The sequence below is a fragment of the Dicentrarchus labrax genome, unplaced genomic scaffold (assembly GCF_905237075.1).
Source record: "Dicentrarchus labrax unplaced genomic scaffold, dlabrax2021, whole genome shotgun sequence".
Classification (NCBI taxonomy): Eukaryota; Metazoa; Chordata; class Actinopteri; family Moronidae; genus Dicentrarchus; species Dicentrarchus labrax.
In genome coordinates, this window is record NW_026136722.1 from 19,455,610 (window position 1) to 19,526,919 (window position 71,310).

At 40.6% G+C, this 71,310-nt stretch overlaps 6 protein-coding genes and 3 long non-coding RNA genes across 13 annotated transcripts in view; 5 read left to right on the forward strand and 4 right to left on the reverse strand.

Annotated features, from left to right (window-relative positions):
* The window catches only part of LOC127356652 (nuclear factor 7, brain), a 181,119-nt gene extending 172,577 nt beyond the window's left edge, over positions 1-8,542 (reverse strand). For 2 of the 4 annotated variants that reach the window (XM_051388614.1, XM_051388613.1), the window contains exon 1: positions 6,241-8,542. In XM_051388614.1, coding sequence (XP_051244574.1) covers positions 7,144-8,526 — 1,383 coding nt within the window. In that variant the 5' untranslated portion in view covers positions 8,527-8,542 and the 3' untranslated portion in view covers positions 6,241-7,143. Of the gene's footprint in view, positions 1-6,219 lie in introns of all 4 variants that reach the window. The other 2 variants (XM_051388610.1, XM_051388612.1) reach the window with 1 other exon arrangement.
* The window catches only part of LOC127356631 (nuclear factor 7, brain-like), a 192,625-nt gene extending 183,711 nt beyond the window's left edge, over positions 1-8,914 (reverse strand). The window contains exon 1 of the transcript XR_007882013.1: positions 8,860-8,914. The gene's annotated coding sequence lies outside the window, so the exon portion shown is untranslated. The remainder of the gene's footprint in view (positions 1-8,859) is intronic.
* Positions 8,915-24,874: 15,960 nt separating this feature from the next.
* LOC127356702 (uncharacterized) lies at positions 24,875-37,324 on the reverse strand. 2 transcript variants are annotated; one of them, XR_007882038.1, is made up of 2 exons: positions 36,308-37,324; positions 24,875-26,704 (listed from the first exon to the last, which is right to left on the reverse strand). It is a non-coding gene; the product is annotated as an uncharacterized LOC127356702 (long non-coding RNA). The 2 variants fall into 2 exon arrangements; XR_007882037.1 differs by lacking the exon at positions 36,308-37,324 and adding an exon at positions 34,101-35,545.
* On the reverse strand, positions 26,982-29,862 carry LOC127356703 (uncharacterized). Its single transcript, XR_007882039.1, has 2 exons — positions 29,768-29,862; positions 26,982-27,356 (listed from the first exon to the last, which is right to left on the reverse strand). It is a non-coding gene; the product is annotated as an uncharacterized LOC127356703 (long non-coding RNA).
* A 3,342-nt stretch (positions 37,325-40,666) lies between the features above and the next one.
* Positions 40,667-46,349, forward strand: LOC127356786 (uncharacterized). Its single transcript, XM_051388807.1, has 15 exons — positions 40,667-40,764; positions 41,722-41,830; positions 41,948-42,048; positions 42,136-42,408; positions 42,566-42,659; positions 42,828-42,895; positions 43,020-43,250; positions 43,365-43,424; positions 43,544-43,690; positions 43,803-43,865; positions 44,024-44,098; positions 44,258-44,338; positions 44,480-44,640; positions 44,824-46,221; positions 46,340-46,349. The coding sequence occupies exons 2-15, from the start codon at positions 41,722-41,724 to the stop codon at positions 46,347-46,349; spliced, it is 2,871 nt and encodes a 956-aa protein (XP_051244767.1). The 5' UTR covers positions 40,667-40,764.
* A 430-nt stretch (positions 46,350-46,779) lies between these two features.
* LOC127356787 (uncharacterized) lies at positions 46,780-52,964 on the forward strand. Its single transcript, XM_051388808.1, is given in 2 exon segments — positions 46,780-51,035; positions 51,038-52,964. Coding segments are annotated over 2 exon segments (5,586 nt in total). The 5' UTR covers positions 46,780-46,957; the 3' UTR covers positions 52,546-52,964.
* A 10,565-nt stretch (positions 52,965-63,529) lies between these two features.
* LOC127356706 (uncharacterized) lies at positions 63,530-64,336 on the forward strand. Its single transcript, XR_007882042.1, has 4 exons — positions 63,530-63,629; positions 63,787-63,880; positions 64,049-64,116; positions 64,241-64,336. It is a non-coding gene; the product is annotated as an uncharacterized LOC127356706 (long non-coding RNA).
* Positions 64,337-64,380: 44 nt separating this feature from the next.
* Positions 64,381-68,057, forward strand: LOC127356788 (uncharacterized). Its single transcript, XM_051388810.1, has 8 exons — positions 64,381-64,471; positions 64,586-64,645; positions 64,765-64,911; positions 65,024-65,086; positions 65,245-65,319; positions 65,480-65,560; positions 65,702-67,426; positions 68,049-68,057. Exons 1-8 carry the CDS (start codon positions 64,448-64,450, stop codon positions 68,055-68,057), a joined length of 2,184 nt encoding a protein of 727 aa, XP_051244770.1. The 5' UTR covers positions 64,381-64,447.
* A 488-nt stretch (positions 68,058-68,545) lies between these two features.
* LOC127356789 (uncharacterized) overlaps positions 68,546-71,310 on the forward strand; it is a 3,368-nt gene continuing 603 nt past the window's right edge. Inside the window, exon 1 of the mRNA XM_051388811.1 lies at positions 68,546-69,485. Within this exon, the coding sequence (XP_051244771.1) occupies positions 68,546-69,485 (940 nt within the window). The remainder of the gene's footprint in view (positions 69,486-71,310) is intronic.

The window sequence follows — 71,310 nt, forward strand, 5'->3', positions numbered from 1 at the left end:
CCCCTTCACAGACTCACACAAAAACATGTGTCGTTTGAATGGACTGAAGAGTGCTCGACTGCATTTCAGACATTAAAAGATGCACTCTGCTCCCCTCCAATAATGGCATTTCCAAACTTTCATCAGCCATTCATTCTAAGTACGGATGCCTCTAACTATGCAGTTGGTGCGGTGCTTTCTCAGGTTCAAAATGGAAAGGAACGGGTTATAGCTTATGCTAGTCATGTTCTGACCCGCACAGAGAAAAAGTGGTCCACATATGACAAAGAACTTATGCCATTGTCTGGTCTGTCAGACACTTCAGACACTATTTGAGTTGTAATCCATTTACAATCGTTACTGATCATTGTCCACTCCTCAGTCTACAGAAACTGGATGTCACACATGACCCCACAGGACGACGTGGTCGTTGGGCTCTGGAGTTGGATTTGTATAAATGGACAATAATACACAAGAAGGGAAAGAAACACACAAATGCTGGCGCTATGTCACGGATTCCCCTCCCACAAGAGGACCCTATGGTTCCAGAAGAAACAGTGTCTCCCTCACAGGACAGCAACTCCTCTCCTGTCCAACTGGATGCACTGCCTCCAGTTCCACAGTTGCACAATCTGCCAGTGCAGCCTTCTTTGGTGGCCAGCGAAACAGCTCAGGTTTGCTGTTCAGAAAGAGGCACTACTGCTGTTCAGACAACCAACACAGGTATGGAATTGTTGCAACACACACTTTCTAGTCAAGGAAATGACATTGTAGCTGAACAACTGTCTGACCCCATTCTCTCAGAAGTGTATGGATGGGTACAGGAAAACGCCCTTACCTCAGACATGTAAAAGGGAAAGTTCAAAGAAAACTCTGGTGTCAATTCCCTAAACTGGTGCTGTGTAATGACTTACTCTGTCAAAAGGCTCACACTGCACCAGGACAGCCAGTTGTGTATCAAGTACTGATTCCCACCACACTAATCACAGAGACTATGAGCATTCTTCATGGCAATCCCTGTTCTGGTCATTACAGTGCTGAGCGCACATTCAAGAAAGCCCTGTCTATGTGCTATTGGCCAAACATGAGAACTGATATTGATAACTTTTGTACTATGTGTCATACATGTGAAGCTTACAGAAAACCTGTTCCACAACACAGAGCTCCTCTGCAATCTATAGAAGCAGAGAGACCATTCCAGTTTGTGTGCACAGATATTACTGAGCTCCCACTCACCTCAAGTGGACATAGATATGTGCTTGTAGTACAAGATCATTTTACAAAGTATGTTAATGCTTTTCCTATGTTGGATCAGAAAGCAGCTACAGTAGCACAACTACTTTGTGAAAGATATATTCCTGAACATGGTGCTCCAGAAGAACTGTTTTCAGATCAGGGACGACAATATGAATCAGAAATCGTTTACACGATATGTCAGAGACTGAACATCAAAAAGAAAAGGACCTCACCTTACCACCCACGTGGAAACGGGATGGTTGAGAGATTTAACAGGACTCTAAAAGAGCAATTGGCTAAGCTCATTCATCATCATGGTGGTGAATGGGACCACTATTTGCCAGCTGTGGTTCTCTCCTTTAACTCTACTCCACATTCTAGCACGGGATACTCACCTTATTTTTGTTGCCCATGATAGAGAGCCTCGTGTTCCAGCTACTGTGAATGTCTCTCCACCAGTGGTATCACAGACTCCAGAGAACTATGGCTCAGAACTGGTGAAACGGCTTGACACTGTTTTTCAGACTGTTCGCTCTCATCGGGAGGAGCAGAGACTCAAGCGTGAGTACTACTTCAACAAACATGTGAAGTTTAAACCTTATCAGTGTGGGGATCTAGTATGGATGGATGATCCCACTACACAGAGAAAGAAACTGGACCCTAACTGGACTGGACCATACAAAGTGGTTTCAGCAGATAACAGAGGACTCATATACAAACTCTTGGATTTGAGACGCCCTCAGGCTGGATCAAAAGTCATTCACTATGATCGATTGAAACCTATCGGTCAACTTGGGATACAGCTCCATCACCAGTGAACCAACATGCACCTCACCGTCCTATGGGCGCTGTCCCCCAGGTATACGTCATTGTCTGGTTCTCTCCCCTTGTGCCCTGGACCACCTGACACTAGACAGGCTTCAGCCCCAGCCTGCCCCTCTGTTCCCCTACTGACCATCAGGACGGGTCTCACATGTCCAGCCACAGCATAACCAACGGACTGATGCTGCTCTTGCAGTGCCTGTTGGGACATATTCCACTGACTTACCCAGCACTCGTTCGGGACGGGTTGTTCGGAGGCCGCAGCAGCTCTTGCTGTGAGCAAACCCTTTCCCAGATATAACAGATATGGACTGTGTATGACCATTTATTGGGACATTTATTGATTAATTTGCTGATTAGGTTTGATGCTTAACATTTGCAGATGTTTAAAAGAAGAAGGAATAAATACCCTATATGTTGGATGTTAGTATGTTACCTATGCTGTAAACTGTAGTTTCCTTATTCTGGTATTTCACAGTTTTGAAGTTGTGTTTTGCTGAATGTGTAAGAAAAGTGAAATGTTCTAGCATATGGTAGTTTTCTGGCATTTATAGCTGATATAATTTGAATGGTTATGTCTATTCTTGTGACTATTATGTTGTTTTACTATTTCCTTATTAACCCACAGGTTGGAATGCTCAGTAGTAGTATTTAAGTGTTTATTTACTATTTTGGTTGTGAGATGACATTTATTTTTCATAACTTTTGAAATGAGGACATTTCATCTGAAGAGAGGGAATAATGTAAGATGAGATATATTTTGTGAATTACTTTACCATGTTTATTGAATTATTGCATAAATTAATTAAGGGTAATTACATATATAAGCATATTTGTATTCTGTTCTGCAATGTAGATGAGGAACTACATAAGGTGCATGTACCTGGAATGTTACCAATGGTTAAGATTGGCGGAGTGATATGATGTTAAGAGTGAGTTGTCCTGCTGTTAAAAACGGACATTAAAGTGGATCGACTAACCAAGACGAAGTTGTCCCCGTGCTCTTGCTTCACCCACGACCCAAAAGGTAGTTAATCTATTGTTAACGCTAAGAGTAACCAGCGTTACACTATCATTATTGTCTGGCCTGGCTCAGGTTAGAGTAGGCGATGACTCTATCCTAGTAGCAGGGTCCTGTTTCGGGGCTAATAAATTACATGGTAACAGGTCGATACTAACCGATAACAAACTCTGCTATAAAACGTGGAGTTCAGCTACATTATTAGAGTCTTATGTACATGACGGCCAGCACAGCAACAGGAAAAATAAACCAAAACCAGAGAAAGTTCTTCAGTTCATGTTGATGGCTTCACCTGTATACAGTTCCAAGATCCACCTCCTCTGAATGTAGGCTGCAGCTATTCATTATGATTCATTATCATTTTGTCAATAATCATTTAGATGATAAATTAAGGGAAAATGCAGCAGTTCCCAGACCAGCAGTCCCCAAAACCCCCAAAAGCTTCGGTATGATTTGAAACAAAAAGCAGCAATTCCTCTCACCAAAGAAACTGGAACCAGCACCTGGAGAAACAGTTCAGATGTTTGATCTGTGACAGTTCAGACCACCCAAAAGACTGTTTCAGTACGAGTGAGAAATCAGAAGATCTATACTTCTAGACTTCAGCCTCAGATAACTCTAAATGAGTAGCACACAAAGACAATTGTGGATTTCAAAAGGTGAAGTGGGACACGGTTTAATGTCCATTTGTCATCCTGGAGAAAAAACAAGTCTGTTTAAACGAAGGAAGAATCAATGATGCGTCTTAGCGTTGGTGTGCTGGCAGTAGAGGTCGCTGTGAGAGAGGAGCTTCCAGATGAGTGTTTCTGAGGAGTAAGAAGATGTAGCACCAGCAGCAGGAACTGCACCAGAGGACAGCGTGTGGGTCCCAGGTGAGTCCTCCTGAGTTCTCTGCATGTGTAAACAGAAACTCAGACACCCAAGACCCGATCCAGGATCCGATCGCAGCTGTCTGAGCGGGTTTGTGTTCAACTTTAGAAAAATGAACGATAGAATGAATATTCAGAGATATTGATGATCAAATGGAGAATGCAGTTGTGTGAGACTGTAGACAGACCAGGACGCCTGATCAGAGACCCAGCGACTTTTTTAAAGACTTGAAGACCTAATTGGAAACCAGATCCTAGAGAGTCCTAGAGACCAGATTGGACACCCAGGGAACACATAAATCAGACACCTAGAGGCCAGATTACACATAATCTGACATCTAGAGACCTGATAAAACATCTAAAAACCAGATTAGATACCTGAAAAACCAATAGGAGTCCTGGGCACCTTATCAGACACCTGGTCAAAAAATCTGTGACACTAATGTGGATGTAAACAAACTGGGTGATAAAGAAAACCTTTGGTGGAGTGTGGCTATATGTAGATGATGAACCCATTTGAGCACAAAGTGAATCTGAGCGGTGGCCAAACTGAAGGTCAGAGCGATTCCTCCTGTTTGACTACAGCGAGCAGCTGTTTTAGTTCAATGACTGAACCTTTTTAAGAATTAAACTGTATTTGTGGCTGTTTTGAAAAGATTTACATCTTGAGGAGGAACCAATTGGCTTGAAGCTGAGATCCACAGACAGGAAGTGAGAGAAGCACAGACACACTGCTCGTTATGATCTTTTGACAAAAGGTATATATTCTAGATATTTCTTAATTGTCAACACATTTTTCTGCATGTTTTTCTGAGTGGTGTCATACATTTGTACTATGTGTTTCTAGAGAATTCATTCAAATCCTTTTAAACATGATTTTTGGAAAAAGCCCAATGATTTTAATCACCCTACAACCTGATGGTGTGTGTGTGTGTGTGTGTGTGTGTGTGTGTGTGTGTGTGTGTGTGTGTGTGTGTGTTTTTTTTTTAGATTTAGGGTTTACCGTGAAGAGAGCACCATTTCTTCCCGACCTTCACACCCTGATGACAGAGGTTCCAAGGAAATGAGTGTCAACCTTCATATTTTGTTAAAAAAATATCATATTTTGTCAAATGATCACTTTTCTACAGTTTTTGACTGAAAGGAGATCTTGTTTGTGGTCATGTCACAGATAGAAAACTTTATCTACTTTTAAAATTCTATTGATTTACATGCAGATTTAATTTGAAACTGAATTAATTGTTCATTTAAAGACAATTTTCTGATGGTACGAAGTTAACAGAAACTCGTTACAGCCCTTCAGTTATTTTAGATGGTATCAAGTTAATAACTGTATTTCTCCCACTGAAGAATGTGATGTAGTCTAATTGTTACCACTAGAAAACGTTGGATGTGATCATTTTGTTAGTTTAGTTGATTATTTTAAAATATATTTACCAAAATTATGTGCATAGATATCGATATCACTCTGCAAAAGGTACTCAGAAGGCTACTTTCTTAAATAATATATAAGTTAAATGTTCTTTATTATTCTTTTACAGACAGCAACAGAGGATGAATGAGTCTGTTCAATGTTCAGAAGAAACTTTACGTCCGTAGATCTGACAGAGAAAACTGTATTTAAGTTTCTTCCCAATCACCATCAGCTTTATTGTTATTTATAGTCTCTGAAACTGTGAAAGAGAGATGAACCCAGCAGCCAGATTATGTGTGTTTGTTTGCTAATGTCTGCACAATCTGGTAAAACAGGAAATTGTCAAAGCAGATTTTAAACTTTGATTTCAAAATCCAAATATTTGCGTACACTCAGTGTTCTGATATTCTAGATTTTTATGATTTATCAACAAATATAGTTTTCATGTTGTGATTTTCTGAATGGTGTCATACATTTGTACCATGTGTTTCTAGAGAATTCATTTGAATTCGTTCAAAACCCCCTTCTTCTAACAATGCTCAAACTCAGAGAAATCTGTCTTTAGCCTCAGTTTATTAGCTGTTATCCAGTATGAAGCCACATTTTTACCACCCACTGTTTAGATCTTGTGGTTTTTAACTCTAGATTTAAACCAGATGAAGGATTTTAGTCATCAGACATCTGGAAAAGAAATTACATATTGTACTTTTAAACAGAAGATAATGACCAAGGAGGAATCTATAATCAGGAATATGACAAGAAAGTAAAGATAATATTTTATACTGATGAAGAAAAGGAGTAATTCAGCATTAATGTTAATTAATGTTCTGACATCAGCAACATTACATACAGTCTGAACCCAAACTGAGACGTTCCACCTTAAACATGAGACATTCCACCTTAAATAGAAGAACTTCTCCTCTGACTGAATGACTAACAGCAGAATTCAACTGATGGAAACTAAATGAAAACACTGTTAGAGACTTCATCACATCAAACAGAACATTGTTCATATATTTTAGATCATTTAAACAAATATTTTACACATTGTGAACATTTCATATGTGGAATTAAACAATCTGGAAACTTTGCAGCTCAAACATGCAGTTATTGATTAATTTGTATCAATTATTTGGATCCATCAGCTTCCACAAAAAAATAATGAAAAAATGAATTTAAAATGACACAGTATCAATTAAAAGAAAACCAAACATAAAGATCAGTAACTAAGTGAAATAATTTTACATCTGAAAAAGGTCAACAATAGAAACAAAAAGACATTTTTTTAAAACTAAATAACAAAAAGAAAAGAAAAACAATCAGACTAATAAGCATATTGTTTACTGCAAAAAACATATTTCAACAAAGTAAAAAATCCTTTTAGAAATTACTCTTATTTTTGGTCCAATAGAAAAATAATCTTGTCAAACATTTTTTGCATTAGAAACTGATTTTAAGTAAAAATATGTAACATTGTCTTAATAAGATCTTACAGCTAATATTGAGGTGGATTTAACCAGTACCAACAATGGTTGCATAATATCCAAGCAGAGGAAACAGATTATTGTCCTTATTTTCAGAGTAAGAGCACTCGCACACCTTCTCAGTTTAAGAGAAAGTCATCTGGTCCCAGTGTCGGGAATCAAGCAGCTGTTTAGTTTTTATTGTTTTAATAAAATATGCTAAAAATAATTGGAATAATGAGGACCAGGTTTCAGTTTAAAAGGTTCAATTCAGAGATTTTTCTCTTTAAGGAATAAACATCATGAATATAATCATCCTATTTATCTCTAACTGCTCTGTTACACTGTCACACTGACCTTCACTGGTAATATCTTCAGTGGGACTTTATCCCCAGTGAAAATGTATGGAAACATCCTCTCAGTGAAAGTGTGTGTGAAGGTGTGTATGTGTGTGTTAGTATCAGGATCAGAGAATGACAGCTTTCCTCTGTTCCAGTCCAGATTCACTCTGATCCTCTGGACCTTCTTCTGAACTACAAGATCAGTTGATGGAGCTGGTGGTGACCGTGCGGAGTAATTACCTTCATACAAGCATATTATCCATAATCCAGACAGTATGTCTCCCTTCCTCTGGACAGACTCTGCTGACACACCCAGTAACCAGTATGTACTGTCTCCAACCTCGACATCCCAGCTGTGAGTCCCTGAGTTAAAGCCCTCAGAGCCCAGAACAGTCCAGTACTGATCAAACCTCTCTGGATTATCAGGAAGCTGCTGTTTCTCTCCTGGTCTCACACTGGTCAGATATTCAGACAGGATGAGATATGGATGAGCAGTGTTTGGATCCAGAATCACAGGACTGTAGGAGACCATGTCCTTCATCTTGTTCCAGATGTTGAAGGTCAGGTTGCCCAGGTGTTTGGCCTCGTCTATCAGAGCTCCTGAGGGCAGCTGTGGATCCTCCAGCAGGGGGCGCTGCTGGACTCTTTCCACTGCAGCCTTGTAGTTGTTCAGGAATGAGACGTCTTCAGCTCTCAGCTCCTCCTCTGTGGCTCTGACTGTGTCTGAAAGAGCTGCTATCTCTCTGCTCAGAGCCTCCATCTTCTCCTTCATCATCTGACTCTTCTGCTCCTCTTCCTCCCTCAGTGCAGCCAGCCTGGCCTCCTCTTCCTCTTCTAGAAACTGGTGAATCTTCTTAAACTGCTCCTTAATCAGCCTCTCTGTGCGTCGGGCCTGGACCTTCATGTGTTCTGCTGTTTGATCAAACTTCACTTTAACTCTTTCAGAAACCTTTAACTTCTCCTTTAAGGGCTCCAGAGTTTCCTCAAGTTCCTTCTTGTGTTGTCGTGCAGCTTCATCGATGGGTCTGAATCTGTGGTTGGAGTGTTTTTCTGAATCTCTGCAGACGACACACACTGGCTGCTGATGGTCCAGACAGAAGAGTTTGAGTTTCTCAGAGTGCAGACTGCAGAGAGCCTCTGAAGATCTCTGATCTCTCTCCTGTAAGAAACTCTCACACAGGTTCTTTAAAGTCAGATTACAGGGTGGTTCTTCCCTCAAAGATCTTCTCTTACAAACTGGACACTCACGTGTTATTTTCTCCTTCCACCAGCTCTTCAGACAGTCTTTACAGAAGCTGTGGCTGCATGACAGAAGAACAGGATCTCTAAAGACATCATGACAGACCGGACAGCAGAAATCCTCCTCTAATCTGGAAGCCATTTTGTATCTGACCGAGCTGGAAACAGCAAACAGCACATTAAACATGAACTCAGGTATGTTTCCACACCCTGCTGTAAAATGTTACACTTTGAGTCTTTGAATGTTTTCTTTTGTCAGCAGCAGGTTGAACTACTTCAGCGTACTTCCCTGTTCTTTAGTATATTTCCATGTACTTCATTATACTTAAGTATACTTCAGAGTACTTCAGAGTACTTCATTATACTTAAGTATACTTCAGAGTACTTCAGAGTACTTCAGTGTACTTCAGTACTCCGTCCTGTAACTGCTCTCCCTCAGTTAAAGTCACAGATTTGTAATGAAGGTAAATCTTACCGTCTGTCTCTCCGTCTGTGTGTCTCTCCTCAGTGAGAACTGAACAGGAACAATCTGTTTCTTGGTTGATCTCAGGTGATGTCAGTAAGGGGGCGGAGCTTTGTCAGTTTACTGCTGTGTCTCATTTTAAAGGGAAATATGATCCATCACACTGCTCTGAGATCATGTGACAACATGATAGAAAACACGAGCAGAGAAAAATCTTTCTCACTGATATTTCTGTTTTACTTTGTTTAAAGTGTCAGTCTACAGCTACATAGCAGGCCTCAGTCTGCAGAGTCTAGCATGGATTGGTTTTATATAAGCAGGGGTTGGTGAGTGATGAAAGCTGCTATCATCTACACTTACATCAATTCAATTCAATTCAATTCAGTGTTTTTTGTATAGCGCCAATTCATAACAGAAGTTATCTCAGGACACTTTTCAAATAGAGCAGGTCTAGACCGAACTCCTTATAACATTAATTACAGAGACCCAACAGTACCACCATGAGCAAGACCTTGGAGACAAGGGCAAGGAAACACTGCCTGTTAGAAAGCAGAAACCTTGGACAGATCCCTCGGCTCTAGGTGGGTGGTCGTCTGTCTCGACCAGTTGGGGTGAGAGAGAGAGAGAGAGGGAGAGAGAGAGAGAGACACTGACAGACACTGACAGACAGACTTTACAGCTGGTTGACAGATGCAAATGCTTCCTTGTCAGTTAAGAGCTGTTCACACAACATGCAGCAAACTTTTGGCATCAAATCTATTTTTTAAAATGCAGCGGACGGTCACATCTACACTCATACAGCCAGTTATTAATGATCAGATTTGTTGTTGTGGTTGCTAATTGTACATGCAACAAACACTTAAACTTTCTACTTCTTTTAACGGGCTAATAGTTTAGAAGATGCATTTTATGTAAAATAAATGTAATTCTACTTGATTTGAACTGTTATTGATGCTCCGCTGAGGCTGTGGTGGAAATGTTTTCTTAAAGAGTGCACCCTGCAAATGTAGTATCAGTGAAAGAAATGAAGTCGATTATAGTACAAAATTGTTCCTTATACAGAAAACCATTTTGACTCAACTCAGAAGTTCACAACATCAAGCTGGTTTTACATAAATTGTTGAAGAAAAGTCTTGTTTTCTTGACATGGCTCCTCCCATCTTGTGCAAAATGCTGCTGGTCTCATGTGAATGAAGGAAAAAAAAAAATCTACAGTGGGTTCTGCACAACAAACCAGATCTCTGCACGCTGGATAAAGCTTTTAAAGAGCAGGGGTCACAAAGAAATCCAACTCTTCCCATCAAACCTCAGTTCCTGCACTCAATCAATGCCAGTCTGGTCGGTTCAATCTGGAAAAATAAGCTAAAAAACAACGCAGCACCTGCACATTGTGCTTTCTGAGAACATTTCAAGGCAGTGATACCAGGTCAGATGGTGATTCAGAGTCAACAAAAACCAAGACATTTTCACAGGAGAGAAGAAACAAGAGTGGAGAAATCTTTTTAGGTTCTGATAACGTTTGTTTCTCCCCGTTACAGATTCCTGAAGTTACCGGGTACCGGTCTTAATTGCTATCATTATTGTCTGGCCTGGCTCATGCGATGACTCTATCCTAGTAGCAGGGTCCTGTTTTGGGGCTAATAAATTACACAGTAACAGGTCGATACTAACCGATAACAAACTCTGCTATAAAACGTCCTGGGTGGAGTTCAGCTACATTATTAGAGTCTTCTGTACATGACGGCCGGCACAGCAACAGGAAAAATAAACCAAAACCAGAGAAAGTTCTTCAGTTCATGTTGATGGCTTCACCTGTGTGCAGTTCCAGGCTCCATCTCCTCTGAATGTGGGCTGCAGCTATTTATTATAATTCATTATCATTTTGTCAATTAATCATTTAGATGATAAATTAAGGGAAAACGGGGCAGGTCCCAGAGCCCTTGTGAGAGACCAGCAGTCCACAAAACCCCCAAAAGCTTCGGTACAATATGAAACAAAAAGCAGCAAACGCCAAAGAAACTGGAACCAGCACCTGGAGAAACAGTTCAGATGTTTGATCTGTGACAGTTCAGACCACCCAAAGGACTGTTTCAGTACGAATGAGAAATCAGAAGATCTACACTTCTAGACTTCAGCCTCAGAGATAACTCTAAATGAGTAGCACACAGAGACAATTGTGGATTTCAAAATGTGAAGTGGGACACGGTTTAATGTCCGTTTGTCGTCCGGGAGAAAAAAACAACAAGTCCGTTTAAACGAAAGAAGAAGCAACGATGCGTCTTGGCGTTGGTGTGCTGGCAGTAGAGGTCGCTGTGAGAGAGGAGCTTCCAGATGAGTGTTTCTGAGGAGTAAAAAGATGTAGCACCAGCAGCAGGAACTGCACCAGAGGACAGCGTGTGGGTCCCAGGTGAGTCCTCCTGAGTTCTCTGCATGTGTAAACAGAAACTCAGACACCCAAAACCTGATCCAGGATCCGATCGCAGCTGTCTGAGTGGGTTTGTGTTTGACTCAAGTCTTTAGAAAATTGAAGGATGGGTGAATATTCAGAGATATTGATGATCAGATGGAGAACCAGCAGTTGTGTGAGACTGTAGAGACACCAGGACGCCTGATCAGAGTCCTGCCACCCCGAGGCATGTAACATTACAGTTGGCAACAGTTAGCTTCTTTTGGCAACAAGTCTATCTGGAAACTCCATAAATCATCTCGGTACCTTCATCACACTGTCCTCTGTCTGTCTCTAAGGTTGTGTTCAAAGGGAGGCTGCTGAGTCCCGTTCATTTACAGGCTAATGACAGCTACATTAGCAGTTAGCTAATGACAGCTACATTTGAGTGCAGTAACATGCTGTTAGCTAGCTAGCTAACTAATGAATCTTCAATCTGTGTTGCTAAAAGTTGAAGATTGATTGACGGGTGAATGTCAGGATAGTATTGGTTGAAATCAGTAAGTTTGTGCTGACATAAGCACACGTCACTTTTTGTTTTTCAGGAAGACACAATGATTGGATTTTGATATAAAATACGAAGACATTGTGTTTTTGTAAATGTTTTGGCACACATTGATAAACAGTGGAACAATATAACTGAGAATTTCATCTTAAAACATTAAAATGACATGTTTAATTTCACCTGGACTAAATTAAAGTCTTCTAGTTTTAGCATAAAACGCCACATTTTTCTTAGAAGCTTGTTTCCTCATGTGCAAACATACCGACTGCGACTCGGAACCTCGCTGGGAGGAAATGTGATTGATCCTGATGTTTCCAGACTCTGTGTGAACCCTGTCAGTGTCTGAAGACTGAAGAAAGTCTTGTATTCTTGCCATTGCTCCCTCTTCTTTCAAGTTTTTACAACAATTCAGTTTTATTTCATTTTGAAAATTTGAAATAAGAATAAACATTAGTGGTTAAAATGTCACCCCAGGGTTCAATAAAGTGTTTCTGATTCTGATTCTTGGTGTTCCTACTGCACACAGTGGACTGATGTTAAATAACACAGGAAGGCATCCTGGGACACGCTCACTACCACTGACTTTAAAATATTAAATTAATATATTATAAATTAAATGTCAAAGATACAGATTCAGCTCTCTAACCGACGTTCTTCAGAGATGATCCCTTGTTTTTTTTTATCTTTGTGGAGTTTACATAAAATGATCACTATTCTAATGTTTTTGACTGTAATGAGATCTTTTTGCAGTCATGACAAAGATATCTATCAAGACAAGTAGAAAAAATGTAATCTCTCTTTAAATATCAGTTTATTTATAAGCAGATTTAACTTAAAACTGAATTGTAATTTAAAGACAATTTTCTGATGCTACAAAGTTAACAGAAACTTGTTACAGCCCATTAGGTCAGTTATTTTAAATGGTATCAAGTTAATAACTGTATTTCTCCCACTGAACAATGTCATGTAGTCTAATTGTTACCACTAGAAAACAATGGACGTGATGTTTTTGTCAGTTATTTTGGAAATTATAACCAAAATGATGTGCACAGATATCAATATCACTCTGCAAAACGTACCTAGAAGGCTGCTTTATTAAATAATATTTAAGTTAAATTTTCTTTATTATTATTAGTATTAGTTTACAGACAGCAACAGAGGATGAATGAGTGTGTTCAATGTTCAAAAGAAACTTTACGTCCGTAGATCTGACAGAGAAAAATGTGTATTTAAGTTTCTTCCCAATCACCATCAGCTTTATTGTTATTTATAGTCTCTGAAACTGTGAAAGAGAGATATTCCAAAGAATTCAACTGATGGAAACTGAATGAAAACACTGTTACAGACTGAATCATCTCCACTTCATCACATCAAACAGAACATTGTTCATATATTTTAGATCATTTAAACTTATATTTTACACGTTGTGAACATTTCATATGTGGAATTAAACAATCTGGAAACTTTGCTGCTCAAACATGCAGTTATTGATTAATTTGTATCAATTATTTGGATCCATCAGCTTCCATAAACTGGTTGCTGGTCTTCAAATCAAAATAATAAAAAATTAATTTAAAATGACACAGTATCAATTAAAAGAAAACCAAACATAAAGATCAGAAACTGAGTGAAACAATTTTACATCTGAAAAAGGTCGACAATAGAAACAAAAAGCTGATTTTCAAAGTAAATAACAACAAAAAGAAAATAAAAACAATCAGAATAATAAAACAAATAGAAAACATCAGATAAGAAAAAATAAATACAATTAAATAACAAAATAAAATAGAAAAATACAAGATATTAAGAAAAAATTTGCTGTTTAATTTTTCATTCATTTTAGACAAAGTCTCTATTTGTTATTATGTTTGAAGGAATTGTGTCTTATTGTCAGATTTGTTTTGCTAATTAGGGTTTAAATTCTTAAATTCAGCTCATTTGGCAGATTTCTTTCTTAATACCTGAACATTTGATTATATTTAATAATATGTGTCTGTTCCTGCAGTGTCGGAATAATGAGGAGCAGGTTTCAGTTTAACAGGTTCAATTCAGAGACTTTTCTCTTTAAGAAATAAACAACATGAATATAATCATCCTCTTTATCTCTAACTGCTCTATTACACTGTCACACTGACCTTCACTGGTAATATCTTCAGTGGGACTTTATCCCAAGTGATAATTAATGGAAACATCCTCTCAGTGAAAGTGTGTGTGAAGGTGTGTATGTGTGTGTTAGTATCAGGATCAGAGAACTAGAGCTTCAAATAAAGTATGTATTGTCTCCAACCTCGACATCCCAGCTGTGAGTCCCTGAGTTAAAGCCCTCGGAGCCCAGAACAGACCAGTACCAATCAAACCTCTCTGGATTATCAGGAAGCTGCTGTTTCTCTCCTCGTCTCGAACTGGTCAGATCTTCAGACAGGATGAGGTTTGGACGAGCAGTGTTTGGATCCATTGAAGATCTCCTCTTACAAACTGGAAACTCATGTGTTTGTTTCTCTGTCCACCAGCTCTTCAGACAGTCTTTACAGAAGCTGTGGCTACATGACAGAAGAACAGGATTTCTACAAGTTCTTTCTACAAGTATTTTGTTTTTTTCTGAGTTTAACATCAGAAAATTGCAGCTCATCCAGGATTTTATGTCCTTAAGACATGTTTGTAATTTAGATAAATAATTAATTTCATTGGGCTTGATTGATAGATATAACTGCGTATCATCTGCATAACAGTGAAAGTTAATGGAGTGATTCCTAATAATTAAGTGTTGACTTCCTTTACTTTGTTATTATAACGTTGTAATGAGACCATTAATATTCAATAGTGCACTTGTAATTTTTTTTTTATTGGTTCTTCAGAGACAATTCCTTGTGTTTTTTGTCTTTGTGGAGGACAGTGGAACCCTGGGTGGGTCCAGGTAATGGTACAGATTTCCTGAAGCCAGTGAACGCAACCTGACAAAGACTGTCCAAACCGTGACATCTGCATTGCATTTGTTCCCACTGCTGTCAACCTTCATATTTTGTTTAATAAAGGTCATATTATATAAAATTATTACTTTTCTACAGTTTTTGACTGAAAGGAGATCTTGTTTGTGGTCATGTCACAGATAGAAAACTTTATCTCCTTTTAAAAATCTATTTACATGCAGATTTAACTTGAAACTGAATGAATTGTTCAAAGACAATTTATGATGGTACGAAGTTAACAGGAACTCGTTATAGTACGTTAGGTCAGTTATTTTAGATGGTATCAAGTTAATAAATGTATTTATCCCACTGGAGAATGTGATGTAGTCTAATTGTTACCACTAGAAAACAATGGATGTGATCATTTTGTTACTTCAGTTCATTATTTTAAAAAATATTTACCAAAATGTTGTGCACAGATATCGATATCACTCTGCAAAAGGTACTCAGAGGGCTGCTTTATTAAATATTTAAGTTAAATATGTATTATTATTTTACAGACAGCAACAGAGGATGAATGAGTGTGTTCAATGTTCAAAAGAAACGATACGTCCGTAGATCTGACAGAGAAAACTGTGTATTTAAGTTTCTTCCCAATCACCATCAGCTTTATTGTTATTTATAGTCTCTGAAACTGTGAAAGAGAGATGAACCCAGCAGCCGGATTATGTGTGTTTGTTTGCTAATGTCTGCACAATCTGGTAAAACAGGAAAGTGTCAAAGCAGATTTCAAAGTTTGATTTCAAAATCCAAATATTTGCGTACAGTCAGTGAAGAGATAAGTCTTGTGATATTCTAGATTTTTATTAATTGTCGACAAATATAGTTTTTATGTTGTGTTTTTCTGAATGGTGTCATACATTTGTACCATTTGTGTTTCTAGAGAATTCATTTGAATTCGTTCAATCTTGATTTTTTGGAAAAAGCCCAATGATTTGAATCCCCCCTACTTCCAACAATGTTCAAACTCAGAGAAATCTGTTAGCTTTAGCCTCAGTTAATTAGCTGTTACCAGTTTTAAGCCACATTTTTACCATCCACTCTTTAGATCTTGGTGGTTTTTAACTCTAGATTTGAACCAGGATTTTAGTCATCGGACGTCTGGAAAAAAATTACATATTGTAGTTTTAAATAGAAGATAATGAGCAAGGAGGAGTCTATAATCAGGAATATGACAACAAAGTAAAGACAATATTTTATTATACTGATGAAAAACAGGAGGAATTCAGCATTAATGTTAATTAATGTTCTGAAATCAGAAACATTACATACAGTCTGAACCCAAACTGAGACGTTCCACCTTAAACATGAGACGGCCACCTTAAATAGAAGAACTTCTCCTCTGACTGAATGACTAACAGTAGAATTCAACTGATGGAAACTGAATGAAAACACTGTTACAGACTGAATCATCTCCACTTCATCACATCAAACAGAACATTGTTCATATATTTTAGATCATTTAAACAAATATTTTACACATTGTGAACACTTCATATGTGGAATTAAACAATCTGGAAACTTGGTGGCTGAAACATGCAGTTATTGATTAATTTGTATCAATTAGATAAACTTAGATCCATCAGCTTCCACAAACTGGTTGCTGGTCTTGAAGTCAAAATAATAAAAATTGAATTTAAAATACACAGTATCGATTAAAAGAAAACCAAACATAAAGATCAGAAACTGAGTGAAACAATAATAAATCTGAAGAGGTCGACAATAGAAACAAAACAATACAAAAACAATATAAAATTAAAGCTGCAAGCAGCGTTGGGCGGGACCTCGCACCCGGCGCTCATCGGGGCACGCCGCAAACGCGTCACGTGCGGTTGGGGTTCGCCGAGGCCACGCCACGTGCCGTCGTAACAAGCGCGGACGGCAACGCGAATACGTCACGTAAAACTGCTCCAAATCAGCTCCGTATCGCCACGCAGCGCTTCCTTCCTGTTGCCAGTATGCTGTGCTTTCACTTTATCTGAATCTTGTCACGTAGACAAGTTCATGGCGGGACAGTAATACGTAGGCTGATGTTATGAGGACGCGTTCAGGGCGAGACTGTTACAGAATATATGAAGTTTATTGGAAATTGGACATTGCACACTGAAGTTATGAGTACTGCTTAATGGAAAATCATCTGAATTCGACAAGGGGTCAGTGGCACGCAGTTTGACGTACAGTCACAAATAGCTCAATTCTTCACGTACACTTTGTTTTTATAAGACTGTCCAATTTTGAAGTTGATATGATAAGTCCCCTATTTATCTTGCAATTTAATAAGTGGCTTCCAGCAGTTTCCCACTGCTCCACGAACAATACTCCCTAGGAAATATGGTTTGTAGATGTGGCTAGTGGGAGTGGAGGGGTGTTTGTTTTTCATCACTTTGAAAAAAAAGACCACAGAAATCAAAATGTCCAACTTTGACGTGACACCTGGGACACGCCCTTCAACGTACAGTCATAAATAGCACAACTTGTAATCAGCAAGATTATTCAAGAGTCCCGTCAAGTTTTGAAGCCGATCTGATAAATTCTCTAGGAGTTTGTTTGTTCAAATACAAGACCACAGACTTCAAAATGGCCAACTTTGAGGGCACGCCACGGACACGCCGTTCAACGTACAGTCACAAAATGATATGCATTCATTCAGCACCATGTTGTGACTGTACTGCCCAATTTTAAAGAAGATCCGTTAGAACTTGTAGGAGCAGATCATTCAAATAGAAGCCCTGAAAGGCCAAAATGACATCACAGTGTGACATTTGTTCTAAATGGCCATCTTTGAGGGCACGCCACGGACACGCCCTTCAACGTACAGTCACCAAATATAATGTGTTCATTCAGCCCCATGTTGTGACTGGACTGCCCAATTTTGAAGAAGATCCGATAGAAGCTGTAGGAGGGGATCATTCAAATAGAAGCCCTGAAATGCAAAAATGACATCACAGTGACATTTGTTCTAAATGGCCAACTTTGAGGGCACGCCACGGATGCGCCCTTCAACGTACAGTCACAAAATATAAGGCGTTCATTCAGCACCATGTTGTGACTGTACTGACCAATTTTGAAGCAGATCTGATAAATTCCCTAGGAGCAGTTAATTCTAAAACAAGCCCAAAGAGTCAAAATGACCACAAAATGGCCGCCAAAAGTGCAAATTTTAAATGAAAATAGCCGACTTCCTGTGGGATTTGAGGTATGGGTCCAAGAGGCTTTTTTGTACGCCCCGGCACATTATACATGCCTATTGAGTTTCGTACATGTCGGTGAAACGTGGCGCCGGGGCTGATGTTTTTTTATCCTGTAGGGGGCGCTACAAGCAGGACAAACAGGATTTTTGGTATGTGAGCTTCAGGCACCGCTCTACACGTACCCTGTGAATTTCATATTCATAACTATTACGAGTGATTTATCATGCCAAAAGAGCACCACCTAGTGGCGTATTTTTTTTGTCCTTTTTAGGTGAGCCTCAGGGAGCCATGGGGAAGCAGCGTACCAAGTTTCATCTTAATCACACTTGCCGATGCAGAGATATAAACTCCTTCATTTTAAAGAGCGCCACCTAGTGGTGATGACCTGAAATTGTGCACGATACATAATGAAGACATGGGGAACTATTGACCCAAGGTTGGTGTAAATCGGACATACCAACGTGGAGAAATACCCCACTTCCTTTTTTGACGAAAAATCAACAGGAAGTGCTAATTGTATAACTTCCTTATGTTTTATAATATCAAAATTCTTCAAATTACTTTTGTTGTCAGGACGGTCCACAGATGAAACGTGCAAAGTTTCGTGCGCATCGGAAAAAGTGTGTAGGAGGAACACGAAAAAGTGATTTATGGACATTTTGCGCTCTAGAAAAAAAAAAATCTAGGCGGAAGTGGGCGTGGCCTATATGGGGAGGTTCAGCTCCATTCACCGAACGCGTGGATATAAGGTTTTTGAATGTGAGACAAACTATGCGGGAGTTATTAGCGTAACGAAATTGGCCTACAAACAGCGCCACCTAGTGGCCTTCCTAGTGGCTGACCTGCATGTGACGCATAGAATCTCCAATTTAAATGAGGCTTGACAAATGTGCCAAATAAAATGCGAATATTCTAATTGTTAAGGGGTTGAAAAATGCGAGCAAAGTCGCTAAAAATAATAATAATAATAATTAAAGCTGCAAGCAGCGTTGGGCGGGACCTCGCATCCGGCGCTCGTCGGGGCGCGCCATGCACGTGCCGTCGTAACAAGCGCAGACCGCAACGCGAATACGTCGCGTAAATCTGCTCCAAATCAGCTCCATATCGCCACGCAGCGCTTCCTTCCTGGTGCCAGTATGCTGTGCTTTCACTTTATCTGAATCTTGTCACGTAGACAAGTTCATGGCAGGACTGTAATACGTAGGCTGATGTTATGAGGATGTGTTCAGGGCGAGACTGTTACAGAATATATGAAGTTTATTGGAAATTGGACATTGCACACTGAAGTTATGAGTACCGTTTAATGGAAAATCATCTGAATTCGACAAGGGGTCAGTGGCACGCAGTTTGACGTACAGTCACAAATAGCTCAATTCTTCATGTACACTTTGTTTTTATAAGACTGTCCAATTTTGAAGACGATTTGATAAGTCCCCTATTTATCTTGCACTTTAATAAGTGACTTCCAGCGGTTTCACACTATGCTCCACGAACAATAGTCCCTTGGAAATATGGTTTGTAGATGTGGCTAGTGGGAGTGGAGGGGTGTTGGTGTTTCATCACTTTGAAAAAAAAGACCACAGAATTCAAAATGTCCAACTTTGACGAGACACCTGGGACACGCCCTTCAACGTACAGTCATAAATAGCACAACTTGTAATCAGCAAGAATATTCAAGAGTCCTGTCAAGTTTTGAAGCAGATCTGATAAAGTCTCAAGGACTTTGTTTGTTCAAATACAGGACCACGGGCTTCAAAATGGCCACCTTTGACGGCACGCCACGGACACGCCCTTCAACGTACAGTCACAAAATGAAATGCGTTCATTCAGCAGCATGTTGTGACTGTACTGCCCAATTTTGAAGAAGATCCGTTGAAACGTGTAGGAGGAGATCATTCATATAGAAGCCCTGAAAGGCCAAAATGACATCACAGTGTGACATTTGTTCTAAATGGCCAACTTTGAGGGCACGCCACGGACACGCCCTTCAACGTACAGTCACAAAATATAATGCGTTCATTCAGCACCATGTTGTGACTGTACTGCCCAATTTTGAAGAAGATCCGATAGAACCTGTAGGAGGGGATCATTCAAATAAAAGCCCTGAAAGGCCAAAATGACATCACAGTGTGACATTTGTTCAAAATGGCGAACTTTGAGGGCACGCCACGGACACGCCCTTCAACGTACAGTCACAAAATATAATGCGTTCATTCAGCACCATGTTGTGACTGGACTGTTTAATTTTGAAGAAGATCCGATAGAAGCTGTAGGAGGGCATCATTCAAATAGAAGCCCTGAAATGCAAAAATGACATCACAGTGTGACATTAGTTCTAAATGGCCAACTTTGAGGGCACGCCACGGACACGCCCTTCAACGTACAGTCACCAAATATAATGCGTTCATTCAGCACCATGTTTTGACTGTACTGACCAATTTTGAAGCAGATCCGATAAATTCCCTAGGATCAGTTAGTTCACAAAGAAGCCCAAAAGGTCAAAATGACCACAAAATGGCTGCCAAAAGTGCAAATTTTAAATGAAAATAGCCGACTTCCTGTGGGATTTGAGGTATGGGTCCAAGAGGCTTTTTTGTACGCCCCGGCACATTATACATGCCTATTGAGTTTCGTACATATCGATGAAACGTGGCGCCGGGGCTGATGTTTTTTTATCCTATAGGGGGCGCTACAAGCACGACAAACCCGATTTTTGATATGTGAGCTTCAGGCACCACTCTACACGTGCCCAGTGAATTTCATATTCATAACTATTATGGTGTGTGCACAGTGATTTACCCTGCCACCAGAGTGCCACCTAGTGGCGTGATTTTTTTCCTTTTTAGGGGAGCCTCAGGGAGCCATGGGGAAGCAGCGTACCAAGTTTCATCTTAATCACACATACCGTTGTAGAGATATAAACTCCTTCATTTGAAAGAGCGCCACCTTGTGGTGATGACCTGAAATTGTGCACGATGCCTAAGGAAGACATGGGGAACTATGTACCCAAGCATGGTGTCGATCGGACATACAAATGTGGAGAAATACCCCACTTCCTTTTTTGACGAAAAATCAACAGGAAGTGCTAATTTTATAACACGCTTATTTTTTAAAATATCAAAATTCTTCAAATTACTTTTGTTGTCAGGGCGGTCCACAGATGCTACGTGCAAAATTTCGTGCGAATCGGACAAAGTGTGTAGGATGAACACCAAAAAGTCATTTATGGACATTTTGCGCTCTAGAAAAAAAAAAAATCTAGGCGGAAGTGGGCGTGGCCTATATGGGGAGGTTCAGCTCCATTCACCGAACGCGTGGATATAAGGTTTTTGAATGTGAGACAAACTATGCGGGAGTTATTAGCCTTTCAAGATCTTTTTAAATAGCGCCACCTAGTGGCCTACCTAGTGGCTGATCTGCATAGAATCTCCGAGTTTAGAGAAGCTTGACAAATGTGCCAAATAAAATGCGAATATTATAATTGGTAAGGGGGTGAAAAATGCGCTCAATGTTCTGAAAAAGAATAATAATAAACATAGGAAAAACAATAGAGACCTTCCAGTTCAGTGAACTGGCTCGGTCCCTAATTAAAGCTGCAAGCAGCGTTGGGCGGGACCTCGCACCCGGCGCTCGTCGGGGCGCCGCAAACGCGTCACGTGCGGTCGGGGTGCGCCGAGGCCACGCACGTGCCTTCGTAAGAGGCGCGAACCGCAACGCGAACACGTCACATAAATCTGCTCCAAATCAGCTCCATATCGCCACGCAGCGCTTCCTTCCTGTTGCCAGTATGCTGTGCTTTCACTTTATCTGAATCTTGTCACGTAGACAAGTTCAGGGCGGGACTGAAATACGTAGGCTGATGTTGTGAGGACGCGTTCAGGGCGAGACTGTTACAGAATATATGAAGTTTATTGGAAATTGGACATTGCACACTGAAGTTGTGAGTACCGCTTAATGGAAAATCATCTGAATTCGACAAGGGGTCAGTGGCACGCAGTTTGACGTACAGCCACAAATAGCTCAATTCTTCATATACACTTTGTTTTTATAAGACTGTCCAATTTTGAAGTGGATTTGATAAGTCCCCTATTTATCTTGCAATTTAATAAGTGACTTCCAGCGGTTTCCCACTATGCTCCACGAACAATACTCCCTAGGAAATATGGTTTGTAGATGTGGCTAGTGGGAGCGGAGGGGTGTTTGTGTTTCATCACTTTGAAAAAAAAAGACCACAGAATTCAAAATGTCCAACTTTGACGAGACACCTGGGACACGCCCTTCAACGTACAGTCATAAATAGCACAACTTGTAATCAGCAAGATTATTCAAGAGTCCTGTCAAGTTTTGAAGCAGATCTGATAAAGTCTCAAGGACTTTGTTTGTTCAAATACAGGACCACGGGCTTCAAAATGGCCACCTTTGAGGGCACGCCACGGACACGCCCTTCAACGTACAGTCACAAAATGAAATGCGTTCATTCAGCAGCATGTTGTGACGGTACTGCCCAATTTTGAAGAAGATCCTTTGAAACGTGTAGGAGGAGATCATTCATATAGAAGCCCTGAAAGGCCAAAATGACATCACAGTGTGACATTTGTTCTAAATGGCCAACTTTGAGGGCACGCCACGGACACACCCTTCAACGTACAGTCACAAAATATAATGCGTTCATTCAGCACCACGTTGTGACTGGACTGCCCAATTTTGAAGAAGATCCAATAGAAGCTGTAGGAGGGCATCATTCAAATAGAAGCCCTGAAATGCAAAAATGACATCACAGTGTGACATTAGTTCTAAATGGCCAACTTTGACGGCAGGCCACGGACACGCCCTTCAACGTACAGTCACAAAATGAAATGCGTTCATTCAGCAGCATGTTTTAACTGTACTGACCAATTTTTAAGCAGATCCGATAAATTCCCTAGGAGCAGTTAGTTCACAAAGAAGCCCAAAAGGTCAAAATGACCACAAAATGGCTGCCAAAAGTGCAAATTTTCAACGAAAATAGCCGACTTCCTGTGGGATTTGAAGTATGGGTCCAAGAGGCTTTTTTGTACGCCCCGGCACATTATACATGCCTATTGAGTTTCGTACATATCGGTGAAACGTGGCGCCGGGGCTGATTTATTTTTATCCTGTAGGGGGCGCTACAAGCACGAGAAACACGATTTTTGGTATGTGAGCTTCAGGCAGCACTCTACACGTGCCCAATAACTTTCATATTCATAACTATTACGGTGTCCGCACAGTGATTTACCCTGCCACCAGAGTGCCACCTAGTGGCGTGATTTTTTTTCCTTTTTAGGTGAGCCTCAGGGAGCCATGGGGAAGCAGCATACAAAGTTTCATCTTAATCACACATACCGTTGTAGAGCTATAAACTCCTTCATTTTAAAGAGCGCCACCTTGTGGTGATGACCTGAAATTGTGCACGATGCTTAAGGAAGACATGGGGAACTATGGACCCAAGGGTGGTGTAAATCGGACATACCAACGTGGAGAAATACCCCACTTCCTTTTTTGACGAAAAATCAACAGGAAGTGCTAATTTTATAACTTCCTTATGTTTTATAATATCAAAATTCTTCAAATTACTTTTGTTGTCAGGACGGTCCACAGATGAAACGTGCAAAGTTTCGTGCGCATCGGACAAAGTGTGTAGGAGGAACACGAAAAAGTGATTTATGGACATTTTGCGCTCTAGAAAAAAAAAAATCTAGGCGGAAGTGGGCGTGGCCTATATGGGGAGGTTCAGCCCCATTCACCGAACGCGTGGATATAAGGTTTTTGAATGTGAGACAAACTATGCGGGAGTTATTAGCCTTTCAAAATCGGCCGAAACAGCGCCACCTAGTGTCCTACCTACTGGCTGATCCGCATGTGACGCATAGAATCTCTAAGTTAAATGAGGCTTCACAAATCTGCCAAATAAAATTGAGAGTGTGTAAATGCGCAAGGCTCAAAATCGCAGTTAAAGTGGCCTAAAAATAATAATAATAATAATAATAAACGAAGGAAAAACAATAGAGACCTTCCAGTTCATACTGGCTCGGTCCCTAATAATTAAAGCTGCAAGCAGCGTTGGGCGGGACCTCGCACCCGGCGCTCGTCGGGACGGGCCGCAAACGCGTCACGTGCGGTCGGGGTGCGCCGAGGCCACGCACGTGCCGTCGTAACAAGCGCGTACCGCAACGCGAATACGTCACGTAAATCAGCTCCAAATCAGCTCCGTATCGCCACGCAGCGCTTCCTTCCTGGTGCCAGTATGCTGTGCTTTCACTTTATCTGAATCTTGTCACGTAGACAAGTTCAGGGCGGGACTGTAATACGTAGGCTGATGTTATGAGGACGCGTTCAGGGCGAGACTGTTACAGAATATATCAAGTGTATTGGAAATTGGACATTGCACACTGAAGTTACGAGTACCGCTTAATGGAAAATCATCAGAATTCGACAAGGGGTCAGTGGCACGCAGTTTGACGTACAGTCACAAATAGCTCAATTCTTCATGTACACTTTGTTTTTATAAGACTGTCCAATTATGAAGTTGATTTGATAAGTCCCCTATTTATCTTGCAATTTAATAAGTGACTTCCAGCGGTTTCCCACTATGCTCCACGAACAATACTCCCTAGGAAATATGGTTTTTAGATGTGGCTAGTGGGAGCGGAGGGGTGTTTGTGTTTCATCACTTTGAAAAAAAAGACCACAGAATTCAAAATGTGCAACTTTGACGAGACACCTGGGACACGCCCTTCAACGTACAGTCATAAATAGCACAACTTGTAATCAGCAAGATTATTCAAGAGTACTGTCAAGTTTTGAAGCAGATCTGATAAAGTCTCAAGGACTTTGTTTGTTCAAATACAGGACCACGGGCTTCAAAATGGCCACCTTTGACGGCACGCCACGGACACGCCCTTCAACGTACAGTCAAAAAATGAAATGCGTTCATTCAGCACCATGTTGTGACTGTACTGCCCAATTTTGAAGAAGATCCGTTAGAACGTGTAGGAGCAGATCATTCATATAGAAGCCCTGAAAGGCCAAAATGACATCACAGTGTGACATTTGTTCTAAATGGCCAACTTTGAGGGCACGCCACGGACACGCCCTTCAACGTACAGTCACAAAATATATTGCTTTCATTCAGCACCACGTTGTGACTGTACTGCCCAATTTTGAAGAAGATCCGTTAGAACGTGTCAGAGGAAATCATTCAAATAGAAGCCCTGAAAGGCCAAAATGACATCACAGTGTGACATTTGTTCTAAATGGCCAACTTTGAGGGCACGCCACGGACACGCCCTTCAACGTACAGTCACCAAATATTATGTGTTCATTCAGCCCCATGTTGTGACTGTACTGCCCAATTTTGAAGAAGATCCGATAGAAGCTGTAGGAGGGGATCATTCAAATAGAAGCCCTGAAATGCAAAAATGACATCACAGTGACATTTGTTCTAAATGGCCGACTTTGAGGGCACGCCACGGACACGCCCTTCAACGTACAGTCACAAAATATAATGCGTTCATTCAGCACCATGTTTTGACTGTACTGACCAATTTTGAAGCAGATCTGATAAATTCCCTAGGAGCAGTTAGTTCTAAAACAAGCCCAAAGAGTCAAAATGACCACAAAATGGCCGCCAAAAGTGCAAATTTTAAATGAAAATAGCCGACTTCCTGTGGGATTTGAGGTATGGGTCCAAGAGGCTTTTTTGTACGCCCCGGCACATTATACATGCCTACCGAGTTTCGTACATGTCGGTGACACGTGGCGCCGGGGCTGATGTTTTTTTATCCTGTAGGGGGCGCTACAAGCAGGACAAACAGGATTTTTGGTATGTGAGCTTCAGGCACCACTCTACACGTACCCTGTGAATTTCATATTCATAACTATTACGTGTGATTTATCATGCCAAAAGAGCACCACCTAGTGGCGTATTTTTTTTGTCCTTTTTAGGTGAGCCTCAGGGAGCCATGGGGAAGCAGCGTACCAAGTTTCATCTTAATCACACTTGCCGATGCAGAGATATAAACTCCTTCATTTTAAAGAGCGCCACCTAGTGGTGATGACCTGAAATTGTGCACGATACATAATGAAGACATGGGGAACTATTGACCCAAGGTTGGTGTAAATCGGACATACCAACGTGGAGAAATACCCCACTTCCTTTTTTGACGAAAAATCAACAGGAAGTGCTAATTGTATAACTTCCTTATGTTTTATAATATCAAAATTCTTCAAATTACTTTTGTTGTCAGGACGGTCCACAGATGAAACGTGCAAAGTTTCGTGCGCATCGGACAAAGTGTGTAGGAGGTTCCCCGGAACAGACATTTATGGACATTTTGCGCTCTAGAAAAAAAAAAATCTAGGCGGAAGTGGGCGTGGCCTATATGGGGAGGTTCAGCTCAGTTCACCGAACGCGTGGATATAAGGTTTTTGAATGTGAGACAAACTATGCGGGAGTTATTAGCATAACGAAATTTGCCTACAAATAGCGCCACCTAGTGGCCTTCCTAGTGGCTGACCTGCATGTGACGCATAGAATCTCCAATTTAAATGAGGCTTGACAAATGTGCCAAATAAAATGCGAATATTTTAATCGTTAAGGGGGTGAAAAATGCGAGCAAAGCCGCTAAAAATAATAATAATAATAATAAACGAAGCAAAAACAATAGAGACCTTCCAGTTCATACTGGCTCGGTCCCTAATTAAAGCTGCAAGCAGCGTTGGGCGGGACCTCGCACCTGGCGCTCGTCGGGGCGGGCCGCAAACGCGTCACGTGCGTTCGGGGTGCGCCGAGGCCACGCCACGTGCCGTCGTAACAAGCGCGGACCGCAACGCGAATACGTCACGTAAATCTGCTCCAAATCAGCTCCGTATCGCCACGCAGCGCTTCCTTCCTGGTGCCAGTATGCTGTGCTTTCACTTTATCTGAATCTTGTCACGTAGACAAGTTCAGGGCGGGACTGTAATACGTAGGCTGATGCAATGAGGACGTGTTCAGGGCGAGACTGTTACAGAATATATGAAGTTTATTGGAAATTGGACATTGCACACTGAAGTTATGAGTACCGCTTAATGGAAAATCATCTGAATTCGACAAGGGGTCAGTGGCACGCCGTTTGACGTACAGTCACACATAGCTCAACTCTTCATGTACACTTTGTTTTTATAAGACTGTCCAATTTTGAAGTCGATTTGATAAGTCCCCTATTTATCTTGCAATTTAACACTTGACTTCCAGCAGTTTCCCACTCTGCTCCACGAACAATACTCCCTAGGAAATATGGTTTGTAGATGTGGCTAGTGGGAGTGGAGGGGTGTTTGTGTTTCATCACTTTGAAAAAAAAAGACCACAGAATTCAAAATGTCCAACTTTGACGAGACACCTGGGACACGCCCTTCAACGTACAGTCATAAATAGCACAACTTGTAATCAGCAAGATTATTCAAGAGTCCTGTCAAGTTTTGAAGCAGATCTGATAAAGTCTCAAGGACTTTGTTTGTTCAAATACAGGACCACAGGCTTCAAAATGGCCACCTTTGAGGGCACGCCACGGACACGCCCTTCAACGTACAGTCACAAAATGAAATGCGTTCATTCAGCAGCATGTTGTGACGGTACTGCCCAATTTTGAAGAAGATCCTTTGAAACGTGTAGGAGGAGATCATTCATATAGAAGCCCTGAAAGGCCAAAATGACATCACAGTGTGACATTTGTTCTAAATGGCCAACTTTGAGGGCACGCCACGGACACACCCTTCAACGTACAGTCACAAAATATAATGCGTTCATTCAGCACCACGTTGTGACTGGACTGCCCAATTTTGAAGAAGATCCAATAGAAGCTGTAGGAGGGCATCATTCAAATAGAAGCCCTGAAATGCAAAAATGACATCACAGTGTGACATTAGTTCTAAATGGCCAACTTTGACGGCAGGCCACGGACACGCCCTTCAACGTACAGTCACAAAATATAATGCGTTCATTCAGCAGCATGTTTTAACTGTACTGACCAATTTTTAAGCAGATCCGATAAATTCCCTAGGAGCAGTTAGTTCACAAAGAAGCCCAAAAGGTCAAAATGACCACAAAATGGCTGCCAAAAGTGCAAATTTTCAACGAAAATAGCCGACTTCCTGTGGGATTTGAAGTATGGGTCCAAGAGGCTTTTTTGTACGCCCCGGCACATTATACATGCCTATTGAGTTTCGTACATGTCGGTGAAACGTGGCGCCGGGGCTGATGTTTTTTTATCCTGTAGGGGGCGCTACAAGCACGAGAAACACGATTTTTGGTATGTGAGCTTCAGGCAGCACTCTACACGTGCCCAATAACTTTCATATTCATAACTATTACGGTGTCCGCACAGTGATTTACCCTGCCACCAGAGTGCCACCTAGTGGCGTGATTTTTTTTCCTTTTTAGGTGAGCCTCAGGGAGCCATGGGGAAGCAGCATACAAAGTTTCATCTTAATCACACATACCGTTGTAGAGCTATAAACTCCTTCATTTTAAAGAGCGCCACCTTGTGGTGATGACCTGAAATTGTGCACGATGCCTAAGGAAGACATGGGGAACTATGGACCCAAGCTTGGTGTAAATCGGACATACCAATGTGGAGAAATGGTCCACTTCCTTTTTTGATGAAAAATCAACAGGAAGTGCTAATTTTATAACTTCCTTATGTTTTATAATATCAAAATTCTTCAAATTACTTTTGTTGTCAGGACGGTCCACAGATGAAACGTGCAAAGTTTCGTGCGCATCGGACAAAGTGTGTAGGAGGAACACGAAAAAGTGATTTATGGACATTTTGCGCTCTAGAAAAAAAAAAATCTAGGCGGAAGTGGGCGTGGCCTATATGGGGAGGTTCAGCCCCATTCACCGAACGCGTGGATATAAGGTTTTTGAATGTGAGACAAACTATGCGGGAGTTATTAGCCTTTCAAAATCGGCCGAAACAGCGCCACCTAGTGTCCTACCTACTGGCTGATCCGCATGTGACGCATAGAATCTCTAAGTTAAATGAGGCTTCACAAATCTGCCAAATAAAATTGAGAGTGTGTAAATGCGCAAGGCTCAAAATCGCAGTTAAAGTGGCCTAAAAATAATAATAATAATAATAATTAAAGCTGCAAGCAGCGTTGGGCGGGACCTCGCACCCGGCGCTCGTCGGGGCGCGCCGCAAACGCGTCACGTGCGGTCGGGGTGCGCCGAGGCCACGCACGTGCCGTCGTAACAAGCGCGGACCGCAACGCGAATACGTCACGTAAATCTGCTCCAAATCAGCTCCGTATCGCCACGCAGCGCTTCCTTCCTGTTGCCAGTATGCTGTGCTTTCACTTTATCTGAATCTTGTCACGTAGACAAGTTCAGGGCGGGACTGTAATACGTAGGCTGATGTTATGAGGACGCGTTCAGGGCGAGACTGTTACAGAATATATGAAGTTTATTGGAAATTGGACATTGCACACTGAAGTTATGAGTACCGCTTAATGGAAAATCATCTGAATTCGACAAGGGGTCAGTGGCACGCAGTTTGACGTACAGTCACAAATAGCTCAATTCTTCATGTACACTTTGTTTTTATAAGACTGTCCAATTTTGAAGTCGATTTGATAAGTCCCCTATTTATCTTGCAATTTAATAACTGACTTCCAGCGGTTTCCCACTATGCTCCACGAACAATACTCCCTAGGAAATATGGTTTGTAGATGTGGCTAGTGGGAGTGGAGGGGTGTTTTCACTTTGAAAAAAAGACCACAGAAATCAAAATGTCCAACTTTGACGTGACACCTGGGACACGCCCTTCAACGTACAGTCATAAATAGCACAACTTGTAATCAGCAAGATTATTCAAGAGTCCCGTCAAGTTTTGAAGCCGATCTGATAAATTCTCTAGGAGTTTGTTTGTTCAAATACAAGACCACAGACTTCAAAATGGCCAACTTTGAGGGCACGCCACGGACACGCCGTTCAACGTACAGTCACAAAATGATATGCATTCATTCAGCACCATGTTGTGACTGTACTGCCCAATTTTGAAGAAGATCCGTTAGAACGTGTAGGAGGAGATCATTCAAATAGAAGCCCTGAAAGGCCAAAATGACATCACAGTGTGACATTTGTTCTAAATGGCCAACTTTGAGGGCACGCCACGGACACGCCCTTCAACGTACAGTCACCAAATATTATGTGTTCATTCAGCCCCATGTTGTGACTGGACTGCCCAATTTTGAAGAAGATCCGATAGAAGCTGTAGGAGGGGATCATTCAAATAGAAGCCCTGAAATGCAAAAATGACATCACAGTGACATTTGTTCTAAATGGCCAACTTTGAGGGCACGCCACGGACACGCCCTTCAACGTACAGTCACAAAATATAATGCGTTCATTCAGCACCATGTTTTGACTGTACTGACCAATTTTGAAGCAGATCTGATAAATTCCCTAGGAGCAGTTAGTTCTAAAACAAGCCCAAAGAGTCAAAATGACCACAAAATGGCCGCCAAAAGTGCAAATTTTAAATGAAAATAGCCGACTTCCTGTGGGATTTGAGGTATGGGTCCAAGAGGCTTTTTTGTACGCCCCGGCACATTATACATGCCTATTGAGTTTCGTACATGTCGGTGAAACGTGGCGCCGGGGCTGATGTTTTTTTATCCTGTAGGGGGCGCTACAAGCAGGACAAACAGGATTTTTGGTATGTGAGCTTCAGGCACCACTCTACACGTACCCTGTGAATTTCATATTCATAACTATTACGAGTGATTTATCATGCCAAAAGAGCACCACCTACTGGCGTATTTTTTTTGTCCTTTTTAGGTGAGCCTCAGGGAGCCATGGGGAAGCAGCGTACCAAGTTTCATCTTAATCACACTTGCCGATGCAGAGATATAAACTCCTTCATTTTAAAGAGCGCCACCTAGTGGTGATGACCTGAAATTGTGCACGATACATAATGAAGACATGGGGAACTATGGACCCAAGGTTGGTGTAAATCGGACATACCAATGTGGAGAAATACCCCACTTCCTTTTTTGACGAAAAATCAACAGGAAGTGCTAATTGTATAACTTCCTTATGTTTTATAATATCAAAATTCTTCAAATTACTTTTGTTGTCAGGACGGTCCACAGATGAAACGTGCAAAGTTTCGTGCGCATCGGACAAAGTGTGTAGGAGGCACACGAAAAAGTGATTTATGGACATTTTGCGCTCTAAAAAAAAAAAATCTAGGCGGAAGTGGGCGTGGCCTATATGGGGAGGTTCAGCCCCATTCACCGAACGCGTGGATATAAGGTTTTTGAATGTGAGACAAACTATGCGGGAGTTATTAGCCTTTCAAAATCGGCCTACAAACAGCGCCACCTAGTGTCCTACCTACTGGCTGACCCGCATGTGACGCATAGAATCTCTAAGTTAAATGAGGCTTCACAAATCTGCCAAATAAATTAATTGTAGAGGGTGTAAATGCGCAAGGCTCAAAAATCGCAGTTAAAGTGGCCTAAAAATAATAATAATAATAATAATTAAAGCTGCAAGCAGCGTTGGGCGGGACCTCGCACCCGGCGCTCGTCGGGGCACGCCGCAAACGCGTCACGTGCGGTAGGGGTGCGCCGAGGCCACGCCACGTGCCGTCGTAACAAGCGCGGACCGCAACGCGAATACGTCACGTAAAACTGCTCCAAATCAGCTCCGTATCGCCACGCAGCGCTTCCTTCCTGTTGCCAGTATGCTGTGCTTTCACTTTATCTGAATCTTGTCACGTAGACAAGTTCATGGCGGGACTGTAATACGTAGGCTGATGTTATGAGGACGCGTTCAGGGCGAGACTGTTACAGAATATATGAAGTTTATTGGAAATTGGACATTGCACACTGAAGTTACGAGTACCGTTTCATGGAAAATGGTCTGAATTCGACAAGGGGTCAGTGGCACGCGGTTTGACGTACAGTCACAAATAGCTCAATTCTTCATGTACACTTTGTTTTTATAAGACTGTCCAATTTTGAAGGATTTGATAAGTCCCCATTTATCTTTTTAATAAGTGACTTCCAGCGGTTTCCCACTATGCTCCACGAACAATACTCCCTAGGAAATATGGTTTGTAGATGTGGCTAGTGGGAGTGGAGGGGTGTTTTCACTTTGAAAAAAAGACCACAGAAATCAAAATGTCCAACTTTGACGAGACACCTGGGACACGCCCTTCAACGTACAGTCATAAATAGCACAACTTGTAATCAGCAAGATTATTCAAGAGTACTGTCAAGTTTTGAAGCAGATCTGATCAATTCTCAAGGAGTTTGTTTGTTCAAATACAGGACCACGGGCTTCAAAATGGCCAACTTTGACGGCAGGCCACGGACACGCCCTTCAACGTACAGTCACAAAATGAAATGCGTTCATTCAGCACCATGTTGTGACTGTACTGCCCAATTTTGAAGAAGATCCGTTAGAACGTGTAGGAGCAGATCATTCAAATAGAAGCCCTGAAAGGCCAAAATGACATCACAGTGTGACATTTGTTCAAAATGGCCAACTTTGAGGGCACACCACGGACACGCCCTTCAACGTACAGTCACAAAATATAATGCGTTCATTCAGCACCATGTTGTGACTGGACTGCCCAATTTTGAAGAAGATCCGATAGAAGCTGTAGGTGGGCATCATTCAAATAGAAGCCCTGAAATGCAAAAATGACATCACAGTGTGACATTTGTTCTAAATGGCCAACTTTGAGGGCACGCCACGGACACGCCCTTCAACGTACAGTCACCAAATATAATGCGTTCATTCAGCACCATGTTTTGACTGTACTGACCAATTTTGAAGCAGATCCGATAAATTCCCTAGGATCAGTTAGTTCACAAAGAAGCCCAAAAGGTCAAAATGACCACAAAATGGCCGCCAAAAGTGCAAATTTTAAATGAAAATAGCCGACTTCCTGTGGGATTTGAGGTATGGGTCCAAGAGGCTTTTTTGTACGCCCCGGCACATTATACATGCCTATTGAGTTTCGTACATGTCGGTGAAACGTGGCGCCGGGGCTGATGTATTTTTATCCTGTAGGGGGCGCTACAAGCACGACAAACCCGATTTTTGGTATGTTAGCTTCAGGCACCACTCTACACGTGCCCTGTGAATTTCATATTCATAACTATGACAGTATCCGCACAGTGATTTACCCTGCCACCAGAGTGCCACCTAGTGGCGTGATTTTTTTCCTTTTTAGGGGAGCCTCAGGGAGCCATGGGGAAGCAGCGTACCAAGTTTCATCTTAATCACACATACCGTTGTAGAGCTATAAACTCCTTCATTTTAAAGAGCGCCACCTTGTGGTGATGACCTGAAATTGTGCACGATGCCTAAGGAAGACATGGGGAACTATGGACCCAAGGTTGGTGTAAATCAGACATACCAACGTGGAGAAATACCCCACTTCCTTTTTGACGAAAAATCAACAGGAAGTGCTAATTTTATAACTTCCTTATTTTTTAAAATATCAAAATTCTTCAAATTACTTTTGTTGTCAGGACGGTCCACAGATGCTATGTGCAAAATTTCGTGCGAATCGGACAAAGTGTGTAGGATGAACACCAAAAAGTGATTTATGGACATTTTGCGCTCTAGAAAAAAAAAAATCTAGGCGGAAGTGGGCGTGGCCTATATGGGGAGGTTCAGCTCCATTCACCGAACGCGTGGATATAAGGTTTTTGAATGTGAGACAAACTATGCGGGAGTTATTAGCCTTTCAAAATCGGCCGAAACAGCGCCACCTAGTGGCCTACCTACTGGCTGATCTGCATGTGACGCATGGAATCTCTAAGTTTAATGAGGCTTGACAAATCTGCCAAATAAAATTGAGAGTTCGTCAATGCACGGGGCTGGAAAACGCAGTTGAAGTTTACTAGAAATAATAATAATAAACATAGGAAAAACAATATGGACCTTCCAGTTCATACTGGCTCGGTCCCTAATAAACGAAGGAAAAACAATAGAGACCTTCCAGTTCATACTGGCTCGGTCCCTAATAATAATAAACGAAGGAAAAACAATAGAGACCTTCCAGTTCATACTGGCTCGGTCCCTAATAATAATTAAAGCTGCAAGCAGCGTTGGGCGGGACCTCGCACCCGGCGCTCGTCGGGGCGCGCCGCAAACGCGTCACGTGCGGTCGGGGTGCGCCGAGGCCACGCCACGTGCCGTCGTAACAAGCGCGGACCGCAACGCGAATACGTCACGTAAATCTGCTCCAAATCAGCTCCGTATCGCCACGCAGCGCTTCCTTCCTGTTGCCAGTATGCTGTGCTTTCACTTTATCTGAATCTTGTCACGTAGACAAGTTCAGGGCGGGACTGTAATACGTAGGCTGATGTTATGAGGACGTGTTCAGGGCGAGACTGTTACAGAATATATGAAGTTTATTGGAAATTGGACATTGCACACTGAAGTTACGAGTACCGCTTAATGGAAAATCATCTGAATTTGACAAGGGGTCAGTGGCACGCAGTTTGACGTACAGCCACAAATAGCTCAATTCTTCATGTACACTTTGTTTTTATAAGACTGTCCAATTTTGAAGTCGATTTGATAAGTCCCCTATTTATCTTGCAATTTAATAAGTGACTTCCAGCGGTTTCACACTATGCTCCACGAACAATACTCCCTAGGAAATATGGTTTGTAGATGTGGCTAGTGGGAGCGGAGGGGTGTTTGTGTTTCATCACTTTGAAAAAAAGACCACAGAATTCAAAATGTCCAACTTTGACGAGACACCTGGGACACGCCCTTCAACGTACAGTCATAAATAGCACAACTTGTAATCAGCAAGATTATTCAAGAGTACTGTCAAGTTTTGAAGCACATCTGATAATGTCTCGAGTTTGTTTGTTCAAATACAAGACCACGGGCTTCAAAATGGCCAACTTTGACGGCAGGCCACGGACACGCCCTTCAACGTACAGTCACAAAATGAAATGCGTTCATTCAGCACCATGTTGTGACTGTACTGCCCATTTTTGAAGAAGATCCGTTAGAACGTGTCAGAGGAAATCATTCAAATAGAAGCCCTGAAAGGCCAAAATGACATCACAGTGTGACATTTGTTCAAAATGGCGAACTTTGAGGGCACGCCACGGACACGCCCTTCAACGTACAGTCACAAAATATAAGGCGTTCATTCAGCACCATGTTTTGACTGTACTGACCAATTTTGAAGCAGATCTGATAAATTCCCTAGGAGCAGTTAGTTCTAAAACAAGCCCAAAGAGTCAAAATGACCACAAAATGGCCGCCAAAAGTGCAAATTTTAAATGAAAATAGCCGACTTCCTGTGGGATTTGAGGTATGGGTCCAAGAGGCTTTTTTGTACGCCCCGGCACATTATACATGCCTATTGAGTTTCGTACATGTCGGTGAAACGTGGCGCCGGGGCTGATGTTTTTTTATCCTGTAGGGGGCGCTACAAGCAGGACAAACACGATTTTTGGTATGTGAGCTTCAGGCACCACTCTACACGTGCCCTGTGAATTTCATATTCATAACTATTACGAGTGATTTATCATGCCAAAAGAGCACCACCTAGTGGCGTATTTTTTTGTCCTTTTAAGGTGAGCCTCAGGGAGCCATGGGGAAGCAGCGTACCAAGTTTCATCTTAATCACACATACCGTTGTAGAGCTATAAACTCCTTCATTTTAAAGAGCGCCACCTTGTGGTGATGACCTGAAATTGTGCACGATGCTTAAGGAAGACATGGGGAACTATGGACCCAAGGTTGGTGTAAATCGGACATACCAATGTGGAGAAATACCCCACTTCCTTTTTGACGAAAAATCAACAGGAAGTGCTAATTTTATAACTTCCTTATTTTTTAAAATATCAAAAATGTTCAAATTACTTTTGTTGTCAGGACGGTCCACAGATGCTACGTGCAAAATTTCGTGCGAATCGGACAAAAGTGTGTAGGAGGAACACGAAAAAGTCATTTATGGACATTTTGCGCTCTAGAAAAAAAAAAATTATAGGCGGAAGTGGGCGTGGCCTATATGGGGAGGTTCAGCTCCATTCACCGAACGCGTGGATATAAGGTTTTTGAATGTGAGACAAACTATGCGGGAGTTATTAGCGTATCGAAATTGGCCTACAAACAGCGCCACCTAGTGGCCTTCCTAGTGGCTGACCTGCATGTGACGCATAGAATCTCCAATTTAAATGAGGCTTGACAAATGTGCCAAATAAAATGCGAATATTGTAAATGTTTAGGGGGTGAAAAATGCGAGCAAAGACGCTAAAAATAATAATAATTAAAGCTGCAAGCAGCGTTGGGCGGGACCTCGCACCCGGCGCTCGTCGGGGCGCGCCGCAAACGCGTCACGTGCGGTCGGGGTGCGCCGAGGCCACGCCACGTGCCGTCGTAACAAGCGCGGACCGCAACGCGAATACGTCACGTAAATCTGCTCCAAATCAGCTCCGTATCGCCACGCAGCGCTTCCTTCCTGTTGCCAGTATGCTGTGCTTTCACTTTATCTGAATCTTGTCACGTAGACAAGTTCATGGCGGGACTGTAATACGTAGGCTGATGTTATGAGGACGCGTTCAGGGCGAGACTGTTACAGAATATATGAAGTTTATTGGAAATTGGACATTGCACACTGAAGTTATGAGTACCGCTTAATGGAAAATCATCTGAATTCGACAAGGGGTCAGTGGCACGCAGTTTGACGTACAGTCACAAATAGCTCAATTCTTCATGTACACTTTGTTTTTATAAGACTGTCCAATTTTGAAGTCGATTTGATAAGTCCCCTATTTATCTTGCAATTTAATAAGTGACTTCCAGCGGTTTCCCACTATGCTCCACGAACAATACTCCCTAGGAAATATGGTTTGTAGATGTGGCTAGTGGGAGTGGAGGGGTGTTTGTGTTTCATCACTTTGAAAAAAAAGACCACAGAATTCAAAATGTCCAACTTTGACGAGACACCTGGGACACGCCCTTCAACGTACAGTCATAAATAGCACAACTTGTAATCAGCAAGATTATTCAAGAGTCCCGTCAAGTTTTGAAGCCGATCTGATAAATTCTCTAGGAGTTTGTTTGTTCAAATACAAGACCACAGACTTCAAAATGGCCAACTTTGAGGGCACGCCACGGACACGCCGTTCAACGTACAGTCACAAAATGATATGCATTCATTCAGCACCATGTTGTGACTGTACTGCCCAATTTTGAAGAAGATCCGTTAGAACGTGTCAGAGGAAATCATTCAAATAGAAGCCCTGAAAGGCCAAAATGACATCACAGTGTGACATTTGTTCTAAATGGCCAACTTTGAGGGCACGCCACGGACACGCCGTTCAACGTACAGTCACAAAATGATATGCATTCATTCAGCACCACGTTGTGACTGTACTGCCCAATTTTGAAGAAGATCCGTTAGAACGTGTCAGAGGAAATCATTCAAATAGAAGCCCTGAAAGGCCAAAATGACATCACAGTGTGACATTTGTTCTAAATGGCCAACTTTGAGGGCACGCCACGGACACGCCCTTCAACGTACAGTCACCAAATAATTTGCGTTCATTCAGCCCCATGTTGTGACTGGACTGCCCAATTTTGAAGAAGATCCGATAGAAGCTGTAGGAGGGGATCATTCAAATAGAAGCCCTGAAATGCAAAAATGACATCACAGTGACATTTGTTCTAAATGGCCAACTTTGAGGGCACGCCACGGACACGCCCTTCAACGTACAGTCACAAAATATAATGCGTTCATTCAGCACCATGTTTTGACTGTACTGACCAATTTTGAAGCAGATCTGATAAATTCCCTAGGAGCAGTTAGTTCTAAAACAAGCCCAAAGAGTCAAAATGACCACAAAATGGCCGCCAAAAGTGCAAATTTTAAATGAAAATAGCCGACTTCCTGTGGGATTTGAGGTATGGGTCCAAGAGGCTTTTTTGTACGCCCCGGCACATTATACATGCCTATTGAGTTTCGTACATGTCGGTGAAACGTGGCGCCGGGGCTGATGTTTTTTTATCCTGTAGGGGGCGCTACAAGCAGGACAAACAGGATTTTTGGTATGTGAGCTTCAGGCACCACTCTACACGTACCCTGTGAATTTCATATTCATAACTATTACGAGTGATTTATCATGCCAAAAGAGCACCACCTAGTGGCGTATTTTTTTTGTCCTTTTTAAGTGAGCCTCAGGGAACCATGGGGAAGCAGCGTACCAAGTTTCATCTTAATCACGCATACCGTTGTAGAGCTATAAACTCCTTCATTTTAAAGAGCGCCACCTTGTGGTGATGACCTGAAATTGTGCACGATGCTTAAGGAAGACATGGGGAACTATGGACCCAAGGTTGGTGTAAATCGGACATACCAATGTGGAGAAATACCCCACTTCCTTTTTTGACGAAAAATCAACAGGAAGTGCTAATTGTATAACTTCCTTATGTTTTATAATATCAAAATTCTTCAAATTACTTTTGTTGTCAGGACGGTCCACAGATGAAACGTGCAAAGTTTCGTGCGCATCGGACAAAGTGTGTAGGAGGTTCCCCGGAACAGACATTTATGGACATTTTGCGCTCTAGAAAAAAAAAAATCTAGGCGGAAGTGGGCGTGGCCTATATGGGGAGGTTCAGCTCAGTTCACCGAACGCGTGGATATAAGGTTTTTGAATGTGAGACAAACTATGCGGGAGTTATTAGCATAACGAAATTGGCCTACAAATAGCGCCACCTAGTGGCCTTCCTAGTGGCTGACCTGCATGTGACGCATAGAATCTCCAATTTAAATGAGGCTTGACAAATGTGCCAAATAAAATGCGAATATTTTAATCGTTAAGGGGGTGAAAAATGCGAGCAAAGCCGCTAAAAATAATAATAATTAAAGCTGCAAGCAGCGTTGGGCGGGACCTCGCACCCGGCGCTCGTCGGGGCGCGCCGCAAACGCGTCACGTGCGGTCGGGGTGCGCCGAGGCCACGCACGTGCCGTCGTAACAAGCGCGGAGTGCAACGCGAATACGTCACGTAAATCGTCTCCAAATCAGCTCCAAATTGCCACGCAGCGCTTCCTTCCTGTTGCCAGTATGCTGTGCTTTCACTGTATCTGATTCTTGTAACGTAGACAAGTTCATGGCGGGACTGAAATACGTAGGTTGATGTTATGAGGACGCGTTCAGGGCGAGACTGTTACAGAATATATGAAGTTTATTGGAAATTGGACATTGCACACTGAAGTTATGAGTACCGCTTAATGGAAAATCACCTGAATTCGACAAGGGGTCAGTGGCACGCAGTTTGACGTACAGTCACAAATAGCTCAACTCTTCATCTACAGTTTGTTTTTAAAAGAATGTCAGGTTGTGGCTGTGTAGGTGATAGGTTTAAATTGCTGCTATACAGATTGGCGAGAAAAGGTCAACAACAGTATGCTGAGCAGCTGCAATTATTGTTCAGTCAATGACTGTCTTTTGTCTGCAATAGTCTTCCTCAAAAGGTACATTGTCTGAATGCCACACCCTATCACACCTTGTACGACTCCAGCATCCATAGTCTCACAATTGGTCAGTTTGGTGCTGCTCTCTTTGTCTCAGTAAGGAATGTCATCATAGTTGAATAACAATCAGTTACAGCAGCCATTTTGTGCATTTATATGGAAATAATGTGGTGTTTAGCTATCAGTGGTGTTCACAAACAATTGTATTTAGAGATCTATAGGAGTACTGTTGATGTGCTGAGCAATGCATGATTTTCATTCAGGAATGTGTTGCATGTATGTGAGTTTAAGGAAAGTGAAAGCCATGTACATGAATGGTGTACTGCTAGCTCATATAGCTATATTACAGAAATGTACATGGAAGATTGGTAGAAGAAAGATGATCTTAACCACAGACTGTCATGAAAAAGCAAAGTAGAGTCCAGTTTTTCACAATATAATTATGTGTGATAATCTTCAGCATCTGTGGAGCTTATTTTAAATCAGTAAATAATGACTGCATGGGAATGAGTTTTACAAGTCAATATCAGTTTGGGAGATGGAGATGACCTGATAGAAGTGAAAGGAGTCTCTGTTAGGAGTTAATGTAACTTTTTGTAGTACATTCTTATTTATAATTGTAGTTATGTATGTGTTTGTGTTATGTTTGTATGATGTTTCATTGTGAGGTTTGTATTGTGAAAGTGACCCAGATGTCATGAATAAAACCCATATTTCAGTGATTTTTTGTGTATTTTTTTAATGAGATTGATAATGTATAGTGAGAAGCAAAAAGTTATGAACTAAAAACATATATTTCAAGGAACATTGAAATGTAACATTGACTAAGGCATGTCTGAAGAATTTGATCTTTATAACAATAAGTAAGTGTGTCAGTAATAGAATCATTTCATTATATGGTAAAGTCTTTTGTACTTTAGTGGTGTTTGGGTAATTTGGTAAATTATGAAATTGTATTTAAGTTTACAATGAATGTCATTATGACATGAGTTTTGTTGTAAAGTTAAGATTGCGATCATTGTCACAAGTTTGACAATATTGTTTCTCCAGGTGTTTGTGTTGATGTCCCGCCCCCTTTCTGTCCTGCGTTGTGATTGGCTGTATTCGTTTGGTGTTAAGGTATAAATGGCTTGTTCAAAGTTTAGACTAGGTCTTGCTTTTTGCAGAACAGAGGAGAGGAGCTGTGTTTGCATTTGCAAGGCTTAGAGACAGTGCGAGAGAGATATTTCAACCCCTTTCAAGGTTTTGAACTACGTGACTTTTTGGTCTTCTTCCGGTGAGTTTATTTAAAGTTGTATGGTTGCCTGTAGTTGATTTTATGTGAACTGTTGTTTAGTAAAGAATGAACAGCAGAAGTTTTAGTCATATAGTTACTATAATGTTGGTTACTAGCACTGTATGTACTCAGCACAAGAAGCTAAGGCCTAACACAGGTGTTTATAAATATGTGTGTAACTATATCTAGTATATATGGCAATCTTGACCATAATAAATGTACTTTAGGTGGAAAGCAATTCTCACAGTACTATCTGTATTTAGTTTGATATATATGAATGGGCATTGCCATGATTTCCAACTACAAATGGACATGTTTCATTTGAATGATTTGTTGTGTTTACAATTAATGAGTAATGTGGAGTTTGTAGAAGTAAAGTGAGGAAAGAGATTTAGTGTAATGTAAATAGCACAAATAGTAAGTAAAGTAGTTATAAAGAAACCAACTGTAGTCTGAGTAGTTTCAATGGTTGTTTCAGTCAAACAACTATGTTAATGAATGAAGAATGGCAATCACAGAGCTATTAACATAAGTAATGGCCATGATTTCACTAATTATGTGTGAATACATTGTAATCTGTGTATGAAAGAGAGGCACACTTTCTGAATGCCACACCCTATCACACCTTGTATTAGTCCATCATACACAAGTGGTCACTTTGGTTCTGCTCTCTTTGTCTAAGTCAGGATGTAGAAAGGATGTGTAATGTGCTGTTAACAAGCAGGAGTTTATTATGCAGTCATAGCAGCTATTAGTATCTGTGTATAAAAGCTGTGAATGTGTATGGCATCTCTGCTTATCATGGTTTGCACATGGCAGCTGACTTTACTCATACTGTGGTAGTAAAGAATCAGAATTTATGACTGGTTTCAGTAGTTCTTTACAATCTTAATTTGCTATTGAGCATATAGTGTTTTGTTGTTATTATCACTAATCAATTCTATTATATACTTTTAGATGCCACGCGGGAAGGGCTACCGTCGTTCTCAGGCTGCCAAGAGGAGATGGGCAGGTGAACGACCATTGGATGTGGACTTTCTGCCACCAAGTCCTGAGTTTGTTCCACGTAAGTAGCCAGATGTGTTCCCCCCCCCTTTCACGAAGTTCAATGTGCACAAGTTTTTGTAAATTAGGTCAATATTTGTGTAATCCAGATAAGTAATATATGTCTTTCCCTTAATAGGCCGTGGTACAGGGAAACGTCGTCGTGTGAAAGAGTGGGACAGGTCGGTGTCTGGAAAGCAACACAAGCTGGTGGTTCCTGCTCATTCTCCCGAGAAGAAGGTAATCTATTGTTTTTGAATTTGTGAACAAATATTTGGGGTAAATTGTGACGAGTGATTTCTAAATAGGTTCTTTCTATTCTTCCAGTTCGTCCTTCTCGTGGGGGATTCACATCTGCGTCCCTTTGCTGATGGAACTGTCGGGCTTTCGAAGGGAAACCTTTCCTTTGGCATCATGTCGACCCCAGGGGCGAGCGCGTGTCATCTGAGGGCCGAGCTGATCCATGCAGTGCTGCCGAGGACACCTGACGCAGTGTGCATCTTGGCCCCCGGCAACAACCTGACGACCAGCAGTACCCACGAGGTGGCCGGAGAAGAGTTCCGGGAGCTTTTGCTCAGTGCTTGTCAGCGTTGTGCAAATGTAAGTTATTTTGTTGATTCTGTGTAACATTATAAGTTTTGTTCAGTAATGACAATTCTGAAATGAGGTGTTGTAGTATAACGTATATGTATTTAAATGGATGGTCATATTGACCAAAACTAGATTTGTGTCTAAAAACTGCTGTTCTGTGTTTTAGGTGTTTGTGGTGGACTTTGTTCCACGTCTGACCGTTGCACCAGAACTGCAGGAGCACATGAGCCGGGAGTTTCATTCTGTGGCGCAGAAAATGGGTATGTTTCGAGTAGATCTTGAAGTTCCATGTTTTATGAGTTGTATTTTCTCAGATAGTGTTTGACTGAACATTACAATGTATTACAAATAGATTTATGCTTTCTTATTTTGCTGAAGTTGATATATGTAAGTATATTAATGATTCATAACAATTTTCTATTTCTTAGGTATCGCATACTACTCCACGTTTGAACATTTCCCGTTCAGTCAGCTGGATCTGTGGGTCCGAGATAGTGTAAGTAGCATATACTGTGTGCAAACGAGATCTTTTCATTTCAGTTATTTGCAGTTGAATTTATAATAGACATGTATTGAAAGTCAATGTTATGTTTACTGAATGTATGATTCTAACATTTCAGGTTCACTTGAGCGACGACGATGGCATGGAGATTCTTTCCAAGGTGCTGTGGGACGCTGCCTACAAGCAACTGGAGGTGCCAGCACCAAAGGCGAAGGAGGCTCCCAGAACACCGTCCCCAGTTCCAAGGACCCCTCCAAGGTTGCTCGTGAAGGAAGAGGTCTTCGCTGCTCCCCCCTTCGTCTCCCCCCCAGACCCGTATGTCTGGATGGAAATGGTGAAGGGCAAGAAGGTAATATTTGCATTCTGTACTTGTGTTTTTCCCACTGATTTTTGCTAAATAGTCAACTCAAAAACGTTCAGCATGCATTCATTTTAATAAAGTCGTTGTTATTTGTCCTTGCAGAGGATCCAATCTGAGGGACAGCTCTGTAGTCCATCAAAACGGCGCGTGGTTCGGCATCAGGTTTGTAGTTTACCGTGACATGAATTGTTGACATATGTATATTGATTGTATATCTATGCACTTTGATAGCACTCAATAGCAACTGTGAGTAACATTGTGTTTCTATGTGTATTTCACAGGTGGATGGATGTCCAATTGTGCTGAAGGAGTGTTTCATCCCACTGAATCCTGTCCTGTTCAGCACTTCCATGTTGGCTGCAATGGATGCTGTGGTTCCAGCACAACTTCCGAGCCCTGACAGCCCAGCTGTTCCACAAGACGCAACGGTAAGCTGAAAATGAGCGATGAGTTGATTGATGAGTTTTGTGCAAATTGTATTCTTTCCCTTAAAACACTCCTATATCTGTTCTAAAAGTGTGTTTGATTTTCTTACACCAGACACCAAGCGTGGAGCCAAGAGTGAAGCGTGTCGCCTGCAAGAGGAGACTTGCAATGTGCCAGGTTTGTTTTGATTTCATAAATGTAATCATTGAATTGCGCAGTATAAATGGTAGGCACCACTAATGCAAGATTGTCCTTACTCTACTTGTTTAGTACATGAATAATTATAATGATTGAAAACAATAATGAATTACATGGTTTTCTTTTTGCGTAAACAGGTCAAGGCGTCACCCAGTGTTGAGGAGGCGTCTCCCAGGCCGACATCTGCCAATGTTGTGGTTGGAGAGGAGGAGGTTAGTACACTTCATTCTTAATCAGTTGAATTCTATGTGCATGTGTGCCTTTGGCCCAAACAAATGTGTAATACACATAGAAAATTATTGTTATGACTAGCATGTTCTTTCAAATGCAAAATGACAGTTGTGATAATGTATTTTCTTCATTTCTTTTAGGTGGATGCAACTCCAAGTGCTGTGACCGTGTCCTCAGAGCCATCATCTACCACTGCTGTGGAAGAGGTTGCAACGGAGGAGGTTGGTACACTTTATTCTAAATCAGTTTAATTTGGTGTGCATTGGTCAAAACAAATGGTTCCAAATTATTGTATATGACTAGCAAGTTCTCTCAAATGCCAAAATGACAGTTTTGTTAATGTTTTTTCTGGATTTATTTAGGGGGATGCAACTCCAGGTGCTGTGACTGTGTCCTCAGAACCATCATCTACCACTGCTGTGGAAGAGGTTGTGGAGGAGGAGGTCAGCAGGTCAGGTCCTCCTATCCAGCGCCCATCAAGATTCATCAAAAGTAAGGTTGATGCTATCCCTCCCTCTTGCAGGTGTGCAGAGAAAAAGCATGTGGCTGTTGTTTCTGGTACTAATGTCAGAGTTGCGCCGACAACTGAGGATGTTTCTGGTACTAATGTAATGGTTGCGCCGTCAACAACTGATGTGTCTATTGCGTGCAGTGTTGTTGCTGCGCTTAAACATGTTATTGCTCCTGTGTGTACATGGCGAGGCAGAGATATTGATGAGATCTGTTTCGAAGGCAAGAAGTTGGCTAGTTTTGTAGCTCAATCAAATAGGAGTAGTGGCTTTGACAATGACCTATGTGAGTTCGTTAAACAGCACAGTGTTTTTGGCAGGAAGTGCAATGTAGCTATTGGTTCGACAGTCTACAGAGGTTTCCACTTGGACGAGTCTGTGTTACTTGAAAAACTACAGGAACCTTTGTTGACTGATGGAATGTGTCTCTTGAACCTCCACGGTGCCGTGAGTGCTGTCATTGAGCACAATGGTTACTTTGTGGTAGTTGATTGTGGTACTTGTGATGCATCTGGTTTGGCATCTAATATCGGCAGGTCTGTAGCTGTTTTTAACACAACGCTGCGTGACCTGATAGTGCATATCCAAGATCTTAAGAGGTCTTTGGGTGCAGAGTGGTGTCTCATTAGCAGGTTGTCTGTGAAGGCAGATTCTGACATTGACAGTGCTACATTGCTGACAGATGTAGCTGTTGATGGCACAGTTGCAACTGCAGCTGTAGTCGAGGGTGGCAGTCCGCAGAGTAGTGCAAGTTCTGTCAGGGGATCTTTCCATCAGGCAGATTCTCGGTTTCAACACGCTGGAGTTCAGTGTATGGCTATCAGTTTGGTAGCTGTAGCAAAACACTCAATTGAAAGTGTGTTTTCGTGGCAGGCTGGCAATCTGGACAAGGTTGTTGTTTTGGGGGATAATCTTTACAATACGTTGAGGGACAGCAATGTCACCAGTGAGGTTTCGAAACTGCTTAGTGTTCCTGATTTGCCCAAACAGGCTGTTATCGATGGACAAACGTTTGACTTTGAGTATGAGGATTGCGTTTCTGGATTTGTTAATGAAGTGACAAGTGATCTGATTAAAGCTGGTGTAACGACCAGTCTCAGATCTGGATTAGAGAAGATGTTTAGTGAATATGACACATGTTTTCTGACATTGGGTGGAAATACATGCGCAGTCATCAGTCAAGGTGGTCGTTTTGCTGTGGTTGATTCGCATGCGCGCAGTGCAGATGGGATGGTGGATGGGGAAGGGAAAAGTGTTGTTGTGCGTTTCACTTGCCTTGATGATGTTTTTGAGCACATGTGCAAATATGCAACAGCATTTAAACATCCCAAACAGTTTGAGATTGCTAGTGTTTGTGTGATCCCCAGATGTCCTGTTCCACCCGTTAATTCATTATCCAGTCCAAAGGTACTAGTAGAAAGCAGGGGAAGTCAGTCGGTCTGTGGTTTACCTGTTCAGCCAACAGTTGGCTGCACAAGTATTAAGCGCAAAAGATCAAGCAGTGGGTTTTCATCAAAGAAGGCAAAAAACAGTCATTATGCTGCAGTTGATTCAGATGTTGTTTTTGTAGCTGATGTTGTGAGTGAAGGGCTCCAGTTTAATCCACTTTGTGGGGTAGTTGTAGACACTCTGTGCAAACAGTTAAATGTTGAGTCAGAGAAAGTAGATTTAGTTTCGACAGAAGTTGGTCCGTTGGGTGCTCCTTGTCTGAAGGAGAAAATAGTTGGGGATGGTAACTGTTTCTTTAGAGCAGTTAGTCAGGCTGTGTGTGGTACACAAAAGCATCACAGAAAAATCAGGCTTGCTGTTGTAAAGCATTTGAAAGCCAATGGTGGTGCTTTAAGACCTGAGTATTCTTCAACGGAGGAATATCTCACAATGTCAAAAATGGCCTATGTCGGTAGTTGGGCCACAGAAGTAGAGATTCAAGCAGCAGCAGATTTTTTCGGAGTAAGTATATTCACTTATTGTGATGGTCGCTGGCTTGAATATAGTTGTAAGTCCAAGTTGTTGTCAAATCAGGGGATTTATTTAGAAAATTGCAATGGAAATCATTATGAGAGTGTTGTCTGTGTTCAGCAGCCAAACATGCAGTGTTGCTATGGGTATTGCAAAGTGGGTGGGTGTAGGTACAATTTGAGAAAACGAGGTGTTGTTTGTGCAGACAATTTGACTTCGGTTGCATCCTCAATTTGTGAAGCTGAAGCAGGTATTATTGAACAAAATGCCCAATCCATACGTAAGTTGTCTCTGTCCAACTATTTCGTAAAAAAAAATAATTTACAAAAAAGAATAAAATATCAGCAAAACAGGCAAGAATTTCTAGAAAAGATGAAAATGAATTATCAGGCAAAAAATTGGTACAAGGAAAAATTGAATGAAATGAGTAAAGCTAAATATCGTAAAAATAAGTCTCACAGGGACACAGTAAAGGAAATGAGTAAAACTAAATATCGTAAAAATAAGTCTCACAGGGACACAGTAAAGGAAATGAGTAAAACAAAATACCGTAAAAATAGATTGCACAGGCAGAATATGAAATCCAGGAGTATAAAGAAATATCATGGAAATCGTCAGCATAGGCAGCGCGTTGTTGCATATATGAAATTGAAGAGGCAACGTTTAAATGCAAAATTGACAGAGTTTGATTTAGTTATGCAGCAGTTTTTGGCTAAAGTCAATGATGGCCCGGATTTTGTCTGTTGTGTGTGTTTTAGAAAGTTATTTAGAAAACAAGTTTTACCGTGTAGCATGAAGGATTATAGTAAAAGAAAAGAAATAAGTGTAATTGCAGGTAAATGTATTAGTGAACAATATTTGCATAAATGTAGTACAGATTGTGTATTGCCTTGTCAGTGGTTAGATTCAGCTAGGGGTCAGTTGTGGATTTGTTTCAGTTGTAACACTAAAATTAGTAGAGGTCATATGCCACCGGAATGTGCTTTGAATAATTTGGCAACATGTTTTATTCCACCAGAATTAGCATGCTTGAATAGTTTAGAGCAACATTTAATAGCGCTGCATATTCCATTCATGAAGATGCTAGCATTGCCTAAAGGTGGGCAAAATGGCGTCCACGGGCCTGTAACGTGTGTTCCTGCTAATATTGTGCAGACGAGCAATTTGCTGCCGCGTTCGGACATGGATGGATCTTTGCTACCTGTCAAACTGAAGCGTAAGCTCACATATAAAGGGCATTATGAGTATCAGTTTGTGGATAGTCTACGCATCAAGCAGGCGTTGCAGTATTTGAAACAGAATAATCTACATTATAAGGATGTAGATTTTAATGAAGAGTGGTTAAATGAGTTTTGTAGGGAACAAGAGAGTGTGGCAGAACAGGACAGTGCAGCAGTAGATGGTAATGCTAATGATGACAGTAATGCAGCTGCTGAGGAAGATGAGCTTCTGCATGACAGACAACATCATTGTATGTTTCAGGACACTTGTCTTATGCCTGTTGACATTGGTCAAGAAGCGCTTGATCAGTATTTTGATAACATATTAAATGTAGCTCCAGCAGAAGGCAACACTCCTGTCAAGTTGTTGTCTGATCATTCAAATGAAGCAAAATGTTTCCCGGTGTTGTTTCCGACTGGATCTGCGACATACCACGACAGCAGACCTTGTCGCTTGACTTTGTGCCGTTATTTTAATAACCGTATTTTAAATGCTGATGGTAGATTTGCACAAAATGTTGATTACATCTTCTTTGCTCAGTACATGTCTGAGGTTGAAAAGGTTGTGTCAAGTGTATCAATAGCATTACGAAAGGGAAAAGGAGGGCAATTTAAAAATGTAACTACGAGTGTATTAAATGATGAAGAACAGTTTAAGCAGTTGTTGCAGTTTGATGATGGGTATCGCTTTCTCAAACCTATTAGAGGTACCCCATCTTTTTGGCAGGGCGTGCAGCGTGATTTGTTAGCTTGTGTTCGTCAGCTGGGGATCCCCACGTGGTTTTGTTCATTTTCTTCTGCTGATATGCGGTGGAAGAATCTTTTGAATAGCATATTGAAACAGGAAGGTAGGACAGAGACGGCCGAAGAGCTGGAGTGGGCAGATAGATGCGAACTTTTGCGTCGTAATCCCGTTACTGCAGCGAGGATGTTCGATTTTCGCTGGCATTGTTTTCTGAAAGAGGTTTTAATGTCTCCATCTAATCCCATTGGCAAAGTCATAGATTACTTCTATAGGGTTGAATTCCAGCAGCGTGGTTCACCACATGTTCACTGCCTGTTTTGGATCGAAAATGCACCAATAATTGACAAAAATACTGATGAAGAGGTAATTCAATTTATTGATAATTATGTAACATGTGAATTACCTGCACAAGATGAGACACTATTGGACATAGTTTCATCTGTGCAAAAGCATTCCAAACGGCATTCTAAAACATGTAAAAAAAATAGAACTGTTTGTCGTTTTAATTTTCCTAAGCCCCCGTCTGCGAGAACTTTTATATCTCGCCCGCCTATTGAAGACGAGGAGGAGGATAAAACATGCACATGCCAGAAAGATGGAGCACAAAAATTGGAAGACTGTGCATGCAAAATTAGGAAACAGAAAAAATTAGAACAAAAAGCAATGGCAGTGAACATTACAACAAAAATTAAAATGGCCCTATCAGATGACAATGTCAGTTTTGACACTGTAGAGCAATTGTTTCATTATGTACAGGTAGATCAAAGGATGTTTGAAAAAGCCTACAATATTTGTGCTAAGAAGACGCATGTTGTTTTAAGAAGGCAAGCCAATGAGGTTTGGATTAATCAATATAGTAAACCACTTTTAAAATGTTGGAATGCGAATATTGATATCCAATATGTTGTCGACGCGTATGCTTGTGTAGTGTATATTATTTCCTACATTTCAAAAGCAGAGCGTGAGATAGGACTATTATTAGGGAATGCACAGAGGGAAGCTGCTAGGGAGGGAAATAGCAGTGCTAAAGATGCACTTAAAAACTTAGGAAGTGTGTATTTACACAATCGAGATGTGTGTGCACAAGAGGCTGTCTACAGGTTGACTAGCATGCATCTGAAGGAGTGTTCTAGGCAAGTTGTTTTTGTTCCAGTCGGGGATCACGCTGTTAAAATGAGTTTGCCTTTATCGATGTTAAAACAAAAGGCATTATCACATGACCTTACCACGGAAGATATGTGGATGACTAGTTCTGTTGACAGATATAAGAATAGGCCAAGAGACGATACCTTTAACGATATGTGTATGGCAACATTTGCCTCCGAGTATCGTGTTTTGAGCAAATCCCAGATGTCTGTTAACAGGATAATACTAGATAACAATTGTGGCTTCATTTTGAAAAGAACACGTTCGGACCCTGCAGTGATTCGGTATGCGCACTTTTCCGAAACAAAGAATCCAGAATTGTTTTATCAGAGTATTATGCAGTTGTTTTTGCCGTTTCGTATAGACATGCACCTGAAACCAGCAGGTTTTGAAACGTTTGAACAATTTTATAGTCATGGTCATGTGGGATTGAATGATGGAGTGCTGCATTCGGTTAAGTCAGTTGTCGATTCAAATCGCAGCAGATTTGAAATTGATGCTGAAAAGTTGGATAATATCCACAATTTGGTTGACACGGATGCAGTTCTGGAAGATGCCTGGTGTGATCTCTGCCCGGAGCAAGAACAGGAGCGTCTAGAGTGTTTGGAAGAGCGTAGGAAGAGTGAACAACCTTCAGATGAGCCTGTAGAAGGTATTCCGGATTTAGCGATTAGTAATAGAGAAGTTTCTCATTTAGAAAAAAGACAGAATGTACTGTGCAGAAGTGATGGCTTGGCCTTAATTAGATCTCTTAATGACACACAGCTCTCTATCTTTTACCAGATTAGACAGTGGTGTTTAAGTAAGGTTAATGGTGAAAAAATAGCTCCGTTGCGTGTCTTTGTTACAGGTGGTGCAGGGACAGGTAAAAGCCACTTAATAAAGGCTATCCAGTATGAGGCAATGAGGTTATTGTCAAGAGGTTGTCGCAATCCGGACGACATTTGCGTTTTGCTAACTGCTCCTACGGGGATAGCTGCACACAATTTACATGCAGGTACTATTCACAGTTCATTTGGCATTGGTAAAGATGTGCGCTTGCCTTACACGCCACTGGGTGAGGAAAAGCTCAATTCTTTGCGTGCTAAATATAGTAACTTGCAGATTTTGATAATCGATGAAATTTCCATGGTTGATCATAAACTATTGGCCTACATCCATGGACGTTTAAGACAAATTAAACAGTCTGGTGGCTATTCCCCGTTTGGAAATGTTAGCATAATTGCAGTTGGGGATTTTTATCAGTTGCCTCCAGTGAAAGGGAAAGCTTTATATTTAGATGATATTAGTGTTGGCTTGTGGACTGAGTTTCAGGTTGCGGAACTGAAAACTGTTGTCCGTCAAAAGATGTTGTCTTTGCAGAGTTGTTGAACAGAGTGAGAACTCGTTCAAAAGGGACCCCCATGCTGGATTCGGATATACAATTATTAAAGCAGTGTGAAACTGGTTGTGAAGTCAGCTCAGCTTTACACATTTTTCCTACCAACAAACAAGTAAATGAGCATAATGTTCTACAGTTATTCAAGAGTTGTCCTGATTATGTTAAGATAGATGCAAAAGATTTTGTACATAGTAAGCAAACAGGCAAGCTTGTGTTGAAGGAAGGACATCATAGCAAAACGTACAATACGTGTCTGGATAAGACCCTGCTTTTGGGAGTAGATGCTCGTGTAATGCTGTTAAAAAATCTGGATGTTGATGATGGTTTAGTGAATGGTGTGTGTGGCACCATCACACATATAGTTTATCCCGATAATGATGATAAGTTCCCAAAGATGATTTATGTTAAGTTTGATGATCATCAAGTTGGGACAAAAAGGAGGACTTGCTCTGCATTTACCTCTGCTGTTGAAACGGGTTCCACGGGCATTGAACCAGAAGAGGAAAGGGTGACTAAACATGGTGGATTGCGCCGGCAATTTCCGCTAAAGCTTGCCTGGGCTTGTACAGTCCATAAAGTCCAAGGACTTACTGTGGATAAAGCCGTAGTTTCGCTGAAGAGAATCTTTGCAGCTGGTCAAGCATATGTGGCTTTAAGTCGAGTTAGAAGTTTGTCGGGTTTAGTTATTCAGAATTTTGACGAGAAAGCCATATATTGCAAAGATAACATTGAGGATGCAATTGCAACAATGCCTCCCTTCTTGGTCACAAATATTACAGCTTGTAATTTAACTACACCACCATTTAATGTGTTTTTGATGAATGTGCAAAATTTGACTCCACATGCAACTGATTTGGCTTTGTGTACACAGCATCTGCAGCTTAACTGTATTGCTGTTACTGAAACATGGCTGCCTGCAGTTTGCTCATTGGAAACTGTAAAAATGGATGGTTATGATTTCCACAATCATCCAAGGAGTTTGTCCTACAATAGCAGCAACCCCTTATTCAAACAAATTCAAGACCAACAACATGGTGGAGTTGGCATGTACAGTGCAGAGAATTTGGCACACAGTATTATCCCGGTACCAAATGTAAATATAGAATGTTTGGTTTACCACTGCACTGCATACAATATATTAATCGCAGTTATTTATCGACCACCATCATATACCATAACATTGTTTAAAGAAAACCTTGAAAAATTACTTAATTGGCTCAATCACCAAAGTACCACAATTGCTGTCATGGGAGATTTCAATGACAACATTTTGAAATCATCAACTATCTGCAAGTTCATGACTGACAAAGGGTTTATCCAAATTGTCAAACAAGCAACAACAGAAAAAGGCACATTAATTGATCATGTGTATGTAAAAACATCACATTATGATGTACAGTCTGTTGTCTTGCCGACATATTTCAGTGACCATGAAGGGATCCTATGTTCATTTACATCTAGGAGTTAGAACATGATCATGGACAACTTGAATAACTATAAAATGTGTTTTATGAAATCTCTTAAATTAATATATAATGTGTATATAATAATGTATATGTATGAATTTTGTTTTCTTAATTTTTAATATTCATGTAATGTTGTTCAATTAATTCTCTTGTACTATTGTTTACTGTGAATTTCATATGTTGTATGTTTTATGAATTGCCTTGTCTAAGCCTATTATGCATGTTTACAAACATACAGGTGTTTGTTCAATGATTTATCTTGTATGATTTTATAATGTGCATGCAGTAATGTGTTTATGATTACTGCATGATTTATGAACTCTTTCTCATAATAATTGGTAATGTGAATGTCATAATGTGTGTTTTATGAATTATCTTAATATAAATTGTAATGAATACTAATAAAAGTTATTGCATGGTGTTTGACCTTGGTCATGCTGGTTTGGCTTCTATCATGTTAACAATGAATATTTTAATATGCAAGTTTATGTAGGTTGTTCTGCTGCACGTTAAATATGATAAAAGGGTTTCCTTTCTGCATTGCAACAGCATTTGTAGCTAAAACATGTATTGATAATGATTTCTATTAAAAAACATTTAATTACTAATAACTGCACAAGTGCAGTCATTGAAGTTATCTACATTAAATATCCAAAATAATTTGAATTATAAATACTTAAATGCTAATATAATGTTATGCTGTTGCTAATACAGTTTTTGCTTTACCTTTCATGTGTTGTCAAAAAAGCAAAAAGACACTAGTAATGGTACTCCTGGTTTACTGGGACGGGGTTCAATTCCCTGTGGTGTCGTGCTGATTGTTTTGGCATTAATACTTAAGACGTAAGACCACATTTAAGTGAATTACATATTGTAACAACTTTAAGTAACATTCTCAACCTTACATCAACTTGTGACAATTCCATACATAAAGCCATATCATCACACTCACAATAAATGCAGTCTTCAATTATGCCCTAAAATTAACATCTATTAATCATATCCTGATGCTAAAGCTAAACCATCTGAAGTAGTATAAGTACATGTATAGTATTACTACTACTAATAATGAAAACAATAGCAATCTCCCACAGATACTCTTAATTCTATTCACATTTATTTGTATACTGCTAATTCATAGCGCTTTGAGTGGTACATTTACCATAACAGAAGTTATCTCAGGACCCCTTTTCCTTTACAGAAATTAAAAATGATTTCTTTTCCCTTGACTTCAACGTTTGAGGACTATAGGAGGACTTACAACAGAAGCCCTTAAATGCCAAAAATGCCATCACAGTGTGCCATTCGTTCAAAATTGCCAACTTTAACGGCACGCCACGGACACGCCCTTCAACGTACAGTCACAAAATGAAATGCGTTCATTCAGCACCATGTTTTGACTGGACTGACCAATTTTGAAGAAGATCCAATAGAACCTGTAGGAGGAGGTAATTCAAATAGAAGCCCTGAAAAGCCAAAAATCACATCACATTGTGACATTTGTTCAAAATGGCCACTTTGACAGCACGCCACGGACACGCCCTTCAACGTACAGTCACAAAATGAAATGCGTTCATTCACCAGCATGTTGTGACTGTACTGCCCAATTTTGAAGAAGATCCGATAGAACTTGTAGGAGGAGATCATTCAAATAGAAGCCCTGAAATGCAAAAATGACATCACAGTGTGACATTTGTTCTAAATGGCCAACTTTGAGGGCACGCCACGGACACGCCCTTCAACGTACAGTCACAAAATATAATGCGTTCATTCAGCACCATGTTTTGACTGTACTGACCAATTTTGAAGCAGATCCGATAAAGTCCCTAGGAGGAGTTAGTTCTAAAACAAGCCCAAAGAGTCAAAATGACCACAAAATGGCTGCCAAAAGTGCAAATTTTAAATGAAAATAGCCGACTTCCTGTGGGATTTGAGGTATGGGTCCAAGAGGCTTTTTGTACGCTCCGGCACATTATACATGCCTATTGAGTTTCGTACATATCGGTGAAACGTGGCGCCGGGGCTGATGTTTTTTTATCCTGTAGGGGGCGCTACAAGCACGAGAAACATGATTTTTGGTATGTGAGCTTCAGGCACCACTCTACACGTGCTCTGTGAATTTCATATTCATAACTATGACAATCTTTGCACAGTGATTTACCCTGCCACCAGAGTGCCACCTAGTGGCATGATTTTTTTTCCTTTTTAGGGGAGCCTCAGGGAGCCATGGGGAAGCAGCGTACCAAGTTTCATCTCAATCACACATACCGTTGTAGAGCTATAAACTCCTTCATTTTAAAGAGCGCCACCTTGTGGTGATGACCTGAAATTGTGCACGATGCCTAAGGAAGACATGGGGAAATATGGACCCAATGTTGGTGTAAATCAGACATACCAACGTGGAGAAATACCCCACTTCCTTTTTTGACGAAAAATCAACAGGAAGTGCTAATTTTATAACTTCCTTATTTTTTAAAATATCAAAAATGTTCAAATTACTTTTGTTGTCAGGACGGTCCACAGATGCTACGTGCAAAATTTCGTGCGAATCGGACAAAGTGTGTAGGATGAACACCAAAAAGTGATTTATGGACATTTTGCGCTCTAGAAAAAAAAAAAATCTAGGCGGAAGTGGGCGTGGCCTATATGGGGAGGTTCAGCTCCATTCACCGAACGCGTGGATATAAGGTTTTTGAATGTGAGACAAACAATGCGGGAGTTATTAGCCTTTCAAAATTGGCCTACAAATAGCGCCACCTAGTGGCCTACCTACTGGCTGATCTGCATGTGACGCATAGAATCTCTAAGTTTAATGAGGCTTGACAAATCTGCCAAATAAAATTGAATATTAGAATTCGTTGACGGGGCTGAAAAACGCGTTGCAAAGTTTACTAGAAATAATAATAATAAACATAGGAAAAACAATAGGGACCTCCTGCGGTCGCTGCGAGGTCCCTAATTAAAGCTGCAAGCAGCGTTGGGCGGGACCTCGCACCCGGCGCGCAAGTAGGGGCGTGCTGCGGCCGCGTCACGTGTCGTCATAACACATGCAGACCACAACTTGAAATGTTCACATCACCCCACTTCCAAGCCCTGATCACCAGAAGCCGAGTGAGACCACTCTTCATTGTGACATGTTTCAAGACTGGATAAACTGATCATGTGGGCTGGCTTTGTAGTCAGCATGAAACTGGATTCACTGGTGGCGGTGGCAGAGAGGAGGACACTGGACCAAGTCTTTGACATTATTATTGCCACCCACCCCTTGCACACTGTCATCAGCAACCAGAGGAGTGTGTTCAGTGAAAGACGGCTCTTTCTCAAGTGTAGAACAAACAGGCTCAAAAACTCCTTTGTCCCTCATGCCATCCTACTCTACAACTTTTCACTCGGGGGCGTAGGAAATAGGGTAAAGAGGACAGAAAGAAATGAAGCAGTGGTAGGCACTCACTGTGCAATGATAATAACAACCTACTCATACATACCTGGACACTCTTCTTTCTGTCTTTCTTTTTTTGTGCAATAAGTTTATCCACCACTTCAGTGCAATAATGTAATTTCTGCTAATGTCTTTTATCCACTGTACAATAATACAATCCCATATACAGCCCTATATATTTATCTATATCTATCTTTTCACAGTTCTGTACGTTTACTTATTTGATTTTGAAGGTGAATTGTATTTGTATGTTATTTTTATTCTTATGTCTACTGTATCAAGTAGCTTAGAGTTTATTGTTAATTGACAACTTTCTATAGTTAGTTAAGCGTTTATTGAATTTAAACTATAGTTTAAAGTATAGTGATTGAAAACTACTCCTAGAAGTATAATTTTTTCAAGAACTTATTCAAGTAAATGTAACCGCGTAAATGTAACTCGTTAGTACCCACCTGTGACTAACATGTTATTGGAGATTAAGATTAACTTCCAAATGATGAAGATTTTCTACTGATATTATGTTAAGAAATGAGAATCATATTCCATTTGTACACATAATTTGACATAACCAGCAAATAAGCAGTAAATAAGCCAAACACACAAATAAGCCTTTTATTAGTAACGTTTATTATCTAAAAACTATGTACAAACTCTTATTTACATTTAGACACTGGCGTCCTTTTGCTGCTCTGGTCTGTCTTTAATGTTGTTGAGTGCTGTGGTTCAGCACAACATCTTGTTGTTGGTTACGACTCCTCCAGGGTGACTTCAGCCTCTGTTTCCTCATCTTCTTCTTCCACCCGGTTTCCATCATTTGTTACAGGTTGTATCTCCCCTTGATCATCCTGCCATTGACCTGCACACATACAAAGAAATATATATGCTCAACTGTGACATAAAGGTTTTATTCCATCTAATGTGTTGTTCAGAAACTTCATCCACATACATTATTAAAACATAACAAACGTACCATCCCTGACGAAGAGCAGCTCCGTTTGTAGGTCATCTGCCTTTTTTGTAAGCTCTTCTATCTGTTTTTGTAAGGCAGAGTTGTGCAATCTTACTGCCATCAGTTGTTGCCTTGCACTGTTTTTGTGGCGCACTTCTCGGATCATTGCATCTAATGCATAGCCATGTGATTGGAGGACATTGTTGTAGACTCCTTCTTTTGTCATTGAGGGATCTATGACAGCATACTACAAAAAAACAAATAATATGACTTATTATTATGAATATTAATTATACATACAAGTGAATAGAGTTGTTGATCAGCTGCACTGAATAGATTCTTTAATAATCCAACTGTTTCTTTTTACCTACTATCATATTTTTACACTAATGTTTACCCAAATACAAATCAAAGCAGGTAAATCAATAAAACTTCACAAATGTAGCGCTAAACATACATGAATAATGTATCACCAACTGATTTTCATCACCTTAACCATAGTTATAGCTGAATATTTGACTTTATCGTGTCATTATTGTAACTATGAATTGAGGTTAATCAGCACTGGACAGCGGAGCTCTCTCTCTAGTGATCTAGGTCGCTCATCCATCAGCTGATCGCTGTACGTACTTCCCTCTGCGCTCCCTCTCTCTCTCTCTCCTGAGACTTCTAAAGGTCGCTCACCCATCAGCTGTTCGCTGTCTCCGCTCCCACTCACTCTCGCTTTCTGACGCTCCTTCTCTTTGTCTCTCTGTCTCTGTAAGTTCCTAGCGTACCCTTCTCATTTAAAACATGAATAAACAAATACTACCAAACACGTTCTGTTTTTACATAGCGTGAAATCAAACAGTGTAGATGGTAAATAATTCGCAGCAAAATATACAGAGTTAGACCTACATGTAGGCCTTTGTGAACTAGCGGTTATAACAGGGGAGCTATTTAAGCTCCAGATAACGGTGACACAATATAGCGACATCATTGCACACATTACCGCTGAGAACAAGAACAACAAATGAACAATATATGTTTTAACACTGTCATAATAAATCCCCTATAAAACAGAAACACATGTAATACTTACACAAGCCAACTGCAGCTTCCGCCTGACGCTTTCGACTACGTTTTCAGCGGCCAAAGAGGGAAATTTGGTTGGAGAGTTGTATCTCGCCATGTTCTCTATAACTACATAAAATCATAATCAGGTTAACCCGCCAATGCATACTATCAGCATTGGAATACGTCGGAAAAAAACATGCAAATCACTTTTCACAGGAACATAAAGTACAAATCACGGAAAACACAAATGCGACTTACCTGTGTGATATTCAAGCAACAAAGTACATCAGAAACAAAACACAGAAGTGACTGTTACCTGCGTCTTCTGCGTTTATATAGGAGAAGTGCGTGCGCTAATCTCGCGGTAGTTGGCGAATTTGCATGTCGATACACAAGTTAGGCTACAGCTTACATTATACATGTGAACCACATGGTACCAATATATTACAAACAGCAGAAATGTGTTTATTAAACAATTACAACCACACAACGTACAAAGAAAGTCAGCACAATAATTAGTAAAAATAATGAGACAAAGAAACGCACTGTTCTCTTACTGGCTGTTAAAGCATATTTGAAGCAACAAGTTGGCCATAGATACTGTAAAAAGTAGCATAGAAACATATGTAACTATGTCCTATGTAAAGACCGTAAATAACAATCTTGTATAACAGCAAATTATCACTAAATAATTCATGTTTGTCTTTATCAAGGTTCTGGCGGAAATATCACGCTCCCACTTCTGACATTTGAATCCTGAGAACACATTTAAGACTCATTGTTGTTTTCACAGGTAAGAGTCATTTGTGTTGTCCGTGATTTGTATTTTATGTGCGTGTGAGAAAGTGATTTGCAATGGTTTTTCCACTGTACTCACGTTGTTAATGGCATGCATTTGTGGGTTAACCTGTTTATGGTTTTATGTTGTTTTACAGAACATGGCGAAATAAAATTCTCCCAGTAAGTTTCCAACTATGAACGTATATGTGATGGAATACGTCATGCGGGGGCTCCAGATGTCTTCCGTTAGTATGAAACGACTTGCTGTTTTATAGGGGATTTATTATGACAGTGTTTAAACAACTATATTGTTGTAGTGGTTGTGTTCAACAGTAATGTGTGCAATGATGTCGCTATATTCTGTCCGCGTTATCTGCACCTTAAATAGCGGCCCTGTTCTAACCGCTAGTTGAAAAAGGCCTACATGTAACTCTTGTGAGAGAGAGAGAGAGAGAGAGAGAGAGAGAGAGAGAGAGATGAGCCGCGTTCCGCTTTATCACAAGAGAGAGAGATTGGCGCTGTCCAGTGCTGAATAAGCTCATGTAATATTTATAGTTGTATAGGCAATAATGAGACGATAAAACTAACACAGCAATATTCAGATATAACTAGGGTCAGCGTGTGAAGTATACCGCGGGGGGGGGTTAGCGGGTGCGTTGCGCGTGCATGCAGGCCGGTATCTTTATTAAAGTGAAATAGTGATGCGTAACGTGGTAATCCTACATTGGAATTAGCCTAATTTTACACATGATTCATGATTATGACAATCCAAAAATCAAGAAACAAAAGAAAAAGGAAATGCATGGGAAAAAAACGAACTTTATATTTTAGACACCCCCACTCCCCCGTAGTACCAGGTTAGGCTGTTTATATTTTGCATGTGTTTAGTGCTATATTAGTGACGTTTTATTGATGTATTTGCTTTGGCTTGTATTTAGGTAAACATTAGTTGAAAAATATGATCGTGGGTAATAAAGGAAAGAGTTGGATTATTAAAGACTTGATTCAGTTCACTGTTCAACAGTTCACTGTTCAACAGTTCTCTGTTCAAGAAGAAAAAGGAGCTAGAGGTGGAGCTGCTCTGTGCCAGGGATGGTATGTTTGCTATGTTTTAATATGTGTTAAAGAAATGTCTTCATATGTATAAGTGTGTGTAAATTGTATATAGTTTGTATATAATATATTTTTTTAATGTGGCTTATTTGTGTGTTGTGGTTATTTGCAGTTTATTTGACGTCATGTCATGGTGCATGTGTAGTAATGAAATATGAATTCAAGACATGATATTAATAAGGAGTCATATTTTTATAATGTGGAAGTTCATTTTAAAGCTTTAGAAACATTAGTGTTTGTGCTTTAGTTGCATGATTGAGGTTGATCCATAGGGAAATTGAGTTAATGTGTTATTGTAACTCAGTTAGCTTGGTCTATAGATATGGTGAACAACAGCATGTTGAGCAGTTGCAATGTGTGTTTCAGTCAAGTACTGTCTTTTGTCTGCAACGATGAGAGTCAGACAACCGTTTACATAACTAAAGTCCGTGGGAGAAGTAGTAATCTGTGTATGAAAGAGAGGTTCACTGTCTGAGTGCCACAGCCTATCACTGCAAAGATGAGCGTCAGGAAACTATTTACATATCTGAAGTCTCTCACACGTGAATAAGTTGTAATCTGTGTATGAAAGAAAGGTTCACTGTCTGAGTACCACAGCCTATCACTGCAAAGATGAGCGTCAGGAAACTATTTACATATCTGAAGTCTCTTACACGTGAATAAGTTGTAATCTGTGTATGAAAGAAAGGTTCACTGTCTGAGTACCACAGCCTATCACACCTTGTCTCACAATTGGTGAGTTTGGTGTTGTTCTCTTTGTCTGAGCACAAATCATAGCAACTATTGTGTGCATTTCTATGAAAACAATGTGGTGTTTGATTATCAGTGGTGTTCACAAATATTTTCAACACCTGGGAGTAAGCATTGACTGGTGATCACCAGTTTCAGCCATTTTGTTTGTATAATTTGTAAGGCAGGTTTATTTATGTCACGGTCAGTGTCATATATTTCTTCAGTACACTGATGAAGAAAAGCATTAAGGATATTTGATAACAGTTACATGAATTTAGAGATGTATATGAGTACTGCTGATGTGGTAAAATTGCATAAATTTCACTTACTATTGTAGGTATATAATAACGTAGGTGAGTTTAAGGAAAGCAAATGCCATGTACATGAATGGTGTACTGCTAGCATGTATATTTAGATTACAGAAGTGTACATGAAAGATTGGTATGAGAAAGATTATGTCATCAACAGACATTCATGGAGAAGCAAAGTAGACTACAATTTTCCACAATATAATTATGTGTGATAATCTTCAGCGTCTATGGAGCTTATTTTAAATCAGTAAATAATGACTCCATGTGAATTAGTTTTACAAGTCAATATCAGTTTGGGAGATGGAGATGACCTGATAGAAGTGAAAAGAGTCTCTGTTAGGAGTTTATGTAACTTTTTGTAGTACATTCTTATTTATAATTGTAGTTATGTATGTGTTTGTGTTATGTTTGTATGATGTTTCATTGTGAGGTTTGTATTGTGAAAGTGACCCAGATGTCATGAATAAAACCCATATTTCAGTGATTTTTTGTGTGTATTTTTAATTAGATTGATAATGTATAGTGAGAAGTAAAAAGTTATTAATTAAAAACATATATTTAAAGGAACATTGAAATGTAACATTGACTAAGGCATGTCTGAAGAATTTGATCTTTATAACAATAAGTAAGTGTGTCAGTAATAGAGTCATTTCATTATATGGTAAAGTCTTTTGTACTTTAGTTGTGTTTGGGTAATTTGGTAACATATGCAATTGTATTTAAGTTTACAATGAATGTCATTATGACATGAGTTTGTGTTGTAAAGTTAAGATTGCGATCATTGTCACAAGTTTGACAATATTGTTTCTCCAGGTGTTTGTGTTGATGTCCCGCCCCCTTTCTGTCCTGCGTTGTGATTGGCTGAATTCGTTTGGTGGTAAGGTATAAATGGCTTGTTCAAAGTTTAGAATTGGTCTTGCTTTTTGCAGAACAGAGGAGAGGAGCTGTGTTTGCATTTGCAAGGCTTAGAGACAGTGCGAGAGAGATATTTCAACCCCTTTCAAGGTTTTGAACTACGTGATTTTTTGTCTTCTTCCGGTGAGTTTATTTAAAGTTGTATGGTTGCCTGTAGTTGATTTTATGTGAACTGTTGTTTAGTAAAGAATGAACAGCAGTTTTAGTTTTAGTCATATAGTTACTATACTGTTGGTTACTAGCACTGTATGTACTCAGCACAAGAAGCTGAGGCCTAACACAGGTATTTATAAATATGTGTGTAACTATATCTAGTATAGTATATATATATATATATATATATATATATATATATGGCAATCTTGACCATAATAAATGTACTGGATGTATGTATGTGTAATGTATGGAAAGAAATTCTCACAGTACTATCTGTATTTAGTTTGATATATATGAATGGGCATTGCCATGATTTTAAACTACAAATGGACATGTTTCATTTGAATGATTTGTTGTGGAGTTTGTAGAAGTAAAGTGAGGAAAGAGATTTAGTGTAATGTAAATAGCACAAATAGTAAGTAAAGTAGTTATAAAGAAACCAACTGTAGTCTGAGTAGTTTCAATGGTTGTTTCAGTCAAACAACTATGTTAATGAATGAAGAATGGCAATCACAGAGCTATTAACATAAGTAATGGCCATGATTTCACTAATTATGTGTGAATACATTGTAATCTGTGTATGAAAGAGAGGCACACTTTCTGAATGCCACACCCTATCACACCTTGTATTAGTCCATCATACACAAGTGGTCACTTTGGTTCTGCTCTCTTTGTCTAAGTCAGGATGTAGAAAGGATGTGTAATGTGCTGTTAACAAGCAGGAGTTTATTATGCAGTCATAGCAGCTATTAGTATCTGTGTATAAAAGCTGTGAATGTGTATGGCATCTCTGCTTATCATGGTTTCACATGGCAGCTTTACTCATACTGTGGTAGTAAAGAATCAGAATTTATGACTGGTTTCAGTAGTTCTTTACAATCTTAATTTGCTATTGAGCATATAGTGTTTTGTTGTTATTATCACTAATCAATTCTATTATATACTTTTAGATGCCACGTGGGAAGGGCTACCGTCGTTCTCAGGCTGCCAAGAGGAGATGGGCAGGTGAACGACCATTGGATGTGGACTTTCTGCCACCAAGTCCTGAGTTTGTTCCACGTAAGTAGCCAGATGTGTTCCCCCCCTTTCACGAAGTTCAATGTGCACAAGTTTTTGTAAATTAGGTCAATATTTGTGTAATCCAGATAAGTAATATATGTCTTTCCCTTAATAGGCCGTGGTACAGGGAAACGTCGTCGTGTGAAAGAGTGGGACAGGTCGGTGTCTGGAAAGCAACACAAGCTGGTGGTTCCTGCTCATTCTCCCGAGAAGAAGGTAATCTATTGTTTTTGAATTTGTGAACAAATATTCGGGGTAAATTGTGACGAGTGATTTCTAAATAGGTTCTTTCTATTCTTCCAGTTCGTCCTTCTCGTGGGGGATTCACATCTGCGTCCCTTTGCTGATGGAACTGTCGGGCTTTCGAAGGGAAACCTTTCCTTTGGCATCATGTCGACCCCAGGGGCGAGCGCGTGTCATCTGAGGGCCGAGCTGATCCATGCAGTGCTGCCGAGGACACCTGACGCAGTGTGCATCTTGGCCCCCGGCAACAACCTGACGACCAGCAGTACCCACGAGGTGGCCGGAGAAGAGTTCCGGGAGCTTTTGCTCAGTGCTTGTCAGCGTTGTGCAAATGTAAGTTATTTTGTTGATTCTGTGTAACATTATAAGTTTTGTTCAGTAATGACAATTCTGAAATGAGGTGTTGTAGTATAACGTATATGTATTTAAATGGATGGTCATATTGACCAAAACTAGATTTGTGTCTAAAAACTGCTGTTCTGTGTTTTAGGTGTTTGTGGTGGACTTTGTTCCACGTCTGACCGTTGCACCAGAACTGCAGGAGCACATGAGCCGGGAGTTTCATTCTGTGGCGCAGAAAATGGGTATGTTTCGAGTAGATCTTGAAGTTCCATGTTTTATGAGTTGTATTTTCTCAGATAGTGTTTGACTGAACATTACAATGTATTACAAATACATTTATGCTTTCTTATTTTGCTAAAGTTGATATATGTAAGTATATTAATGATTCATAACAATTTTCTATTTCTTAGGTATCGCATACTACTCCACGTTTGAACATTTCCCGTTCAGTCAGCTGGATCTGTGGGTCAGAGATAGTGTAAGTAGCATATACTGTGTGCAAACTAGATCTTTTCATTTCAGTTATTTGCAGTTGAATTTATAATAGACATGTATTGAAAGTCAATGTTATGTTTACTGAATGTATGATTCTAACATTTCAGGTTCACTTGAGCGACGACGATGGCATGGAGATTCTTTCCAAGGTGCTGTGGGACGCTGCCTACAAGCAACTGGAGGTGCCAGCACCAAAGGCGAAGGAGGCTCCCAGAACACCGTCCCCAGTTCCAAGGACCCCTCCAAGGTTGCTCGTGAAGGAAGAGGTCTTCGCTGCTCCCCCTTCGTCTCCCCCCCCAGACCCGTATGTCTGGATGGAAATGGTGAAGGGCAAGAAGGTAATATTTGCATTCTGTACTTGTGTTTTTCCCACTGATATTTGCTAAATAGTCAATTAAAAAACGTTCAGCATGCATTCATTTTAATAAAGTCGTTGTTATTTGTCCTTGCAGAGGATCCAATCTGAGGAACAGCTCTGTAGTCCATCAAAACGGCGCGTGGTTCGGCATCAGGTTTGTAGTTTACCGTGACATGAATTGTTGACATATGTATATTGATTGTATATCTATGCACTTTGATAGCACTCAATAGCAACTGTGAGTAACATTGTGTTTCTATGTGTATTTCACAGGTGGGTGGATGTCCAATTGTGCTGAAGGAGTGTTTCATCCCACTGAATCCTGTCCTGTTCAGCACTTCCATGTTGGCTGCTATGGATGCTGTGGTTCCAGCACAACTTCCGAGCCCTGACAGCCCAGCTGTTCCACAAGACGCAACGGTAAGCTGAAAATGAGCGATGAGTTGATTGATGAGTTTTGTGCAAATTGTATTCTTTCCCTTAAAACACTCCTATATCTGTTCTAAAAGTGTGTTTGATTTTCTTACACCAGACACCAAGTGTGGAGCCAAGAGTGAAGCGTGTCGCCTGCAAGAGGAGACTTGCAATGTGCCAGGTTTGTTTTGATTTCATTAATGTAATCATTGAATTGCGCAGTATAAATGGTAGCCACCACTAATGCAAGATTGTCCTTACTCTACTTGTTTAGTACATGAATAATTATAATGATTGAAAACAATAAGGAATTACATGGTTTTGTTTTTGCGTAAACAGGTCAAGGCGTCACCCAGTGTTGAGGAGGCGTCTCCCAGGCCGACATCTGCCAATGTTGTGGTTGGAAAGGAGGAGGTTAGTACACTTCATTCTTAATCAGTTGTATTCTATGTGCATGTGTGCCTTTGGCCCAAACAAATTGTGTAATACACATAGAAAATTATTGTTATGACTAGCATGTTCTTTCAAATGCAAAATGACAGTTGTGATAATGTATTTTCTTCATTTCTTTTAGGTGGATGCAACTCCAAGTGCTGTGACCGTGTCCTCAGAGCCATCATCTACCACTGCTGTGGAAGAGGTTGCAACGGAGGAGGTTGGTACACTTCATTCTAAATCAGTTTAATTTGGTGTGCATTGGTCAAAACAAATGGTTCCAAATTATTGTATATGACTAGCAAGTTCTCTCAAATGCCAAAATGACAGTTTTGTTAATGTTTTTTCTGGATTTATTTAGGGGGATGCAACTCCAGGTGCTGTGACTGTGTCCTCAGAACCATCATCTACCACTGCTGTGGAAGAGGTTGTGGAGGAGGAGGTCAGCAGGTCAGGTCCTCCTATCCAGCGCCCATCAAGATTCATCAAAAGTAAGGTTGATGCTAGCCCTCCCTCTTGCAGGTGTGCAGAGAAAAAGCATGTGGCTGTTGTTTCTGGTACTAATGTCAGAGTTGCGCCGACAACTGAGGATGTTTCTGGTACTAATGTAATGGTTGCGCCGTCAACAACTGATGTGTCTATTGCGTGCAGTGTTGTTGCTGCGCTTAAACATGTTATTGCTCCTGTGTGTACATGGCGAGGCAGAGATATTGATGAGATCTGTTTCGAAGGCAAGAAGTTGGCTAGTTTTGTAGCTCAATCAAATGGGAGTAGTGGCTTTGACAATGAGCTATGTGAGTTCATTAAACAGCACAGTGTTTTTGGCAGGAAGTGCAATGTAGCTATTGGTTCAACAGTCTACAGAGGTTTCCAGTTGGACGAGTCTGTGTTACATGAAAAACTACAGGAACCTTTGTTGACTGATGGAATGTGTCTCTTGAACCTCCACGGTGCCGTGAGTGCTGTCATTGAGCACAATGGTTACTTTGTGGTAGTTGATTGTGGTACTTGTGATGCATCTGGTTTGGCATCTAATATTGGCAGGTCTGTAGCTGTTTTGAACACAACGCTGCGTGACCTGATAGTGCATATCCAAGATCTTAAGAAGTCTTTGGGTGCAGAGTGGTGTCTCATTAGCAGGTTGTCTGTGAAGGCAGATTCTGACATTGACAGTGCTACATTGCTGACAGATGTAGCTGTTGATGTCACAGTTGCAACTGCAGCTGTAGTCGAGGGTGGCAGTTCGCAGAGTAGTGCAAGTTCTGTCAGGGGATCTTTCCATCAGGCAGATTCTCGGTTTCAACACGCTGGAGTTCAGTGTATGGCTATCAGTTTGGTAGCTGTAGCAAAACACTCAATTGAAAGTGTGTTTTCGTGGCAGGCTGGCAATCTGGACAAGGTTGTTGTTTTGGGGGATAATCTTTACAATACGTTGAGGGACAGCAATGTCACCAGTGAGGTTTCGAAACTGCTTAGTGTTCCTGATTTGCCCAAACAGGCTGTTATCGATGGACAAACGTTTGACTTTGAGTATGAGGATTGCGTTTCTGGATTTGTTAATGAAGTGACAAGTGATCTGATTGAAGCTGGTGTAACGATCAGTCTCAGATCTGGATTAGAGAAGATGTTTAGTAAATATGACACATGTTTTCTGACATTGGGTGGAAATACATGCGCAGTCATCAGTCAAGGTGGTCGTTTTGCTGTGGTTGATTCGCATGCGCGCAGTGCGGATGGGATGGTGGATGGGGAAGGGAAAAGTGTTGTTGTGCGTTTCACTTGCCTTGATGATGTTTTTGAGCACATGTGCAAATATGCAACAGCATTTAAACATCCCAAACAGTTTGAGATTGCTAGTGTTTGTGTGACCCCCAGATGTCCAGTTCCATCTGTTAATTCACTCTCCAGTCCAAAGGTACTAGTAGAAAGCAGGGGAAGTCAGTCGGGCTGTGGTTTACCTGTTCAGCCAACAGTTGGCTGCACAAGTATTAAGCGCAAAAGATCAAGCAGTGGGTTTTCATCAAAGAAGGCAAAAAACAGTGATTATGCTGCAGTTGATTCAGATGTTGTTTTTGTAGCTGATGTTGTGAGTGAAGGGCTCCAGTTTAATCCACTTTGTGGGGTAGTTGTAGACACTCTGTGCAAACAGTTAAATGTTGAGTCAGAGAAAGTAGATTTAGTTTCGACAGAAGTTGGTCCGTTGGGTGCTCCTTGTCTGAAGGAGAAAATAGTTGGGGATGGTAACTGTTTCTTTAGAGCAGTTAGTCAGGCTGTGTGTGGTACACAGAAGCATCACAGAAAAATCAGGCTTGCTGTTGTAAAGCATTTGAAAGCCAATGGTGGTGCTTTAAGACCTGAGTATTCTTCAACGGAGGAATATCTCACAATGTCAAAAATGGCCTATGTCGGTAGTTGGGCCACAGAAGTAGAGATTCAAGCAGCAGCAGATTTTTTCGGAGTGAGTATATTCACTTATTGTGATGGTCGCTGGCTTGAATATAGTTGTAAGTCCAGGTTGTTGTCAAATCAGGGGATTTATTTAGAAAATTGCAATGGAAATCATTATGAGAGTGTTGTCTGTGTTCAGCAGCCAAACATGCAGTGTTGCTATGGGTATTGCAAAGTGGGTGGGTCTAGGTACAATTTCAGAAAACAAGGTGTTGTTTGTGCAGACAATTTAATTTCGGTTGCATCCTCAATTTGTGAAGCTGAAGTAGGCATTATTGATCAAAATGCCCAATCCATACGTAAGTTGTCTCTGTCTAACTATTTAGTCAAAAAAAAAAATTTACAAAAAAGAATAAAATATCAGCAAAACAGGCAAGAATTTCTAGAAAAGATGAAAATGAATTATCAGGGAGAAAATGGGTACAAGGAAAAATTGAATGAAATGAGTAAAGCTAAATATCGTAAAAATAAGTCTCACAGGGACACAGTAAAGGAAATGAGTAAAACTAAATATCGTAAAAATAAGTCTCACAGGGACACAGTAAAGGAAATGAGTAAAACTAAATATCGTAAAAATAAGTCTCACAGCACGGGAATGAGTAAAACTAAATATCGTAAAAATAAGTCTCACAGGGACACAGTGAAGGAAATGAGTAAAACTAAATATCGTAAAAATAAGTCTCACAGGGACACAGTAAAGGAAATGAGTAAAACTAAATATCGCAAAAATAAGTCTCACAGGGACACAGTAAAGGAAATGAGTAAAACTAAATACCGTAAGAATCGATTGCACAGGCAGTATATGAAATCCAGGAGTATAAAGAAATATCATGGAAATCGTCAGCATAGGCAGCGCGTTGTTGCATATATGAAATTGAAGAGGCAACGTTTAAATGCAAAATTGACAGAGTTTGATTTAGTTATGCAGCAGTTTTTGGCTAAAGTCAATGATGGCCCGGATTTTGTCTGTTGTGTGTGTTTTAGAAAGTTATTTAGAAAACAAGTTTTACCGTGTAGCATGAAGGATTATAGTAAAAGAAAAGAAATAAGTGTAATTGCAGGTAAATGTATTAGTGAACAATATTTGCATAAATGTAGTACAGATTGTGTATTGCCTTGTCAGTGGTTAAATTCAGCTAGGGGTCAGTTGTGGATTTGTTTCAGTTGTAACACTAAAATTAGTAGAGGTCATATGCCACCGGAATGTGCTTTGAATAATTTGGCAACATGTTTTATTCCACCAGAATTAGCATGCTTGAATAGTTTAGAGCAACATTTAATAGCGCTGCATATTCCATTCATGAAGATGCTAGCATTGCCTAAAGGTGGGCAAAATGGCGTCCACGGGCCTGTAACGTGTGTTCCTGCTAATATTGTGCAGACGAGCAATTTGCTGCCGCGTTCGGACATGGATGGATCTTTGCTACCTGTCAAACTGAAGCGTAAGCTCACGTACAAAGGGCATTATGAGTATCAGTTTGTGGATAGTCTACGCATCAAGCAGGCGTTGCAGTATTTGAAACAGAATAATGTACATTATAAGGATGTAGATTTTAATGAAGAGTGGTTAAATGAGTTTTGTAGGGAACAAGAGAGTGTGGCAGAACAGGATAGTGCAGCAGTAGATGGTAATGCTAATGATGACAGTAATGCAGCTGCTGAGGAAGATGAGCTTCTGCATGACAGACAACAGCATTGTATGTTTCAGGACACTTGTCTTATGCCTGTTGACATTGGTCAAGAAGCGCTTGATCAGTATTTTGATAACATATTAAATGTAGCTCCAGCAGAAGGCAACACTCCTGTCAAGTTGTTGTCTGATCATTCAAATGAAGCAAAATGTTTCCCGGTGTTGTTTCCGACTGGATCTGCGACATACCACGACAGCAGACCTCATCGCTTGACTTTGTGCCGTTATTTTAATAACCGTATTTTAAATGCCGATGGTAGATTTGCACAAAATGTTGATTACATTTTCTTTGCTCAGTACATGTCTGAGGTTCAACAGGTTGTGTCAAGTGTATCAATAGCATTACGAAAGGGAAAAGGAGGGCAATTTAAAAATGTAACTACGAGTGTATTAAATGATGAAGAACAGTTTAAGCAGTTGTTGCAGTTTGATGATGGGTATCGCTTTCTCAAACCTATTAGAGGTACCCCATCTTTTTGGCAGGGCGTGCAGCGTGATTTGTTAGCTTGTGTTCGTCAGCTGGGGATCCCGACGTGGTTTTGTTCATTTTCTTCCGCTGATATGCGGTGGAAGAATCTTTTGAATAGCATATTGAAACAGGAAGGTAGGACAGAGACGGCCGAAGAGCTGGAGTGGGCAGATAGATGCGAACTTTTGCGTCGTAATCCCGTTACTGCAGCGAGGATGTTCGATTTTCGCTGGCATTGTTTTCTGAAAGAGGTTTTAATGTCTCCATCTAATCCCATTGGCAAAGTCATAGATTACTTCTATAGGGTTGAATTCCAGCAGCGTGGTTCACCACATGTTCACTGCCTGTTTTGGATCGAAAATGCGCCAATAATTGACAAAAATACTGATGAAGAGGTAATTCAATTTATTGATAATTATGTAACATGTGAATTACCTGCACAAGATGAGACACTATTGGACATAGTTTCATCTGTGCAAAAGCATTCCAAACGGCATTCTAAAACATGCAAAAAAAATAGAACTGTTTGCCGTTTTAATTTTCCTAAGCCCCCGTCTGCGAGAACTTTTATATCTCGCCCGCCTATTGAAGACGAGGAGGAGGATAAAACATGCACATGTCAGAAAGATGGAGCACAAAAATTGGAAGACTGTGCATGCAAAATTAGGAAACAGAAAAAATTAGAACAAAAAGCAATGGCAGTGAACATTACAACAAAAATTAAAATGGCCCTTTCAGATGACAATGTCAGTTTTGACACTGTAGAGCAATTGTTTCATTATGTACAGGTAGATCAAAGGATGTTTGAAAAAGCCTACAATATTTGTGCTAAGAAGACGCATGTTGTTTTAAGAAGGCAAGCCAATGAGGTTTGGATTAATCAATATAGTAAACCACTTTTAAAATGTTGGAATGCGAATATTGATATCCAATATGTTGTCGACGCGTATGCTTGTGTAGTGTATATTATTTCCTACATTTCAAAAGCAGAGCGTGAGATAGGACTATTATTAGGGAATGCACAGAGGGAAGCTGCTAGGGAGGGAAATAGCAGTGCTAAAGATGCACTTAAAAACTTAGGAAGTGTGTATTTACACAATCGAGATGTGTGTGCACAAGAGGCTGTCTACAGGTTGACTAGCATGCATCTGAAGGAGTGTTCTAGGCAAGTTGTTTTTGTTCCAGTCGGGGATCATGCTGTTAAAATGAGTTTGCCTTTATCGATGTTAAAACAAAAGGCATTATCACATGACCTTACCACGGAAGATATGTGGATGACTAGTTCTGTTGACAGATATAAGAATAGGCCAAGAGACGATACCTTTAACGATATGTGTATGGCAACATTTGCCTCCGAGTATCG

Bases quoted from the DNA above. Each gene is read 5' to 3' on its own strand.
- LOC127356786 (XM_051388807.1), top strand. From the start codon at position 41,722: ATGCCACGCGGGAAGGGCTACCGTCGTTCTCAGGCTGCCAAGAGGAGA. The intron at 42,896-43,019 runs GTAAGTAGCATA...CTAACATTTCAG, and splicing joins ATCTGTGGGTCCGAGATAGT to GTTCACTTGAGCGACGACGA. The intron at 43,425-43,543 runs GTTTGTAGTTTA...TGTATTTCACAG, and splicing joins GGCGCGTGGTTCGGCATCAG to GTGGATGGATGTCCAATTGT.
- LOC127356788 (XM_051388810.1), top strand. From the start codon at position 64,448: ATGGAAATGGTGAAGGGCAAGAAG. The intron at 64,646-64,764 runs GTTTGTAGTTTA...TGTATTTCACAG, and splicing joins GGCGCGTGGTTCGGCATCAG to GTGGGTGGATGTCCAATTGT. The intron at 64,912-65,023 runs GTAAGCTGAAAA...TTCTTACACCAG, and splicing joins CTGTTCCACAAGACGCAACG to ACACCAAGTGTGGAGCCAAG.